At 40.3% G+C, this 52,953-nt stretch overlaps 1 protein-coding gene and 4 pseudogenes across 8 annotated transcripts; 1 reads left to right on the top strand and 4 right to left on the bottom strand.

Moving 5' to 3' along the window:
• Positions 1-10,988: 10,988 nt before the first annotated feature.
• On the bottom strand, positions 10,989-12,312 carry LOC101399141 (olfactory receptor 52B4-like; annotated as a pseudogene). The gene is made up of 2 exons (XR_015552818.1): positions 11,225-12,312; positions 10,989-11,147 (listed from the first exon to the last, which is right to left on the bottom strand). The product of XR_015552818.1 is annotated as an olfactory receptor 52B4-like (transcript).
• A 5,182-nt stretch (positions 12,313-17,494) lies between these two features.
• LOC101404907 (E3 ubiquitin-protein ligase TRIM21-like) lies at positions 17,495-43,287 on the bottom strand. 7 transcript variants are annotated; one of them, XM_087433351.1, is made up of 7 exons: positions 43,195-43,287; positions 41,965-42,305; positions 40,076-40,098; positions 39,287-39,387; positions 37,363-37,409; positions 31,094-31,202; positions 17,495-19,987 (listed from the first exon to the last, which is right to left on the bottom strand). In XM_087433351.1, the coding sequence occupies exons 2-6, from the start codon at positions 42,205-42,207 to the stop codon at positions 31,110-31,112; spliced, it is 507 nt and encodes a 168-aa protein (XP_087289477.1). In that variant the 5' UTR covers positions 42,208-42,305; positions 43,195-43,287; the 3' UTR covers positions 17,495-19,987; positions 31,094-31,109. The 7 variants fall into 7 exon arrangements, with proteins under 7 accessions (XP_087289477.1, XP_087289471.1, XP_087289474.1 ...); XM_087433345.1 differs by having other exon boundaries at positions 41,965-43,287; XM_087433348.1 differs by lacking the exon at positions 31,094-31,202 and having other exon boundaries at positions 41,965-43,287.
• LOC106802414 (RNA polymerase II subunit A C-terminal domain phosphatase SSU72 like protein 5 pseudogene) lies at positions 19,995-21,608 on the bottom strand (annotated as a pseudogene).
• On the top strand, positions 32,557-33,509 carry LOC101398878 (olfactory receptor 52B4-like; annotated as a pseudogene).
• Positions 37,416-39,196, bottom strand: LOC147916621 (E3 ubiquitin-protein ligase TRIM21 pseudogene; annotated as a pseudogene).
• Positions 43,288-52,953: the final 9,666 nt, after the last annotated feature.

Genomic DNA, 52,953 nt, shown 5'->3' with positions numbered 1-52,953 from the left:
GTCCCTGGGGAGGTCTCACCTCTCACCGAGACGCACCCAGACCCTATCAAGTGAGTGTCTTTTCCCCAAAGGACTGTGCACCTTTCTTTCTAGTGATTTTAGCTTACTTTCCAAAATGCATGAATTTGTGCATAGGCCCTTTAAGAGCAGGCTTTATTTTCCCCTTATGTGTGATAGCTTTTCTGGAGGTATTCCTTATTGTAGTTAATAGACAGTAAAGCCAGATATTATGACACTTGTCTCATTTGTGGTGAATCCAAAAGCTGCTTATTGTGGTAACGCTCCCCTGCTCAGATCCCCCACTTCTCCAGGGAAGGCTTTGTACCTTAATGTTGCTCCTGGCTGGCCTACAGTTCCATGGCTTAAAGGTCACTTTTTTCTCTCCAGAAACGAATTGCTATCTCTTCCACCTCAGTCTCAGCACTGTCACTTGTTGTGGGAGTTCTTTTTATCCAGTTTTCAGTTCCCTCTCAGATGTAATTTTTACAAGAACAGTTGTAAATTTGTTGTGTCCATGGGAGGAGGTGAGTTTAGAGTCTACCTACACAGCCATCTTAACAGTGCCCGAAAATTAGATATCTTAAAGGAAATATCTTCCATCCCTAACTTTGCATGCCTGAGATTTCCTAAAGTCTCTCTGCTACACTCTGCCTCATTACACCCTAGGTCTCAGAGCCGACAGAGGAAGGAATCCTTGCAAAACACAAACATGATCAGGAGTGGCCTTTGCTGAAAGACTGCAATGGCTTCCCTTGTTAAAAGAAAAATGAGAAAGGTCCTAATCTTGCATGTCAGAAAGATACTCTGTGGATCTTTTTGTCCTTTTAGTTGTTTTAAGTTACTATTCTTGATCTTGCCTCAATGTCTTTGCACAGGCTGTGTTCTCTCCCTTATAAGTTCTCTCCCTCAACTCCATCCACAAACCCATTGTAAATGGTCTATTCAGGTGTCAGATTGCAGCCTAAGCTTCTTCCCTCAAGGAAGCCTATGCTCACCCCTGAGCCTCAAACAACTTTCCCTTTGAAATATGAAAGCACTCACGAAAGCCCATTCATTTATGTGATAATTTAATTATTATCTTTCTTCACCTGACTGAAATATCCTGAGGTATTTTTGATTACAGTGTTACCTACTACCTAGCATCATGGCCAGAGTGTAGTAGTCATCCAATAAATATTTGTTGAATTAATTAATTAAAGGTTAGGACTTTAAGGATTAAAAAGAAATCCTAACTGGCATGTATGCTCTCTTTAAGAAATGTTTGTAATAAATTGTATAATACAACTCATATACTTGGGTATCTCTATTGTCAAAAAAAGAAAAGGAGAAAGAAAGAACAGGCTCAAAATGGCCTCTAGGACAGTAAGCCAAGACTCAATTAAAGTTCCAGAACCTCCCAGGAATATGACCTTTAAACAGTCAATCTGAAATTTTCGGAGTTGCACTAGTGAGGTAACCTGCATGATAAAACCCCTGCCATTGCTTACTCCCCAAAATAAGGTGACTTTCCTGAAATAATCCTTTCTTTTTTTTTGTTAATCCCTCCCTTGCCCCACTGTCCCACCTACAAAAACCTCTCATTTTGTGCAGCCACTCAGAGCACCTTTCTACTTGCTAGATGGGATGCTGCCCGATTCAAGAATCTTTAATAAAGCCAATTAGATCTCCAAATTTACTCAGCTGAATTTTGTTTTTTAACAGTATTTATAGTGGAAAATGTGGCAGCAGGAATTGATCAAATGACTTCCATTACTGTTTTGACACATTGATGACACTGCCAGTTTCCAAAATTTCAGTCTAATAAATTTGAGTCTGAGTTCACATACCAAAATTCTAATGGTCAAAATCAGCATAATTTACTTTCTAATTTTGCATCCCATCCAAAATGAGATCATGACTTTCTACTTAACACTTTCAAATGGCCACTTGCGAACTTCAGGTTAAAGTCCAAATTTTTAGTGCAGAATCTGTAGGGGAGGGAAAATTCTCCTCTAGCCTGTGAGGGTCTCTGGCTGGATCTAAGAATTAAACTGACATGAGACAGATTAAACAGACAGAAAAGCAAGATACATTAAATATTTACATGTCCAGGGAGAACTTAAGAAGGGAATGAACCTGAATAAGAAACCAGAGGAAAAAACTTTTATATCTTTTAGACAAAAAAATGATAGATTTTTGAGGAAATTACAAGACAAAGGGGTTTGGGCTACAGACAGTAAACAGTGGGCAAGTGACTAGGAGATGTATGGGGGAGAGTGGCGGGAACTAGTGAAAGATGAGGGTTATTTTAGTAAGTTTGTTTGTACAGATCCATTTCAGAGTTGATTCCCAGTTTCTGGGGATAAGGATGTTCTTCTCTTTCTGGTACAGGAAGGTTATCTTTCTCATAGGAAATTGTATGGCCTGTTTTTAGGTGGAAAAGCGTAGGTCAGAGATCCCTTCTTGCATCTGCTGTTTTTCAAGCACCTTCGGTACAACATAATCAATATTCCAAAGTGGCATATTTTGGGTTGGCATGTCCTGAACTCCTTGGTATCTATGACCTTTCCTGGTTCTCCCCCTGCCTATCTCATAAGGAGCATCCCTTGCCACTCCTCTTCCACACACTGCTCTCCTCACTTTGCCCTTCTCAGATTGACCACTTCCTCTTCCCAAGCCCTTGAATAGGCTCACTCTTGCTGCTTGTCAACCTCCAGCACAGGAATCAGCTCCTATAAGAAGAGTTCTCTCACTCCCAGCTGGGTGAAGTGACTGTCCTACTGTGCTCTACAATTCTTTCTACATAATTTATCAAATTGCATTTTAATTGTTTAATTTTTCTACTCTGGTTTATGGACTTTCTGAGAGAAGGGACTATGGTATTTATTTCTATATCCCTAGGCCTTAGCTTCATCCTGGTAATTTATCACAGGCATAAATTAACGTTTTTTGAGTCACTCTTTTTATTTACAAAGTTTTAGTTTTGTTTGTTTCAGATGTGTTTATTGAATAATTTATGCATAATATATTTTAATCATGAGAGTGTTCTTCTATAAATGACTTGACCCCATTTATACAAGTAACTCATTCAAAACCCTGTGGTGGTGGTGGTGGTAGGTAGTGTTGCTTCCAAGCAAATTGGGGAAGGACGGAGGTGGGATGACATTTGGGTTTTGTGAGCACCATTAAGGCTACAATATGGAGTCAAAGACCTAGAGTAGGTGAAGGGGGAATACACAAGAGGGACAACTTCTTGAAGGAAACATTTCCTTGCTGTTACTCAGGATGGCAACTTCACCATGAGCTCACATCCATTTCCATGCTTGTCCTGTATTTGTGTTTCATACAAAGAGGCTTTCAGGGAATTGTTTTGACTGTATCTCTATGAAATGTCTTTCCTGGGCACAATTATGTCAGTCATTTCAAAGATAATAGTCTTGCTTTGGGCTCATGTTGTAGTTCCTGTTCACTTTCCCAGTGTCTAGCGCAGGCCCTATTCTACCTTCTAGTATAGCATGCTGCTATAAAAGGAACTGGGGAAAATGCATGTTGTGGTTCCACCATTCAGGAATTGGCTACAGTAAGGTAGCTCCCTAGAGCATCATGAATTCCCCTTTTTTGCTTCCCAAGAGTCAATATCATACCAGAAGGATTATTCTCCGTCATGAATAGGAACCCCACCTCCACTCCCCCTGACCAGTGTTCTCCAAACTATCTCCTTTCCCTTTTCAAGGATTAAACCTGAGCTATATGGCCTCTCACAACTTACTGATGTAAGTCTTGAACAAGTTAGGTGACAACACATCACAAATTGCTACAATTAATATCATTCCACTTTTTCTAAATGCACAACTATGTATGTATCTGTCCATGTTTATGAATATTCACATATTCATATATTTATTTATTATTTTACACAGATACACAAAGATACATAGAGAGAAGTACGGAAGAATACATACCAAATTATTAACTAGTCTAATGGTGGTATTTTAGGTGAGTTCTTCTTTCCTCCTTTATTGAGGTATAATTGAAAAAATTGTATATATTTAAGGTGTACAATGTAATGTTTTGATATATGGCTACATCGCGTAATGATTTCCACAAGGGAGCTAATTAACATATTCATCACCTTTCACAATTGCAATCTGTGTATTTGTGTGGCGAGAGCACTTAAGATCAAATCTCTCAGCAGGTTGATGTCAAGATGGCAGCATAGGTGGACTCTGAACTCACCTCGTCCCATGGACAGAACAAATTTACAGCTACTTTAGGAATAGCTACCCCAGAGAAAGAACTGAAAACTGGACCAAAAGAAACCTTGCAACCAGAGACAATCCTGACTGAGTTGGAAGAGGCAGATATTTCTCTCCAGAGAGAAAAAATGCCACTGTTGCAAGCCACAGCAGTTCACGGCTCTCTGGGAGCAGTGCAAAGGTACACAGCCTTCCCTCAATGAGTGAGGGACCTGAGTGGTGGAGCGTTACTGCTATAGGCGTCTTTTGGTTCAAGCACAACTGAGATGAGTGTCGTAGTGTCTGGCTTTGCTAGATACTAACAGTGGCAGGGAATACCCCCAGAAATGCTATCAGATATAAGGAAAGAAAAGCCAGATGTTAAAGGGCCCAGCACAAATTAATCCATTTAGAAAAGTAACATAAAATCACCAGAAAGGTACACAGTCCTTTGGTGAAAAGAGACTCACTTGATAAGCTCTGAGTGCATCTCAGTGAGAGCTGAGACCTCTCTGGGGACTGAGACATTGGCAGCAGCCATTATTGTGACCTAGTACAGGCGTGCTGACACAGGCACTGACAGACGCCTTTGGAATTCTTCCGCTGGCCTGTTAGTGCAGGGATCTGCCCTACCCACTAGAGTGGGTACTAGAGTACTGATTTAATCCAGCTCTGCTATGGCAGGTATCCATCCCTAGGGACTGGTCTCACCCAATGGCAAGTCCATGGGCAACTGGTGGGCCTGTCTATGTTGGGTGCCTGGATCACCTGTAGCTGTGTGAGTTGGTCCACCTCTGTGTGGCAGGTCATGCACGAAGAGCAGGTGGAGTGTGTGGGGTCTCTGCAGTGGGGTGATTGTGTCCACTTCAAGGGGTCAGGGTGTGTGCATGGGAAGGACTGTGTTGATGGGGTGTGTGGCCCTGTGGGAGATGGGGGCTTGTCAACTGAAGAAGACTTATGCTTGTCAAACAGCCACATAGGGGATTGGTCCCATTGAAAGCCTGAAGCAATTGGGTGCTCCTATGCCTGGGGCCATCCCCGCTCAGCTGCAAACCTGAAAGAGCTGATAAGAGCCTTGTAGGCCAGAGGCCTACAGCAATCGTAAGCCCCTGAGCCTAACAACCAGCCACACTGGGGGCCTACTCACTTAACAGAAAAAAAGCAATAGGAATGTGCTATTAGACCTTGCATCCAACTGTGCTGGGGTCTTCCACACCTGATAAAGTGATCGAAGGGTCCATAGCAGCCACATGCAGGTGAGCAATACAACCAGCTGGTCAGGGGGACAGCCCAGCCTCCCTGGGCACCTGTAGCAAGAGGAACCCTGCCACAACAGAAGGACACACGTAGCCCACACAGGGGTCACTCCTATAACATTTGGAACTGGTGATGAGGGAAGCACACTGCTGGGCCTCATAAGGCATCTCTTACATAAGGCCACCTCTCTAAGATCAAGAGATGTAGCCTACCTACCTAATACATAGATATAAGCACAGAGAAAGAGGTGAAATGAGGAGGCAATGCAATAGGTTCTGAGTAAGGGAACAGGACAAAACCCCAGAAAAAGAACTGAATGAAACAGAAATGAGCAATCTACCTGACAAAGAATTCAAATATAAAGTGATAAGGATGCTCACTCATCTTGGGAGAATAATGGATGAATTCAGTGAGAACTTCAATAAAGAATTGGAAAATATATGAAAGAACCAATCAGAAATGAAGAATACAATACTGGAAATGAGAAATTCACTAGAGGGACTCAATAGCAGAGTAGATGTTACAGATGAAGGGATCAGTGAGCTGGACGAAAGACTTGTCACCCAAGCTGAACAGATAAAAGAATAAAGAATTAAAAAGAAGGAGGACAGTCTAAGGGACCTCTGGAACAACATCAAGCACACTAACATCTGTGTCATAGGTGTCCCAGAAGGAGAAGAGAGAGACAGAGGGGCACAGAATATATTTGAAGAAATCATAGCTGAAAACTTTCCTAACCTAAAGAAAGAAACAGACATCCAGGTACAGGACGCATAGAGAGCACCAAACAAGATAAACCCAAAGAGGTCCACACCGAGACATATTATAGTTAAAATGTCCAGAATTAATGATAAAGAGAGAATCCTAAAAGCCGCAAGAGAAAGGCAACAAGTTATATACAATGGAAACTCCATAAGGCTACCAGCTGACTTCTCAGCAGAAACCTTACAGGCCAGAAGGGACTGGCGCCATATAGTTAAAGGGCTAAAAGGAAAAAACCTACAGCCAAGAATACTGTGCCTGGCAAGGTTATCATTCAGAATGGAAGAAGAGAGAAAGATTTTCCCAAATAAGCAAAAATTAAAGGAGTTTTTCACTAAGGAATGAGTCCTACAAGAAATGCTAAAGGTACTTATTTAAGGGGGAAAGAGAAGACCACAAAGAGGAAAAAATTATCTATTTCCATGATAAGAGGGTAATGGATACATACATACAAGAAAGACGTTAGATATGATAACAATAATGTAAAATGTGGGATGAGGCAAGTAAAAGAGTAGAGCTTTTAGAAAGAGGTCAAACTAAAGAGACCATCAACTTGATTTAGATTGCTATATATGTAGGTTATTATCTATGAACCCAAGGTAATCACAAACTAGAAACATACAATAAATACAAAATAAAAAACTAAGAGAAAGGAACCCAAACATAATACTAAAGAAAGCCACCAAACCACAAGGGAAGAGAGTAAGAGAAGAAGAAAGGAACAGAGAAGGACTACTAAAACATCTAGAAAAAAGTAACAAAATGGCAATAAGTACTTACTTGTCAATAGCTACTTTAATGTCAATGGAGTAAATGCTCCAATCAAAAGGCATAGGGTGGCCAACTGGATAATAAAAGAAGACCCATATATGCTGCATACAAGAGACACACTTCAGACCTAAAGGCACTCATAAAGTGAAAGTGAAGGGATGGAAAAAGATACTCCATGCAAATAGCGATGACAAGAATGCTGTTATAGCAATACTCATCTTAGACAAAATAGACTTTAAAACAAAAACTGTAATAAGAGATAAAGAAGGACACTACGTAATGATAAAGGGAACAATTCAACAAGAGGGTATAACACTTGTAAATATCTATGCACCCAAAATAGGAACACCTAAATATAGAAAGAAATTATTAACAGACATAAAAGGAGAAATGGACAGGAACACAATAATACTAAGGGACTTTAACACTCCACTAACCAATGCATAGATGATACAAAGAGAAGAGGAATAAGGAAACATTGGCCTTAAGTGACACGTTAGACCAGTTGGACTTAGTAGATACATAGAGAGCACTCTGTCCAAAAACTACAAAATGCATATTGTTTTCAAATACACATAGAATGTTCTCAAAGATATGTCACATATTGGGCAACAAAACAAGTCTCCATAAATTTAAGAAGATTGAAATAATACCAAGCATCTTTACTGACCACAACAGTATGAAACTACAAATCAACTACAGGAAGAAAATCAGAAAAGTCACGAATATGTGGAGATTAAACCAAATGCTACTGAATAACGATTGGGACAATGAAGAAATCAAAGGAGAAATCAAAAAGTACCTGGAGACAAATGAAAATGAAAATACAACATGCCAGATTTATGGGATATAGCTAAAGAAATTCTAAGAGGAAAGTTTATAGCAATACAGGGCTACCTCAACAAGCAAGAAAAATCTCAAATAAACAATCTAACAATGCACCTAAAGAAACTGGAAAAAGAAGAACAAACAAAGCCGGAATCAGCAGAAAGCAGGAAATAATAAAAATCAGAGCAGAATTAAATGAAACAGAGACTAAAAAATCAATAGAAAAAAATCAATGAAATGAAGATCTGCTTCTTTGAAAAGATAAGTGAAATTGACAAACCTTCAGCAAGACTCACCAAAAAAAAAAAAAAAAAAAAGGAGATGAGGCTCAAATGAATAAAATCAAAATGAAAGAGGAGAAATTATAACAGACACCTCAGAAATACAAAAGATTATAAAGGAATACTATGAAAAGCTATATGCCAACAAACTGGATAATCTAGAAGAAATGGGTAAATTCTTAGAATCATACAACCTTCTAAAACTGAATTCAGAAGAAGTAGAGAATTTGAATAGGCCAATCACCAGTCAGGAGATCGAAACAATAATCAAAAACCTTCCGAAAAATGAAAGTCCAGGACCAGACAGCTTCCCTGGTGAAGCTGGGTATGGAAGGAAAGTACCTCAACATAATAAAGACCACATATGACAAACCCACTGCTAATATCATTCTCCATGGAGAAAAACTGAAAGCTATCTCTCTAAAAACAGGAACCAGGCAAGGATAACCACTTTCACTACTCTTATTTAACACAGTATTGGAAGTCCTAGCCAGATTAATCAGGCAAGAAAAAGAAATAAAAATGGTCCAAATTGGAAAGGAAGAAGTGAAACCGTAGCTATTTGAAGGTGACATGATTTTATATATAGAAAACCTTAAAGAATTAACTAGAAAAGTTTGACAAATAATAAACAAATACGGCAAATTTGCAGGATACAAACTCAACAAACACAAATCTGTTGTGTTTCTATACACTAACAATGAAGTATCAGAAAGATAAATTAAGAATACAATTGTGTGGTGATGGGTTGTAATTAGTATTTGGGTGATGAACATGATGTAATCTATGCAGAAATAGAAGTATAATGACGTACACCTGAAATTTATACAATGTTATAAACCAATGTTACTGCAATAAACAAAAAATTAAAAAAAATACAATCCCATTAAAAATTGCATCAAAAAGAACAAGATACCTCTGAGTAAGCAAAGAGGTGAAAGACCTGTACACTGAAAACTATAAAACTTTGTTGAAAGAAATTGAAGAAGACACAAAGAGACAGAAAGATATTCCATGCTCTTGGATTGGAAGAAGTAACATAGTTAAAATATCCATACTTCCTAAAGCAATCTACAGATTCAATGCAATCCCTATCAAAGTTCCAATGACATTTTGCACAGAAATAGAACAAAGAATCCTGAAATTTATATGGAACAACAAAAGACCCTGAATAGTCAAAAGGATCTTGAGAAAAAGAACAAGCTAGAGGTATCACACTCCCTAATTTCAAGATATACTACAAAGCTATAGTAACCAAAACAGCATGGTACTGGGACAAAAACAGACACACAGATCATTGGAACAGAATTGAGAGCCCAGAAATAAACCCAGACATCTATGGACAGCTGATTTCTGACAAGGAAGCCAAGAACATGCAATGGAGAAATGAAAGTCTCTTCAATATATGATATTGGGAAAACTGGACAGCCACATTCAGAGGAATGAACGTAGAGAAAGTAGAGAAAGAAAGTGTCATACACCATACATAAAAATTAACTCAAAATGGATTAAAGACTTGAATGTAGGACCTGGAACCATGAAACTTCCAGAAGAAAACATAGGCAGTACGCTCTTCGACATCGGTCTTAAGAGCATATTTTCAAGTACTATGTCTGACTGGGCAAGGGAAACAATAGAAAAAACTAAACAAATGAAACTACGTCAGACTAAAAAGCTTCTGCACAGCAAAGGAAACCATCAACAAAATGAAAAGAAAACCCAGCAATTGGGAGAAGATATTTGCAAACCATATATCTGATAAGGGGCTAATATCCAAAATATATAAAGAATTCATACATCTCAACAACAAAAAAAGTAACAACCAATTAAAAAATGAGCAAAAGATCTGAACAGACATTTCTCAAAAGAAGATATACAGATGGCCAACAGGCACATGAAAAGATGTTCATCACTAATTATCAGGGAAATGCAGATCAAAACTACAATGAGATATCACCTCATGCCCATCAGAATGGCTATAATTAAGAAGACAGGAAACAAGAAGTGTTGGAGAGGATGTGGAGAAAAGGGAACTCTCATATCCTGCTGGTGGGAGAGCAAACTGGTGCAGCCACTATGGAAAACAGTATGGAGATTCCTCAAAAAATTAAGGATAGAACTACCATATGATCCAGCTATTCCATTGCTGGGTATTTATCCAAAACCTGAAAACACGAGCGTGTAAAGATACATGCACCCCTATGTTCATTGCAACATTATTCACAATAGTCAAGACTTGGAAGCAATTGAGGTGCCCATCAAGGGATAAATGGATAAAGAAGTTGTGGTATTTATACACAATGGAATACTACTCAGCCATAAGAAAGGATGAAATCCAGCCATTTGTGACAAGATGGATGGACTTGAGGGTATATGCTAAGTGATATAAGTCAGAGGGAGAAAGTCAAATATCATAAGTAGAAGATAAAAACAACAATCACATAGAGACAGAGATTAGATTGGTGTTTACCAGAGGGGAAGGGGGCAGGGAGAGAGATGAAAGGGGTGATTAGGCACATGTGTATGGTGATGGATTGTAATTAGTCTTTGGGTGGTGAACATGATGTAATCTATGCAGAAATTGAAATATAATGATGTACACCTGAAATTTATATAATGTTATAAACCAATGTTCCTGCAATAAAAAATCTCTCAGCAAATTTCAAATGTAAAGTACAGTCTCATTAACTATGGTTACAGTACTGTCCTTAGATCTCCAGAAGTTATTCATCATGCATAACTGAAACATTGTGCCCTTTGTATGTGATTGTCCAGGGATGTCACAAGATGTCTCAGAGGATGAGAAACTCAGTGAGAAACAGTTGAACAAATTCCAAGACCAGAGCACTGTTCTCATTTCATCTATTACCAAAGATCAGGCCAGTGAGGGGAAGGATACATGACTCTTGAAATTCATATGTGCAGCCATAGGCTCTGTGAAGGAGGTAGCTTTCTCAGTCAAGCATGGCACTGTTCTCTCTGTTGCTTTGACAGTAGAAGATGTAAGTCCTGTAACGTCCCTGGTGAACTTGCTCTAGAAACAGAATTCACTGAGTTATTTCCTAGTGTTTCAGCTTATTCCTAGTGTTTCCCCTCACCCATCTCACATACCTCAGCATGCATAGCCAGTGATGCTGAAAACTCTGTTCCTCTTCCAAAGATATTTCTGCTTTGGAAAGAATACACCTGCTCTTGAATTTGCTTGGTCTTGATCCTGATAACGATGGGATTCAGCACAGGTGGAATCGGAATGCAGACATTAGCCAGCAAGATGTGGATATGAGGTAGAATGAGGTGTCCAAACTGCTGAGTAAGGGCTGTGAAGATCCCAGGCCCTAAAAGAAGATATGATGCAGACAAGGGAGCCACGTGTATTGAAAGGTTTTTGGCAAGCTTCTTGGGAAGGCACGTGGAAGACAGCATGGAGATCAAAATGTAGGAAATGAAAATTAACAGCACATCTAAGACCACTGTTGACACTATGACAAAAAGTCCATAGCAGATGTTCACTCGAATATCATTATAAGCATATTTGGCCAAGCAAATGTGTTCACAAAAGGTATGTGGCATAATATTATTTTGGCAGAAAGTCAATTTTGTCAAAAGAAATATTATGGGGAAAATTGTACAATAACTTCTCAGATAGATGGTAACACCAATTTTCCTGATCAGTGCACATGTAAGAATAGTGGTGTATGTCTAGGGTAGCATATGGTAATATAGCGGTGAAATGCCATCACCAGCAAGATCCCAGACTCAGACATGAAAGTGCAGTGGATGATGAAGAACTGAGTGATGCAGCGATCCAGGGGGATCTCCTCAGCATGGAACCAGAAGATGCCCAATGCTTGAGGCATTGTGAACGTAGAAAGGACAATGGCTGCTCTGGCCGGCGCGCAGAGGAAGAAGTACATGTGTTCACGGAGGTTGTACTTTGCAAGGATGATGAAGATAAGCAGGCTATTCCAAGTAGGACGATGACATAGGAAATGAAGAAGGGGATGGAAATCCACATGTGCTGGTTGTCAAGGCTGGGGGTGCTCAGCAAGCCAAAGACTGGGTGGCTAACACCAGTGTAGTTTATGGTAGTCATATGTGTGGAGACCACAGAGACATCACCTCCTATTCACAGACAGAAATGAAAATACAGATTTTCCTATAATATTCTTTGTGAAGGCACAAGGAGCTTTTGGTGTATCTCATACTCTCCATCTTCTTTGAACATGCAAATAATAAGAAACATAAAAGGTCACTGGGATATGTTCTCTACCTCAATGAGTGATAGTCTAATTAAAAGGTATACATATCTCCAGCTAATGAAATAAAACATATTGTTGTATGTATTTCTCCTACAAACAGAGGATTATGAATATAGAAAGGAAATCATTATGTGTATCTGGGAAGGTTGTAACAAGATGTTTCTTGAACTTGAACTTGACCTTGTGGTGGGTATTTTATCACAAGGAGAAGAATGAAAAGAGAGGGATCAACAGAAGAAAACACAGGTATTTAAATCAAAGTATAGCATGTTCATGAACCAGTGTTTGTTCAGCTCCAGGTGGCTGTGCATTAGGAATGCTGAAGAAAGCAGGGTAGGTGGTTGTACAGAGAAATCTTGCCTAATTGACGGAAATGAGATTTGAAATCTCTCTGATTTTACCACCTACAGTTTGCTCCCTTGTGAAGAGATTCAAGAGACCTTTAAGAGGTAACATTGACAGGGCTTGTGTGCCCGAGGTGAGGAACTGCTCATGTTCACTCCTTAGGGAACTAAGTTTAGAAATGACTGAAATTGGAAAATCAGGCATTATTGCTGGTGGAGGATGTGGATGTAGTTTGGAAGATTTTTCTTCAGGTTGAATTTTATCACTTAATTCTTAGCATACATTCATTCATTCATTAACTCAGATATTCAGAAAGGAGTAACCATTTTTTAAGTACCACATTTACAAACTGCGGATAGTGAAAAATGGGAATTTGTGTCAGTCCTACGGGCTTATGGTCTGAGAGAAAGCCAAATTTGTAAGCAAGTAGGTTGAAGAATTGGAGGCAAATGTTAATTCCCCCTAAGGAAGGGGTATTTAAAAATATCTAGCTCAGTAGCTAAGTTGTATCCTATGCTCATTAACATTATTTTTTCCACTCCAGTCACCATTTTGGTGGGCCTGATTTTCCTTTCTGGGGAGGAAAATCAGCTCCAATTACCATTCTCTAAGTGCTGGGAGAAAGTGTTCTGCCATCGGAGTCACCAGTCACAGGAGTTCAGTCAGCTGGTGAAAGTCAGGGCACTGTCTCCTGTAGAGCAACGGCTGTTCTGTGAGAAAGTTCTCCCCAGTGAGGGCAGCTGACGTCCTGCAGGAAAACCAGTGGGATGGCACTGGAGTGATGTGAGGGCTGGTGTGTGCCCCACAGACCTGGCTGGGAAAGGAAAGGAGAAAAAAGGCAAGAAAGAAGAGGCCATTGAACACACAATCAACAAAAGCAGGGCTGGAGAGGAGGGCTGATTATGGATGCTGATGATGGCAATGTGTTTGGGGAAACGAAGTAGCAGAGGAAATTTTATTAATTGGGGCCCAAGATAGAAGCCAGGGAGCTCAGAGGCTGAGGATTTGCCTGTTTGAATGGTCTCCTGATCAAGTTAGAGTTACTTTGGTCTGATACCACTTCATCCTAAATGCCCCACTCAATGTTCCTCCCCCATACTTCTCTTCTCACATCTGCTTCAGATGTCCTGGTCTGCTTCCCACCCCCTGCTTTGGGAAGCCCAGCACAGATGCTTGCCATTCTCAGGGCTCTTCTCATATTTGCCAAGAGTGGTCTTCAGACTAAGTCAATATCTTTTCTGTTTTCCCATCCAGTCTAATTATTAGGACGTTTATCATATATTGGATTACTTCTCTTTATTTACCAACCTTCTTTAACCTTTACTCTCAACCTCCCTTCCCAGACCTCACCCTCCACTTCTGCTGTAACCAAGCAGATTGGTGCCTCTGGTCTTTACCATTCATTGTCCACATATACCAATAGCTTCCAAGAGTCCTGTCCCTTCTGCCCTGTCTGGGACATAACACCAGCCCAGTCCTTACCTTGATCCTGCAACCCCTCCCTCCTTTGCAGATGTTCAATTCATCTTATCAGTCTTTCCTGAGTCCTCAGAGACAGACATGAGATTGGAGATGAGATTCAGCTTGTTGGGGGCCAGGCAGATTGGCTGTTCATTCTCTTTCATGAGAGCCCTTGAGAGAAGCACTTACATCAGGGCTCCATGGACACAGCTGTCTCCACCAGCCTCGCCTGCTTCCCAAATGATCTGGATCCCACACCCTCAGTCCATTTCCCCACCTCCCTAGCCTTCTCCTGACTATTTTCTCTCCTGCTTCTCCCCACATGCTCTGATCTCATCCCACACCGAGTGTTCACATTTATGATGTTTCACTACAAAAAACCTCTCCCAGCTAATCCAGCCTTGCTACAGGCCTGTTTTAATACCTACACTGGTGTTACATATTGAATTAAATTACTGATTATTAAGTTATTTTCAATCTGCAACACGAGTGCATGCAATTACTATGTAAAGATGATTTTCAAATTTTTGTTCTTCAAGTAAAGGATGATGTTGCAGTTATATTCTGCCCTGTAGTGGCCACAAGATTTATATTTTGGGGTCATAAATAATGAGTTTTAAGTCTTTCCTAAGGGCACATAAATGTCCATGCATAATCTGTAGAACTCATGTGATTCTTGACATTTGTAACACATTTTCATTTCGTTTGCCAGACTAATGAGTCATTCCTTTTAGTGCTTTGTCACAAAATTCCACATTTATGATTGCTGGAAAAACAATTCTCCTGCTTCTTTATATTCTTTTATAAGTAATTTTATCTAGGTTTTACTCATCCTGACTATGTATTGTGAACTTCTTTCAACTTGGAAATCACTCTATATTCTCTCTGATTATAAAAGTAGTCCTATACATTATTTAAAAAATCAGATAATAAAGACAGTTAAGAAGCAGAGAGTAACCTCACCTTCAGAAAAAAACTATTTGTTTTGATACAATACATACAGGTATATAATCCTAGCTGGTCCTCCCTATTTTATGCTCTTCTGAAATTCTTAATAGTTTTTCATAATTAATTAAATAATTATATGAAATTAATGCATTTTACTTATCCATTCATGTCTTTGGGGACATAATTAGCCCATTTGTCATTTCCGACTCAGGATCAGGGAGCCCGATGAGCAACTATCAGGACAGAAACAGGTGCAGATTCCAGAAGTGATCAGACGTGTGAGAAGCCTATTGTGGTAACAGTCTTGGATAGAATTCTCTTTTGTGCACTGCATTTCATTCACAATACGTGACATTTGTTGAATTTTATATTTCCTAAAAATTCTAAGATCCGTTTTTAATATTTTCAAAAAGACTCAGAAATTCATTGCACTCTCTTGCAAAGATAATCCCACCTCTCTCTTCTCAGTGTCAACAGGTATAAATTAACAGCCATAATTGTCATGTGGCCAGTGGACTCTTGACGACTTGTCGGCTGAAGCTAATATGTGAAAACCTTGTGCAGGTAAACCCTGGAGAAACCTTTTACATGACTACATGAATGAGGCTTCTTCAGACCCAGAGTGGCACCAACAATCATATAAGGAAAAGCTCATCAACTGGTGTAAAATTTCAGTGATAAGAGATGACTAAGTTGTAGACACCTGCTGTACACATTGTGCCCAGAAATAACAATCAACACTGTACTGTGCACTTAAAAATCTTTTAAGAGAGTAGATCTCATGGTAAGTGTCTTACCAGAATACAATATACTTTAAAAACAATTATATAAAAGTTTCCCAAGCCAATGACAGGGAGTTAGAAGGAGCTGAAATAGAGGGGGCTGGAGAAGGCTCATGGTCAGAACAAGGATGTTGCAGTGTCAGGTCAGAGACCAAGAATCTGAGAACTAGAATGAACAAGGTCTATTTCATGGATATCAGCAAGCATTGATGCTGATCTTCAGAAGCCACTCTGAACTCCACCACCCTGCAGGTGTCTGTGTCATGAATGACTTCCTCCACACTTGTGCCCTGGGGCCACACAGGCCCTGGAGCTAGAATCAGCCCTGGAGAGAAAGGAGAAGGGGATGCACCCTGAACTGACTGAGAAACTCTTGAATTGACAGGATTCCATTACTTAAAAATGACTAGTTTAAGATTTGACATTAGGTAGGAAAAAGCCTGAATATAAAAACCATTTATAACATGAACTATGTTTAGCCTAGCGTCTAAGCACGCAGGTTCTGAGGTCAACTTCCCAAGTCCACATCCAGCCTCCACATTACCAACTGTAGAGTTGCGTGACGTAATCTTTCTCTGCTTCAATTTCCCAATAAAGAAACTGGGATAATAGAACCTACACTAGTTCCCCCTTATCCACAGTTTCACTTTCTGCAGTTTCAGTTACCTGCAGTCAATTGATGTTTGAAGATATTAAATGGAAAATTCCAGAAAGAAAAAATTAATAAGTTTTAAATTCCATGCCATTCTGAGCAGTGTGATGAAATCTCACCCTGTCCCACTCCCTCCCGCCTAGGATGTGAATCATACCTTTGTCCAGCTATGCACACTGTACATACTACCTGCCTATTAGCCTGTTAGGAAAAACAATAGTACATATAGGATCAGTACTATTCAAAGTTTAAGGCATCCACTGGGGGCCTTGGAACATATCCCCTGTGGATAAGGGAGGATTATTGTACTCCAGAAGATTGTTGTTAGGATTAAAAGTTACTACATACAAAGTGATTAGCCCATAATAATCACTTAATAGATATTAGCTATATATATTGGTTTTAGAAAATAAAAATACTTTTTCTCAGCCCAGTATTTTGTTGTCTAAAAATATAATACCTGTTACAGATGAGAACCTAGTCCATAATTTTAAAAACCATCCTGCAGTGCATCCTGCACCATAAACATTTGTGGACCAGAATTTTATCATGTTTCTACAGTAAGTGTATGTGCAAAGATGAAGCAAACCCACCAGAAAGGCCTACCCCTTACCCTATCATCAATGCACTGATCAGGACACAGGTAGGAAGACTCTGGTTTGAAAGAGGATGCCAGGCTCCATAGAAGGGATAGACAGTGAGCTCTGCACAGCCCCCCAGGAGAGCTGCTTAGAAATTGAGGGATACAATCATCTTATTTTGGGCTTGCAAGTAAAGCCAACTATCCATGGTAGACCTTTATGTGGAAGCCACAGCAGACTTGGGAGTTATGGGGATACCTGTGGTTGACAACTGGTCCTTCAAAAACTTAGCTTCAGCCACACCCATATCCCTGAGACCAAAGAGCTGCAATGTCATTTCCATGTGAGAACGGGTTAGCCTACTCTATTCCCTGCTGAACCTCCAGTGCAGAGAACAGTGCCTACCACATGCTGGGAGCTCAATAAATGTTTGATGAATGAATGAATTTATCCAGGTTGTGGATTTGAGGATCAATACATTAGAGGGAGGTCACAGGTTGTGAAGGGTAACAACTATCTTTGAGAAAAGTTTTGGGAATTTAACTTAAAGGCAAAAAGCAGGAATTAAAGATTTGGAAGCAATACATAATATGATCACATCTTTATTTTAAAACGTTATTTTTGCCATGTGAAAAAAATATTGAAGGAAGGAGATGAGAAGTCGAGAGAAAAAAGGGGAAATATGGTATTGATCTACGATGTCAGTTCACAAATTGCATTTATCACTTCTTGCTTAAAAAAATGGTTCTCAGGTATGATTCCTCAGGTTCTCAGGCTTCCTTAAAGGTCGTTATGTGATAGAATCTATAAAGTTAAGTGTGGCTGTGAAGAAATATTATATTTACAGGCACAAGAGCCTAAACTTGGATTCAGAGTCTGAATACATCTGCTGGACTTAGGAGCCAGTAATCCCCCTATATCAAACAAAATTGGTATATATCTTTGAAGAGTTGATAAGCCCAAGGGAAGGGAGATGGTTAAAGTTGCAGTGTGAGCACCTGGAGCCTAAGATAGAGAAAGAGGAAGGAAAAGGACTAAGGGGCATATGATCCACAGCCCAATTCCAAGGAAACAAAGACAAGCGAAGGCAGAAGATGACTCTCATGGCAGACTTGGTAAGATTTTGGAGCATTACCTTAATTATGTGGGTCTAGAGACACAGCATTTGGAAGAGACTCCCCTCTCCTACAATGTGCTGAACACAGCCTGGCAGCAGAGTGAACATAGTGTCTTTTGGCACCTTGAAACCATGTCGGGGACACCTTGAGAAGGACATTGGGGTACTCATGGAAGTCCCTGTTTTTGCAATTACAATCCCAAGGATCAGGAGAGGGGTCAAGAGGAGTAAAGGAGCATGGTGGAGAGCCAATACAGTGATGTGTTATCCAGCTGACTAAGGTGGCTAGGGGAGTCTAGAAGTCCAATCTGCAAAACTAGCCCTTGATAAACCATACAAATTGTGTCTCAGTGCCATCCTTTAATTGAAAGAAAGGATGAAGAATTTATTCTCTGGCTGAGGTTCCCTGATGGGTGATTAACTCCTGTAATTCTCAGTTTCTGTGTGTGTGCATGGCCCCAGAAGGACATCTGTGGCAGTGTCAAAAGGAAAACACCAAAAGTAGGAGGTTTCATGCCTCTGGAAAAGATGGTAAAGAGAAAATTCATTTTGTGTCATATGGACACCCCTTGATTTATTTCCAAGTAATCCAATAAGTAAACCAATGAACATTTTAAATGGAAGAACTATTGTAGAAGGAATTATTTGCTTGGTTTAACTGATAAAGCATAAAAGAATGTGGCTTAAGAATTTGAAGATCGGCCCCCAAATAGGGAAAACATACTTATCATCAAAATTAAATTATTTCACGTATTTCTTTTCATTTGGGGATGTTTCTCCTTATTTACAATTCCAATTTCTTAGCAGTAACATACAATTCATTTTCTTACTCAGGTTTTGAAGTCAACAGTAGAAAAGTAGTTAAAATCAATAAGTAAAGGTATCTACCAGTAACACTGCAATATATTCTTTTTTGATTAGAAAAAACCCCTTACAATGTACCACTCAAAATGAACAAAAGGAAATTATTTAAAAAACTAATGGCCCATTATTCTAATATCAATACACTACTTTATTATGCGATTAATGAAATCCAAGGAGCTCCCCCAAATTTATGCCAATGAAGAGGCATGCATGCTTACCTTCGTAGTGACCTCCAATTGTTTTATTCTATTATATTTCCAGAGGCAATACCCTCAGATATTGCAAGCAGTATACTTTAAAAATTAAAGGGTACAGATGGAATTAAGTTTCATAATCCAGCAACCTTAAAATAGGGAGATCAACCTGAAGTATCTAGGTGGGCACAATGTAATTACAAAGGTCCTCAAATTTAAAAGAGGGAGGAAGAAGAGATCAGAGTGATGTATGAGAGAAAGACTTAACCTGCCATGGCTGACTTTGAACATGGAAGAAGGCAGCGATGAGCCAAGGAATGTGGGTGGTTTCTGGAAGCTAGAAAAAAACAAGGAAACTAATTCTCCCCTAGAGTCTTCAGAAAGAAGGCTCAAAAAAAAGGGACGGCCTATTCCTTTACTCACTAATCACTTGTCCAGTTCAACTAATCACTTGTCCAGCACTCCAATATAAGCTTTGGTTTGCTCATCCGCAAAATGCAGTCATGGGGTAACATCCTTACAGGATGACGTGAGCACTGAATTACTTCTTCCTCGTAAAGTACCTAGAACAATGTGCCCCACATTTAGAGTGTTTTCATGACTATCAGAAGTCCTTGTCCTCATTTAATATAAATGCTCTTCTTGTTCATAGCTCTTCCCTGGTGGCACACCTAAAAATCAAACAAACAGGATTTAGTGCAAAGGGCGTTAAAGACAATTTTCACAGAAAATATAGACTAGTCAAAAACGGCGTGCAAAAGTTCTTCCTGACCAAAGAGACAAAACCAGCCCAGCTCTTCAGGAGAAGCAGACCGTGTGAACAAAGCTCTTTCCTCTTTTCTCCTCCACTGCCAGCAGCAGCTTATGCAGACTGTCCTCCATGTTGTCCGCCTGCTGGAGGCACTGGCAGAGCTCACTGATGAGTAGAGATCCAAGGGTGGCATCCTCCAGGGTGTCTTGGATGTCCACGTTGACCACGTGCACAGGCTGGAAGGTCTCCTGCTCTCTGGCACACAGGTCTTCCACCACTCGGTCACAGACGCTCTCCCCACACGTAAAGATGACATCGAAGGCATCGCTGCACTCTTGAAAGCTCTCTGGCTGGGGCTTGATTCTCTCATTTCTTCCCAGGATGTGTAAGATTCCATTCCTGGTATAGAGTTGTCTGTATTTCTTGAGAAGGTCCTTGTACATCTGTTTATATGAGTGTTGAGAAATCCTAAGCCAGGGGAAGATTGGGTGATGGTCCTGGGAGCTTCACATAAGCTGCAGTTCTGAAAGACCGGACCCTGAAGCCTTTTTTCCTGAGGAAGCTGTGGGCTTCCATGCTCCTGTTCGTGTTACTTATACACACCACAGCCACCTTGAGCGAGGAGCAGGGCATGATGGTGGGCATTTGGGACTTCAGTGAGACATGTGAGGTTCAGTAGGTATGCGACTCTGAATCCAGGGGGATGACCACCTGGCTACAGCTCTTCCAACTGGCAGAGTGTTAAAGAACGGGAACCTAGTTTATATTGAGTCACTTTCTCAGAGTGGGAGGAGACTTCCAGGACTTCTTGATTGATTGTGTCACCAACTAATTGCCCAGAGGAACTCTAGGGTGGGTTTGGAAGCATTTAACTGGTTTTCCAAATTGTTTTTTTCCCTTCTGTTTTGTTAAGGAGATGCAATTACCAACTGCCCAGAACCAGACCAAACCTCACCACAAGAGCTACACCTGTGACCTTTGCCTCATTTTTAATGCTAAAATCTCTCCAGGAGGAGCTTAGGCCTTATAAGCATAACATGCAGTGTATGTGGAAGAATGTTTTCCAACTGAGCCTGTGCAAGTGAATACCCATCCTCCACCCCTTTTGAATATTCATTCCCCCTCTGAAATAAAAAAATCCCTGCTTCCCTTTGTTCGGGGAGCCGTGACTTTGGAAATGATTCCACATGGTCTCCTATTTGCTGCAAATACACTTTACTTTGTGTGACAACTACTTCTGGTGGAGAGGCTGATTTAACTCGCCTGGAGTTTGGCTTTGGTAACAATTGGACTATGACAAAAAACAACTGGAGAACCTAACTTATTCATGAGACCAGTCAGGTGATTAAATCACCTAAACTTCAAATTCTCAACAAGGGTGTTTCTACCCTGTGGGAGCATTTTGAAATCTGGAGTTCTGTTGGTTCAGTTTTGTATGGGGCTACTGTTTTTTATTAAAAATTATTTTATTGAGGTCATATTGGCTTATAACATTGTGTAAATTTCAGGTGTACATTATCATATATCAGTTTCTGTATAGACTACATTGTTTTCACCACCAATAGTCTAGATTTATTCCTCAGTATGCATATGCTCCCCTTTACCCCTTTCACCCTCTCCTCACCCCCTTCCCCTCTGGTTACCACCTATCTGTTCTCCCTATCTATGTATTTGTTTATTTTCCACATTTGAGTGAAAATATATGGTATTTGTCTTTCTCTGTGTGACTTATTTCACTTAGCAAAATACTCTCACAGTCCATCCATGTTGTTGCACGGCACCAATTTTTTTTATGGAAGTATATTAGTATATTAGTATACTAGTAGTATTCCTTTGTATATATATACCACATCTTCTTTATTCATTCATCTGTTGATGGGCACTTGGGTTGCTTCCATACCATGGCTAATGTAAATAATGCTGCCATGAACATAAGGATGCATATATCTTTTTGACTTATTGATTTCATGCTCTTTGGATAAATACCCAGTTGTGACATAGCTGGATCATATGGTGTTTCTATTTTTAGTTTTTTGAAAAATCTTCATACTGTTTTCCATAGTGACTGCACCAGTTTGCATTCCCAGCGGCAATGTATGAGGGTTCCGTTTTCTCCACATTCTCTCCAATACTTGTTATTTCTTGTCTTGTTAGTTATAGCCATTCATATGGGTGTGAGGTGATATCTCATGGTAGTTTTGATTTGCATTTCCCTAAGAATTAGTGATGTTGACCATCTTTTCACATGCCTGTTGGCCATCTGTATATCTTCTTTGGAAAGACATCTGTTCATATCCTCTTCCCTTTTTTGATTTGGATCATTTTTTTAATTGTTGAGTTGTATGATTTCTTTATATATTTTGGAAATTAACCCCTTGTCAGATATAGGATTTACAAGTATTTTCTTTCACTTGGTGGGTTGTCTTTTCTTTGGGTTGATGGTTTCCTTTGCCATGCAGAAGGTTTTTGGTATGATGTAGTCTCATTTCTTTATTTTTTCTTTTGTTTCTCTTGGGTGAGTAGAGATGGTATTCGAAAAGATACTGCAAAGACTGACATCAAAAGCGTACTGCCTATGTTTTCTTCTAGGTGTCATGGTTTCAGGTGTTATATTAAAATTTTCATCCCTTTTGAGTTAATTTTTGGGCATGGTGTAAGATAAGGGTCTACCTTCATTCTTTTGCATGTGGCTGTCCAGTTTTCCCAACACCATTTATTGAAGAGACTTTCCTTTCTCCATTGTATGTTTTTGGCTGCTTTGTTGAAGATAAGCTGTCCATAGAGGTGTTGTTTTATTTCTGGGTTCTCGGTTCTGTCCCATTGATCTGTGTGTCTGTTTTTGTGTCAGTACCACGCTGTTTTGATTACTATAGCTTTGTAGTTTATTTTGAATTCAAGGAATGTGATACCTCCAGCTTTCTTCTTTTTTCTTGGGATTTCTTTGGCTATGCTGGGTCTTCATTGTTACATGTAAGTTTTAGGATTCTTTGTTCTATTTCTGTGAAGAATGTCATTGGGGTTCTGATTGGGATTGGATAGAATCTATAGATTGCTTTAGGTAATATGGACATTTTAACTATGCTTATTCTTCCAATCCATGAGCATGGGATATCTTTCCGTTTCCTTATGTCTTCTTCGATTTCTTTCAATAATGTCTTATAGTTTTCAGTATATAGGTCTTTCACCTCCCTGGTTAAATTTATTCGTAGGTATTTTATTCTTTTTGTTGCAATTATAAATGGGATTATATTCTTGATTTCTCTTTTTGCTAGTTCACTATTAGTGTATAGAAATGCAACTGATTTTTGTATGTTGATATTTTACCCTGCAAAATTACTGTATTTGTGAATTGCTTCTAATAGTTTTTGGTGGATTCTTTTGGGTATTTTATATATAGAATCATGTCATCCACAATAGTGACATTTTTACTTCTTCCTTTCCAATTTGGATCCCATTTATTTCCTTTTCTTGCCTAATTCTCTGGCTAAAACCTCCAGTACTAGGTTGAATAAGAGTGGCAAGAGTGGGCATCCTTGTCTTGTTCCTGTTCTCTGAAGAATAGCTTTCAGTTTTTCACCATTGAGTATGATGTTGGCTATGGGTTTATCACAGATGGCCTTACTATGTTGCAGAGTTTTTATTATAAATGGATGTTGGATCTTGTCAGATGCTTTCTTTTTGTCTATTGAGAGGATCGTGTGATTTTTATTCTTCATTTTGTTAATGTGGTGTGTCACATTGATTGATTTGAGGATGTTGAACCATTCCTGCATCCCTGGAATAAATCTCACTTATCACGGTGTATGATTCTTTTAATGTATTATTGTATTTGTTTTGCTAATACTTTGTTGAGAATTTTTGCATCTATGTTCATCAGCGAAATTGGCCTTTTACCTTCCATTTTTGTGTTGTCCTTGTCTCGTTATGGGATCAGGGTAACGTTGGCATCACAAAATGAGTTATGAAGTGTCTTACCTTCTTCAATTTTCTGGAAGAGTCTGAGAAGGGCAGGTAACAAATTTTCTTTGAATGTTTGGTAGAATTCACTGGAGAAGCCATCTATCCCTGGCCTTTTGTTTTTTGTGAGATTTTTGATTACTGTTTCTATCGCTTTAGTTGTGATTTTGCTATTCAGATTCTCTATTTCTTCATTTTTTCTTTTTTTAAAGTCAGATTTTACTGTGATTTTGATGAAAATCTCCATTTGTTCTCGAGGAATATTGGCCCTGAGCTTACCTCTGTTGCCAATCTTCCTCCTTTTCCCCTTTTTTCTCCCCCAAACCCCTATGGATTGTTGTATGTCATAGTTCAACATCCTTCTAGTTGCTGTATGTGGGACACTGCCTCAGCATGGCTTGATAAGTGGTGTGTTGGTTTGCGCCCAGGCTCTGAACTGATGAACCCTGGGCTGCGAAAGTGGAGCTTGTGAACTTAACCACTATGCCACCGGGCAGGCCCCCAGATTCTCTATTTCTGCTTGATCCAGTTTTGGAAGGTTATATGACTCTAAGAATTCATCCATTTCTTCTAGGTTATCCAATTCGTTGGTGAATAGCTTTTCATAGTATCCTCTTATAATCCTCTGTATTTCTGCGGTGTCCAGTGTAATTTCTTCTCTTTAAGTTCTGATTTTATTTATTTGAGTCTTCCCTCTTTTTTCCTTAGTGAGTCTGGGTATTGGTTTGTCAGTTTGGTTTATCTTGTCAAAGAACCAGCTCTTATGTTCATTGATCCTTTCTATTGTCTTTTAGTCTCCGTTTCTTTTATTTCTGCTCTTATTTTTATTATTTCCTTCCTTCTACTGACTTTGGACTTTTTTTGTTCTCCTCTCTCTAGTTCTTTTAAGTATAGTGTAAGAGTGTTTAATTGAGATTTTTGTTTCTTGAGGTAGGCCTGTATTACTATAAACTTCCCTCTTAGTACTGCTTTTGCTGTATCCCATGAGTTCTGGTATGTTGTGTTTTCATTTTAAGTTGTCTCCAGGTATTTTTTGATTTCTCCTTTGATTTCTCCTTTGATCTGATTGTTGTTCAGTAACATGTTGTTTAGGCTTCACATATTTGTGATTTTTCTAGCTTTCTTTTTGGATTTGATTTCTAGTTTCATACCACTGTGGTCAGAAAAGATGCTTGATATTATTTCAATCTTCTTAAATTTATTAAGGCTTGCTTTGTTTCCAAACATATGATCTATCTGTGAGAATGTTCCATGTGCACTTGAGAAGAATGTGTATTCTGCTCTTGTGGGGTGGAATGTTTTACATATATCTATTAAGTCCATCTGCTCTAGTGTTTCATCTAAGGCCATTGTTTCCTTGTTGAATTTCTGCCTGGATGATCCTCCCATTGATATAATTGGGGTGTTAAAGTCCCCTACTGTTATTGTGTTGTTGTCAGATTCTCCCTTTAGGTCTGTTAATAGTTGCTTTAAATACTTTGGTGCTCCTGTGTTTGGTGCATACATATTAATATGTGCTATATCTTCTTGTTGGAATGTACCTTTTATCATTACAAAATGTCCATCTTTCTCTCTTGTTATCTTTTTTGTCTTGAAATCTGTTTTGTGTTATAGAAGTATAGCTACACCCACTTTCTTTTGGTTGCTATTTGCTTGCAGTATCATCTTCCATCCCTTCACTCTGAACCCATGTTTGTCTTTAGAGCTGAGATGTGTTTCCTGGAGGCAGCATATTGTTGGGTCTTGTTTCTTAATCCATTCAGCCATTCTGTGTCTTTTGATTGGTGAATTCAGTCCATTTCCATTTAGAGTGATTATTGATATATAGGGCTTAATACTGCCATTTTACCTTTTGTTTTTTGGTTATTCTAAATTTCCATAATTTCTTTTCCCTTGTGGTTCTGTCTGCCATTTCAGTTTGGTGGTTTTCTGTGGTGCTTTTCTGTTTTCTCATTATTTAGGGGTTGTGACTCTGCTCTGATTTTTTTGTTTTGTGGATCCCATGAAGTTTGTATAAAAGATCGTACATATAAGATAGTCCTTTTTCTGATAGCTTATTATCTCCTTTAGCCTATGCAGGTTCCATCCTTTTCCTCTTCCCCTTCTATATTTTTGTTGTCACAATTTATTCTTTGTGATCTGATTTTATCTGAAATTGAGGTGGTCATAGTTATTTTTGGTGCCTTCTTTCCCTTTATCCTTATGTTATTATTAAGTGTTTACTAACCTATTCTGATATAGAGATACAATTTTCTGAGTCTGTTTGTCCATTTATCTCCTTGGTCAAAGCATTGTAAACCCTTGTCATTTTGTTTCAGGTAGGAGGGCTCCATTTGACATTTCTTGTAAGGCAGTTCTAGTGGCAATGATCTCCCTCAGCTTTTGTTTGTCTGGGAAAGCTTTTATTTCTCTGTCATGTCCGAAAGATAATTTTGCTGGATAGAGAATTCAAAGTAAACTTGGCTCAAGGTTTTTGTTCTCAGTATTTTGAGTACACCATTTCACTTTGTCCTAGCCTGTAGGGTTTATGCTGAGAAATCTGCTGAAAGCCTGATTGGAGTTCTTTTGTAGGTTATTTTCTTCTGTCTTACTGCCCTTAATATTTTTTCTTTGTCATTGACTTTTGACAGTTTTACTATTATATGCCTTGGAGAAAGTCTTTTTGCATTGTGGTAATTAGGAGTTCAAATAGCTTCATGTACTTGTATGTCCCGTTCCTTCCTCAGGTTTGGGAAGTTCTCAGCTGTCATTTCTTTGAATAAGCTCTCTGCTCCTTTCTCCCTTTCTTCTCCTTCTGGTGTACCTATTATCCTTATGTTACTTTTCCTGATTGGTTTGGATATTTCTTGAAGACTTTCTCATTTTTAAAAAAATCATAGTTCTCTCCTCCTCCACCTGAATCATTTCTAGATTTCTATCTTTGAGCTCACTAATTATCCCCTCTATATGGTCTTCTCTTTTTTTTTTTGTGAGGAATATCAGCCCTGAGCTAACATCTGCCAATCCTCCTCTTTTTTGCTGAGGAAGACTGGTCCTGGGCTACCATCCATGCCCATCTTCCTCTACTTTATATGGGATGCCACCACAGCATGGCTTGACAAGCGGTGCGTCAGTGCGCACCAGGGATCCGAACCAGTGAACCCCGGCTGCCGCAGTGGAGTGCACACACTTAACTGCTCGTGCCACCAGGCTGGCCCCTGGTCTTCTCTTTTTTTAATGCTTTATATATTATTTTTCATCTCATTGTGTTCTTCATCTCCAGAATTTATTGGTTTCTTTTGTTTAGAGTTTCAAACTTTTTGGTGAAATACTGCTTCTGTTCATTAATTTTATCCCTGAGCTCATCGAACTGTGTTTCTGAGTTTTCTTGTCACTTGTTTAGTTTCTCTATGACAGCTATTTTGAATTCTTTGTCAGGTTGTAATCTTCTGTGACTTCTGTGACTTGGTTTCTGGAGAGTTGTCATTCTCTTTCTGTTCTGCTGTGTCATTATAGTTCTTCATGGTATTTGATGAATTGATCCTGTTCCCATGCATTTCTGGTAGCAACCACTTGTCTTATTTGGGTACAGCTTTGGCTACTTTGATTCTGAGCTGCTTCTTGTTATATTTGAGAGCCTCCTACCAATGGCTGCCAATGAGTCTTGCCTGTGTTGAAAACACATCTTTTCCCCGACTATGAGATACCATCTATTACCCATCCTCTTGAATCTTCGTTGATCTTATGACATTCTTTGCTAATAGAATTAGGTTAAAGTGATGTGTGAATTTCAGGTCATATGCTTTAAGAGGCTTTGCAGCTCCCATTTTTGCCCTTTTGGAGACCAGAAGCCATTTAAAGAAGCTTAAGCTAGACAAGTGAATGATAAGAGAGCATTTCAGGAGAGATCATTTTGAGGAAAACCAAGGCAAAACTCCTAGTCATACATTTTACGTCTATTTTGGATGATTTTTTCTGAATTGCCTATCTGTGACTTTTGCCCATTTTTCAATCAGATTTTTGGTCATTGTTTTATTTTTAAAAACAGCTTTATGGAGATATCATAACATAACAGACATCTATTTAAAATGTACAATAAATGGGTTTTATTATATTCACAGATATGTGGAGTCATCATCATAATCCACTTTGGAATATTTTTGTCCCCTTAAAAAGAAACCCCATACTTTCAGCTATATATAACCCTGTATCCACATATCAATCCCAGCCCTATGCCACTATGAATCTACTTTATATTTGTACAGAATTTGCCTGGTCTGGACCATTCATATAAATAGAATCCTATAATATAGAAAAATAAGTGAAACCAAAAGCTGGTTATTTGAGAAATCAATAAAATCAAAGTTTTAGGTCAGCATTTCTCAATCTTGGCCTATTGACTCCTGGGATGGGTACTTCATTGTTTGGGGGGCTTCCCTGTACATTGTATGATATTTAGTAGCATCTTTCACTTCTACTTACTAGATAACAGTAGTATTGCTTGCACCCTGCCCCGTTATGACAATCAAAAATGTTTTTAGGCATCATTGCCAAATATCCCCCAAGAGGCACAAAGTATCCCTATTGAGGTACAATTTGCCAGGCAGATTAGGAAAAGTAGAGAGAAGACACACATGACCACTATCTGGAAAGAGAGAGTTGACATTAGAACAGATTCTACAGATATTAAAAAAGGACCAAGGCTGGCCCCATGGCCTAGTGGTTAAGTACTCCACTTTGGTTGCCTGGATTCATTTCCTGGGCATGGACCTACACCATTTGTCAGTAGCCACGCTGTGGCAGTGACCCATATACAAAATAGAGGAAGATTGGTCACAGACATTAGGTAATAAGGATTTTTATGAACAATTTTATGACAATAAATTTGACAACTTAGAGGAAATGGACGTATTCCTTGAAAAACACAAATTACTGAAACTCAATCAAGAAGCAATAGATATTTTGAATAGCCCAAAATTTATTAAATAAATTGAACTTGTACTTAAAAAGTGATCTAGAAAGATAACTCCAGGCACAGATCTGTTAACTGCTGTATTCTACCAAATGTTTCAGGGATAAATAATCCCCATTTTACACAAACTCTTCCAGAAAATGGAAGAAGAGGGAGTAATTCCCCCTTCTGACTATGAAGCCAGTATTACTCTGATACCAAAATGAGACAGAGATAGTGCATGAAAAGAAAAACAGATCAGTAACTTTCATGAACATAGATGCAAAAATTCTAAACATAATATTATCAAATCAAATTTAACTGATATAAAAATGTTTTTGAGCAAGTGGACTTTAACCTAGGAATCCAAGGTTTAACACTTGATAATCAATCAATGTAACTCAACATTATGACAAAATAAAAATGAAAAATCATGTGATCGTCTCAGTTGACACAGAAAAAGCATTTGACAAAAATCTAGCATCGATTCATTTTAAAAACTCTCAGCAAATTAGAAATAGAGGTGACTTTTTCAACCTGACTATAGAAATTTAAAAAACTTATAGTTAACATCATAATTAATGGTGCAAGGTTGAATACTTTTTCCCCTGAGATCAGGAACAAGATAAGCACATATACTCTCACCACTTCTATTTATTTTTTACTGAAAGTTCTAGCTAGACAATAAGGCAACAGACAACTAAAAGGCCTCCATATTGGAAAAGAAGTATCTCTCTCACTATTTGTCAAAGATATGATAATCTATGTAGAAAATCTGATGGGATTTAGGAGAGAAACTACAAGAACTAAGAGATAAATTTAGTGAGGCTGCAGGATACAAGGTCAATACGTATACAAAACAAAATTGTACTTTTAGACATTAGAAAAAGATCAGAAATTGAAATTAAAGAAACAACATCTTTAGACAAAAATTTGCACAAAACTTTTAAACACTTAGAGATAAATCTGACAAAATTCGTCTGAAAAACAGAGAGAAAACACAAAATACCAATATCAAGAATGAGAGACCTATACAATGAAGACCGTAAAACCTTGCTGAGATCACTAAAGAAAACTGAAGTAAATGGAGAGACATGCTATGTTCATAAGTGGGAAGACTCAAAATTGTTCAGATCTCATTTCTTCCAAAAATGATCTACAGATTCAATGCAATCTCAATCAACTATATAAGACTTGCCTTAAAAATGAAAAGCTGATTCAAAAATTTGTATGGAAATCCCAAGCAACTATAACAGCCAAAACAACTTTGCAAAAGAGAATAAATTTAGAACACTAACATACCTGATTAAAGACTTATTATAATGCTACAATAATCAAGACAGTGTGTCATTGGTTTAAGAAATATAAATAAATCAATGGCATAAAATAGAGTTCATTCATAGACACACATATATATGGAAAAATGATTTTTTGTCAAAGGTTCAAAGGCAATGTAGTAGATAAAATTCAACACATTAAGTAGAGAAATATACTTAGGCAAAAAAAATGACTTCATCCAAATTAAAATGTTTGCTGTTTAAAATATACTGTTAAGAGAATAAAAAGATGAGCCACAGACTGGGAAAAATATTTGCAAAGCATATTATTGATAAAGGAGTTATATTCAAGATACATGAAGAGCTCTCAAAACTTATTAATAAAAAAACCCCCACCAAATTAAAAGAAAAATGGGACTTTCTGTTCCAGACAAGATGGAGTAGATTCATTTCTCCCTATTCCTCTCACTAAGTACAGCTGAAAAACCCTGGATATAATACATAAAACATAAAAAGAAGTCTGTGAAACTTGGAGAGAAGTTGGCTAGGGACCTTAGACTTGAGTGATGACATAATGATGTGTTCTCTGGGTTTTATTTTTGCCTCCTTTATTTCCCAGACTGGGCACTTTAGAATCCCATAGCTCAGAATCACCAATGAGTGTAAACAAAAAAACTCCAGGAAAACCATTATCTCTAAAATCAATGTCCTAGCAAGACAGAAATATTTTTGACAATACTACTGTATACCAGCCAAATGTCACAGAAAAAAGTCATGGCCTATGACTCCCTCACCCCATCAACAGAACCTAATCTGGGGGCTTGGATCTCTACCCCTGCTCAGCAGAAAGGAGATGACTTGCCTTCCCCACAGTGTCATCAGACGATGAGTGAAGAGCCTAGATTTCCACTCCCACCTGGTAATAACAAGGTGGCACCTCCTTCCTGTGCCAGTGAGGTGTCATCAGAATTCTGCTAAAATAAGAGATTAAAATTAGATCCAGAGTCTGATAACATAATACACAAAATGTCCAGGAAACAGTGAAAATCATGTATCTTACACAGAACTAGGAAAATTCCAACTTCAATGAGAAAAAACAACAGACGCCAACAATGAGATGACACAGATGATGGAATTATTTGACGAGAATTTTAAAGAGGCCTTCATAAAAATGCTTCAACAGCAATCATGAATATGCTTGAAACACATGAAGAAACAGTAATGCTCAGAAAGGATTTAGGAGGTAAAAAGAAGAGCCAAATAGAAATTTTAGAACTGAAAAATACAATAAAATAATTACTGAATAGGCTCAATAATAGAATGGAGATGACAGAGGAAAGAATAGTGAACTTGAAGACAGAGCAATAGAAATCCACCAACTAAAGAACAGAATAAGAGGGAGTAGACTGAAATAAAAAAATGAACTAAGCCTCAGAGACCTGTCAGATAATAATAAATAATTTAACAATCATATCATTGGAGTGCAGGAAGGAGAGGAGGGAGAGTGTAGGAATTGAAAATTATTCAAGGAAACAATGGCTGAAATCTTCTCAAATTTGGTAAAAGACAAATCTACAGATTCAAGAAGCTGAATCATTCAAAATAGTATAAACCAATGGAAATCCACACCAACACATATCATAATCTAACTTCTCAAAACTAAAGAAAAAAAATCCTGAAAGGAGCAAGAGAAACAGTGCATTATTTATAGGGAACAATGATTCAGATGGGTGGATTTCTTAACAGAAACCAGGGAGGCTAGAAGCAAGTAGCATCACATTTTTCCTGTGCTGAAGAACAAGAACTATTAACCCAGAATTCTATTTCCAGTGGAAATATCCTACAGGAATTAAGGTGAAATGAAGACATTACTAGGTGAAGGAAAACTGGGAGAATTTGCTGCCAGAAGGCCAACTCAAAAATGGCTAAAAATAGTTGTTCCAACAGAGAGAAAATGATAAAAGAAGGAAACTTGGGACAACAGGAATGAAGAAAGAACAATGGAAATGATAGTTGTGGATAAATATTATCTTTCTCACTTTGAGTTTTTAAAAGTGACAATTGAAGCAAGAATTATAACATTGCATGATGTGGTTTTTTATGTAGAGGAAAAATTTTACTGAGATCACATAGCAAGTGAATAGAATGGCAAGAAGTTCTAACCCATGTTTCCTGACTTCCTGACCAGGACTCTTTCCACTGCTCATCCAGTGAAAAATGATCTGTTTCCACTACCCCTACTCCAACCCTATTCGCCTTTTTGGGAAGAGAGAAGAGGTGATTGCCAAATCCTGTACACCAACACCCAGATGATGTGTCCTGGGCATGGCAACCCCCAACCACACTAGTACCAGGCACTTGCTCTTCATTCTTCTGGGCATCCCTGGCCTGGAAGACCAGCACACATGGATCTCTCTCCCCTTCTTTATTTCCTACCTTGTTGCTGTCCTTGGGAATAGCCTCCTTGTCTTCATCGTCATCACTGAGCACAGCCTCCATGAACCCATGTACCTCTTCCTCTGCATGCTGGCTGTGGCTGACCTCGTCTGTCCACTACCACCGTTTCCAAAGCCCTGGCCATATTCTGGTTCCATCCTGGGGAGATCTCCCTTGATGGCTGTGTCACCAAAATCTTCTTTATTTATCCATGCCACCTTCATTGCTGTATCAGGGATTCTGTGGGCCATGGCATTTGACTGCTATGTGGCCATCTGTGACCCACTGCGCTATACCACAGTGCTCTGTCATGCAGTAATCATGAGAGTTGGCCTGGCTGTGGTCCTGAGAAGCTTTTCTGTGATACTCCCAGAGGTGTTCCTGGTGAAGAGACTGCCTTTCTGCCATAGCAATGTGCTACCACATACCTACCATGAGCACATGGCTGTTGCCAAGTTTGCTTGTGCTGATATACGTGTCAATGTCTGGTATGGCTTGCTTGTCCTTCTCTCAGCTGTAGTGCTAGATGCCTTTCTCATCTTGGTTTCCTACACCCTTATCCTCAATGCTCTCTTCTGCCTTCCTTCCCGATGAGCTCGGCAAAAGGCCCTGCGCACACGGGGCTCCCACTTTGGGGTCATTTCCATATTCTACTTGCCTGGCATTTTTACGATAATTACCCAGCAGTTTGGGCATCATGTTCCTCTCCATACTCACATCTTTCTGGCCAGTGTCTGCATGAAGCCCCTCGCATGCTGAACCCCATAATTTATGGTGTCAAGACTAGGGAGATTCAAGAGCATGTGGTCAGTACTTTGTTTTCACAGTGGAAACACTGCTGAGTTTGTGTGACTGATCAAGTGATATGTTTACCAACGTAGGCTCTCACATTTTTTTTGCCTACTTTTAGAGACCTATGAACTAAAGGTTCTGCTGACTGTGAACAAAGTGATTTGTCATGACTTTGAAGGATGGATTGCCATGTTACCTTGAGAAGTGTGGTGTTTAGAAAAGAGTATGAGCTTTTGGATCAGAATTAGATCTCAATACTGGCTTCACCAAAAATGATGTGTTGGGGAAGTAACTTAATCTCTTAGAGACTCTTAGCACATGTGTACGGTCCCAGAAAAATAAGTATATCAAAACCAAATTAAATCATATTGAACAATGAGAATTATTTCCTACAATGAACTTATTTAGGACAGTGAAAACGTCTAGACAGAATATATATTAATTTAATCATGTATACACTTGATAGTAAAAAAACACTTATTTTGAAGTAGAGATGGGACCAATGTAACAGAATAGAGGACAAAAATAAACCCATGCATATAAGGTCCACTAATCTTTGACAAGGGTGTCAAAGAATACAAAAAGAGGAAAGGATAGTCTCTTAAATAAATGGTGTTAGATAAACTGGATGTCCACATGCAAAAGAATATAATTGGACCTTTAGCTTATACCATACACAAAAATTAAGCTGAAATGAATTAAAGACTCAAATGTAAGATCTGAAACCATAGAACTCCTAGAAGAAACCATATGGAGAAGCTCCATGGCATTGGTTTTGGCAATAATTTTTTGGGTATCACACGAAAAGCACAGGCAACAAAAGCAAAATAAACAAGTGGGACTACATCAAGCTAAAGAGCTTCTGCACAGCAAAGGATACCACAAACAAAATGAAAAGGCAACATATGGAATGGGAGAAAATATTTGCAAATCATATGTCCAGTAAGGGATTAATATCTAAAATATATAAGGAACCCATACAACTCAATAGGAAAAAAACAAATAACCTGATTAAAAAATGGTCCAAGGACCTGAAGAGACATTTATCAAAAAAGTCATACAAATGGCCAACAGGTACATGAAAAGGCTCTTAACATCACTAGGTATCAGAGAAATGCAAATCAAAACCACAATGAGATCTTGCCTCACATCTGTTAGAATGGCTATTATCAAAAAGAGAGAGATAACAAGTGCTGGCAAGGATGTGGCGAAAAGGGAACCCTTCTGCACTGTCAGTGGGAACGTAAATTGGTGAAGTGACTACGGAAAATAGTCTAGAGGTCTTCAAAAAGTTAAAAATAGAACTGCCATATGATCCAGCAATCTCATTTCTGGGTATATATCTGAAGGAAATGAAATCACTATCTTGAAGAGATTTCTGCACCTCCATGTTCATTGCAGCAATATTCACAAAAGCCAAGACATGGAAACAACTTATGTGTCCATTGACGGATGAATGGATAAAGAAAATGTGATCTATATAACGGAATACTATTAGCTACAAAAAAGAAGGAAATCCTGCCATTTGTGGCAACCTGGATTAAGCTTGAGGGCATTATGCTAAGTGAAATAAATCAGACAGATAAAGACACATACTGTATGATTTCACTTATATGTGGAATCTCAAAAAACTGAACTCACAGAAACAGAATAGATTGGTAGTTACCAGAGGTGAGGGGTGGGAGGTGGGGGAAATGGGTGAAGGTGGTCAAAGGGTACAAACTTCCGGTTATAAGATGAATAAGTTCTGGGCATGTAATGTACAGCATGATGACTATAGTTAATAATACCGTATTTTATATTTGAACGTTGCTAAGGGAGTAGATCTTAAAATTTCTCACCACACACACACACAAATATTACTATGTGAGGTGATGGATGCGTTAACTAACTTTATTGTGGTGATCGTCTTGCAATATATATGTATATAAAATCATTATGTTGTACATCTTAAACATAAAATGTTATATGTCAAATATATCTCAAGAAAGCTGTAGAAAAAAAGACAATGTGGTACCTATACACAATGAAATATTAGTCCACCATATAAAGAAGGAAATCTTGCCATTTGTGACAACATGGATTATCCTGGAGGATATTATACTAAGTTAAATAAGCCAGATACAGAAAGACAAATATTGTATGATCTCTCTTATATATGGAATCTAAAGAAGTTGAACTCATAGATGTAGAGAGTAGAACGGTGGTTGCCAGGGCCACAGGGGTGGGGGAAATAGGGAGATATTGGTCGAAGGGTACAAACTTTCAGTTACAAGATGAATAAGCCCTGAGAATCTAATGTACAGCACAGTTACTACAGTTAATATGGAATTATATACTTGAAATTTGGATAGAGAGTTGATCTTAAGTGTTCTCACTCTACACACACAAAAGGTAACTATGTGAGGTGATGGATGTGTTAATTAGCTTGATTGTGGTAATCATTTCACAAAGTATACATATATATTTAAGTGTACACCTTTAATCTAAACAACTTTTATTTGTCAATTATACCACAATAAAGCTCAAAAAAGGTAAAATATAAAAAGGGAGGGGCAGCATAATCTTTAAGTTTCTTGATTATACCTGTATCACACAGCTGTGATAGAAAAAATATAAAGTATAAGCAGGATCTTGAAAATGCATGACAGAGTAAGCAGTGAATCAATCTAACTTCTTTTTGCCTTAGCTTATCTTTAACATTTTGGTGTATTAATTTCTGCCTCTTCTAATTCAAAAGAAGTTGTAGAATCAAATATCACTAAAGTCGACAGAACTCATTTCCATTTTAAAGGATATATTAATCAAAATCGCAATTGGTGCTGGTAGACTCTTCTCTCATTTCTCAGAAGAATTTTTTTTTTTTTTTTCCCGAGGATGATTTGCCGAGCTAACATCTGTTGCCAACCTTTCTCTACTTTGTATGTGGGTCAACACCACGGCATGGCCTCTGACAAGTGGATTAGGTCTGTGCCAGGGAACCAAACCTGGGCTGCCAAAGCAGAGCATGCCGAATTCAACCACTAGGTCACTGGGCAGGCCCCATTCAGGAGAATCTTTGTGTGACATGCAGGGGTGTGTCTAAATCACTTGTTAGTAATTATTGGTGGGGATAAAAGTTGAGATACTATGAAATCTCTACTAAATTTCTTTTGGTGGAGTCCAAGGGGATAGTAGTATGTCATCTACACAATGTACATCTCCAAGTATCAGGGTAACCCCATATGCCAAAGTATTCACATTTTGAGAAGTAAGAGTATTTAAATTTATTATTATAGTAATCCCCTCTCAGCAGTATATCAATTAAAGGGAACAAACCATCATTTACATTGGTCAACCCCAAGGCAGAGACACAGAGAAGCAGAAAAATGAGTTTATTATTTACCCTTCTTTCTAAAAATATTTCTCCATGACCCTAACATGCAGAATCCAACCATTCCCCAGCACATCCCCATTCATATAGGACTGAGTTCTCGTCCATATTCTTCCTCCAGTTTATCACCAAGACACTGGTGGACTTTGCCAATTTCTATTGATTTAGCTCTGTAATGTTGTCAGTTTGCCTGAGGATTCTGTTCTTTTTATTCTTCCTTCAAAGTACCTTCTTTCTGTCCAGTGTTAAGATAGACCATTACTCACCCCTAGATGAACTAGAAACAACTTTTATCAATAAGCTCTTTTCAAGGTCACTGACATCTTTGTACAGTATCTAAATTTCTCATGAAATATTTAGCAGATACGCTAAGGGCTACCTGATATTCTATTTTAGATAAGGAATAAGGGTTCCTGGAAGGATATGGCTCTCTCACAGCCTCCTATTGGCTCAGGTGTAGAGCTTCATTGTTCCAACATTAAAAACTTAAACTCAAGAAGGTGTTTGCTGTCACTAGGTGATGCTGTTACCTTACTCCTGGCCTTCATACCAATCAGGTTCAACTGGAGAAGCAGAACTAGAAGGAGATAAATATTGAGAGATTTATTGCAAGGGATTTGATTACACAATTGTGGGGGCTGGCAAGGCAAATCCTAAATCTGAGGCAGGCCCTCAGGAAGGGCAAGCTGGAACTCTTGGGCAGGAGCTGAGGGTGCTATTCACAGGTGGAGACCTCAGTTCTGCTTTTATGGCCTTTCACTGGATTGTCCTAGATAAGCTGGGTGGGCCTAATTCAGTCTCACTTACTTAAAGAAATGATTATGGACTTTAAAAACATCTACAAAATACCTTCACGGTAACATCTAGATGAGTTTCTGATTGAAAAAATGGGGGCTTATAGCCTAGGCAGGGTGACAGATGAGAAAACCATCACACCATTTAGATTGATATGCTATTTAACCAACTCCATTATCAACAAGATGTGATTGGGAGATAATGGTGTGAATGGGGGAGGCATAGCAGGCTGGAAATTTAACATGGTGATCTAAGGCACGCATAATTCGCCTTTATTTTTAAAAGTATGGCTATTTTTCTACAGGCAGTGTGGGGCCACTTATGATCAGATGTGCGTATGCTGGAAAGATACTCTTAGATGTGCACAAGAACTATGAGAACAAGGATTGAATGGGATAGACAGAGGCCCAAATTCTTTAGGAAGCCCTTTTGCAAACCAAGCAAGATAGATAATAGAGATCTGACCACAGGCCTAGTGAAGGAGAGGAGAAAACAAAAGTTGAGTCACATAAAGAAGGCAGAAAGAAGTTTTGGTTGATACAGATGAATTTGGGCCAAATGTCAGTAGTTTGTTTCATGGAGGGAATCATAAAGCAATCTAGGGAAGGAATATTGACATTGAAGGTCATTTGACATAGACTTTCAGTGACCTCCTTGCCAACTGTGCTTGCTGGAACCTGACCCCTCTGGAGACACAAAGGTGGTTCAGAATTCATGGGAAAATGAGGCAGTGTCAGTGGCTGAGAAGGGGTACCAACAGAGGGGGTGTCAGTATCCAGAGAGAGCCATCTACAGTCAGTGGATCCCTACCATCCCATCCTCACTGGACAGAGAGTCAGAGGGGCCATGTTTTTTCCCCTGACATTGAAAGCAGGACCGAAGACAGGCCGCAGAGGTCCAGCAGAGGTCCACCAAAGGCACATTCATAGAAGGTATAGATGAGGGACCCACGATCAGTGATGTTATAGAAGGAGACAGTGCTGGTCTTATAGTCTAGAAAGATCCCAATTTGGCGTGGAGGCACCTGAAGGTGGAGGGGTGTCTGGGGGTTCGTGACAGCCTTATATTTTTGTTTCTTAAACAGCCTAATTGTCCAGAAGCCATTCTTGGGGCTGATCCTAAAATACCCCTTCCTCTTCACCGAGTCTCTACAAACCCCCAGATCCCAGGCCTCTGTTCCTGTCACATCTACCGCCCAATAATGTTTTCCAGAGTTGAAGTGCTGGGCACCCAGGACCATGCGGTAAGTATCAAATCTCTCCTTATTTTCAGGCACTTTCTGTCAGGTGGTTCCAAGCATCACTTGTCTCCAATCCTCTGAAAGGACGAGCCACGGATTGGCTGTGTGTGGATCCAGAGTGATGTGTATTGCAAAAAGGGAACCACAGTCAAGCCTGGAGAGTGTGAGGAGTCTGTAACCCTGTGCCTGTGGGGGGATGGGGATGAGGGGTGACCCTGAGCCTCACTGTCTGAGGAAATGACCCCCAGCCAGCTCTGGCTCTTGCCCTGCCATTTGAGGGAACCACTTTCCCTATCTCCATTCCTGCCCCACCTATTCCGACCTGCCATCTCTTCTGGACCCTGGGACATACTCTGCACCCTTGTTGTCCCTGTTTGCTCCCCAGCAGGCTAGTCCCACACTCCTGGCACTCGTCTTACCTCCATATTTCCTCAGAATCCTCGGCAGCCCGGGCACACGGCACACACTCCTCAGGTCCGGGGAGACAATGTTCAGCTTTTTCAGGTTCCAGGACTCACTCCTGGAGGGAAATAGAGTTAGAGACCCCGTCCCCAACTTCTACCCCATCCTCCCAGAACCCTAACACTATAGCCCTTGAGGATGACTGATAATTTAATTCAATGTAAATTTACAAACGTCTTCTATGTTAGGATCCCTGGTGGAGGGAGGCAAAAAGAGGTAGGATTTAGTTCCTATCCAGGCCTTCCTGGCTACATGGGCCTCTGTAGCATGTGGATAGTCTATATCTCCTCTTCAAGCCTCAGGTCACCACACAAGCACTTTCTGTTTCATTCACAGGCAAGGCATCTAAAGTAGGCTGAATCACTTCCCTGAGGTACCTCAAGGAGCCTCACCTATGCCATGGGTCTTACTCAGGACTCTTTCTGGGAGGTTTGTCACTGGCTAAATTCTTTTGAAAGAAGGAGTCCCAGCAGGCTGTAGACTCAGAACTTCCCAGAATTTGCCTATTTTTCAGAGCTTCACTTTGTGAAGATGTTCCAGTTCAATTACTTTGGGCAACTCACCAACAGAGGTGTTCATCAATTAGCCTTCTGAGACCAGAAAACATTTTATGGAGGATTGGGTCTTTGAGAATAAGGAGAAGTATGGGGAAAACATCAGTGCATGTTTCTCTAAATCAATAACCTTAATCACAGGTACACATGCTTCCTGTTGCACCTCCTCTACCAAAGAAAACCCCTCCTTACCTTTCCAGGACACTTTTCACCACCTGAGGATAAAAGAGACAGAGAGTAAGTTCTGGAATCACTGGTTTACCATTGAGACTTCAGTCCTGTGGGTGATGCGATACCCCCCTAAGGTCCATAGGACGCTGCTCTAACCCCTTCTTCTGGGCCAAGGCCCAAAAGACATCCTGACCAACTTGGAGCAGAAGGGATGTGTGGAGGCTTGCGGGGTAACCAGAAACCCAGCATGGGTGTGACCTAAAGCAGGGGAAGGATGATAAAGTTAAGAACTCTGACTCAGAAAACAAAGTAGGAAGACCAGATTCTTGGGGAGAGGTGGGGGAAGAGAAGGGAAAGGGGTAAATAGCCCAGCCTGGCTGAGGCCCAGAGAGAGTCACAGGGAAAGAATGGCCAAGCCAGGATGCACAGAAACTGCTCTCTCTCTTTTGTGGGCTTGAGTGGTCTGGGAAAGAAAGGCTGGTTAGTTAAAGCTCTGTCCTGTGCTGTAGTTGATGTTGCTCCCTCATGTATGTGAAATCAAATAATTTGAGGGTATTCTGCTGCAGGAGTTGGGAGCCCTCACCTGGGAACTGGCAGGCTCCTAGGCCCAGTCAAATGTGCCTTAGAAAGCTTGACTCCATGTTGGGCAGAAGTGAGATTTAGATAACGAGAAGGAGAGAGCCTGCCAAGTCAAGTCAATCTAGTCAGTTTTGCACAAACCAGAAAGAAATGGCTTCATGACCACATCTGACTGGGAGACAGTGAAAAGGTGTGGGAAATGGAGAACCATAGAACCTTACAGCAGAGGGGACTTGGAGGCCATCTTGTCCATAGTTTCCCCAAGTGAGGCAGACATATCATGGGCGTATGTGAGGTGACTTCAAGTAGAACATACACCAACGAAGTTTTAAAAAATAGTTATGTACTTATTTTAATCTTAGCTCTAACTTAGTAACTACTTAGCTTTAGTCTCTCATTAAGTCTCAACATCTCTGCGCCTTGGTTTTGTCACCTATGAAGTGGGGACAATAGTGGTACCCAACCACTGCATTGTCACGAGGGATTGAATGCCTGGCATGTAATGTGTGCTATTTAAGAATTTGCAGTTATTATTATTATTGTCATGAAATAAATTAGGAAAAATATCAGTAACATATCAAGACATGATTTTTTGGCTACTATTGCTTATGACAAATTTCCTTTTAATGTAAATTTATTCAAGTAATAGAGTGATAAAATTTAAAGAAAAAGAACATGCTTAAGTCATTTGGATAGTTCACAGAAGTAGCAGAAAATGTAAAGATGACACATTTATGATTAAAGTTTGGGGAACCCTTGTTGTTTATCCCATTGTCTCCCCCTTGTTTCAAAAACGGAGAAATTAGTTCTAGGAAAGGAAAATGACTTAACCTAGGGTTAAGAAGAGAATTGGTGGCAGGGCTGGGGTTGGATTACTCTCTCTTAATTTTTAGTTCAGTGTTTTTAGTTACATTACATTCATGAAAACCTTACGATGGCCCAACACTCACCTAAGAGCCTTCATGGATTCTCTCGTTTAATCCTCACAAAATCATTTGAGATATGTAATATTATAATATCCATTTAACATATGAGAAATCTGATACTCAGAAAGATTAAGGAACTTTCTCCAGGTCATGAACCGGGTAGGTCTTGGAGCAGGCACTACCAGGGAAGTCCATTTCTTTTAATTAGTGCATGGAATATTCCTTCCTAAATCTGTGCCTTTCCATGCCTTGAATGCAAACCACTCATGAATCCAAATTCCAGGTTGTTTTATTTAAGAAAATTCCAGACAGGGTTTCTGTTTGCTCTGATGGTAGCCCCAGAGAGATCTAGTTTTCTTCAGTTACTTCTTGAATCTCAGAGTGAGGTCTGTCCCCAGGTCTCACCTGCAGCAGCTCCAGCGCTGAGCCCAGATATGTCCTCTCCAGCTCTGAGATCAGCTCCCGCAGGGCCTGGCTCTGCTGGGTCAGCTCGGCCTCTGTCTCCCCCAGGGTTCTCAGCTGTTTCCTCTCTTCCTTCTCCAGCTCCTGCAGTTGTCTCTGTTCCTCTTCAGTCAGGAAGTTCTTCTGCCATATAAACTCTACATGAATCTGCAATTTGTGTGTCTCAACCTTCCTCTTTGGTGTCATTGAAAAGAGAGACACGGTTTTTATCAAAATCTGCCAAGCAAAGGAATGGAGGTGTCCATACCTATTTCTATTTCCTGTAGACTCACCACTTTGGCTCTCTGGAATAAACACACACAGAGACACACACATACACAATTTGCTGGGGAGGTAGGTGGGTGAGGCTTCTGGGACAAAGAGGGGAATGGGATTGGTGGGGGGCACACTGTAGCTGCCCTACAACCAGAGCTGCATCAGCCTATGGTATCAGAGACCTTCCTCAACCTCTTTCAAAAGCCAGTATCTAGCCAGATGTGCCCCACTGTCTTCATCTCAGTGAGTTACTGAGAGAGTAACACCTGTCCCCACCCCCAACCACCTCTCAAAACCGGGCTCACAAAACCATTCCTAATTCCTGGGGAAAGGGATTCTTGGGATATTCTTTCCCTGCCCTCTCCTGCTAGTGAGTGGACGGTTGCCCGATGACACAGGATGACCCCTTTTGCCACCACATCCAGAATCATCCTTCTCCATTCACAAACGTTCCCCTTATGAGATCAATGGGCCTTGAGCTCCTTCTACTCCTCTGCGATCCCTGACCTCCCCCACCTCCAAATCACCAGTGAGGAACAAGCGTTAGTTCTGCATTCTACTTTGGACCAGTGATCTGGACACAATCAAGCAACCACCTGGGCAGACTGGTTTTCCTACCTCAGGCCTTGGTGGTTCCCTTAAGTCTGTTCCTCATAGCCATTGTGTTTTCCCGTCAGGCCTAGCCATTGAGCATTTCTCTTGGGACACCTCTGTCCCAGACCACCCATGACTAGTACTGTCATCCCCTAAGAGTGGGCTCAAGGAACAGGAGCTTTAGTGTATGGCTTGTCCCTCAACACCTTCTCCTAAGACTCTCAATCTCTGAGTCTGAATGGGAGTTCTCTTTGAGCTACAACATTTTCATTCCCTCTATCAGAAGACAAGGAGGCTGGTTCTTGGAGAGTGAGATATAATGACTCTATCACTCCTCAGGCAGGCAGAACTACAGTTAGGGCTTTCTTGAGTCTAGGACCCTGGTCCCTCCCCAGGCTTCTGATCCAAGATTCCCTTCAGGATGTGATTCTTGTCTTCCAGTCTGCACTCTTTGTTGCAACATCCACTTCCAACTTCTCAGCCAACTTTGATCTTTTCTCAATTTCCCTAATGCCAGCTGGAGCTTCTTCTGCAGAGAAAGATAGCAGGTTAATGCCACCCAGACCAAGAAGTAGGGCAGGTAGGCATGAGGTGTGGTAAGATCATACTGGTTCTTAGAAAAGCCTGAGTGCAGAGAAGGAGGGAGGACTAGAGTCTGATTGGGGTAGGAATTCTGTGGATGGGAAGATTTTGGATAAAGCCTGATGTTTCTTACAAAATAGAGCCACACTGGTAGGGGGCAGGAGCGGGGGTAGTACCCATTCCTAATTAACCAGGAGGCCACAAGGAAACATGATCCTTGCAGCATTTTCCCAGAGCACGTCCCCTGTTCCTGGGGAATGAGAAGGTTGTGCTGAGCTTGCACTTCTCCTCTTAAATGAGATATGGAAGCGGGAGACACCCTTCCTTTCTCCAACCCCACAACTCCGCAGGTGACTCTCTCCCATCCCCAGCTCTGGGGAACAAAGCACTTATCAGGGCCCCATCTCCTTTCTACCTGTTCATGTCTCTGTATTAAGGCCTCACTTGGTACGCCTGAGCAGCCTCCTCAATAGGCACCATGTGGTGGTCATGGTGTTTAAGGGACTGGGAATACACCAAGCAAAGGATCTTCCCATCTTCCTTACAGTATGTGAGAAATTTCTTTCCATGCAACCCACACTGCTCCTCCTGTGTACCCTTCTTGTCACCCTGGCTGATTTGTCTAAGTTTGTCCACCAATTGGCTAGCTGCTGATTGGGCCGGAGATTGCTGAGCATGAAGTTGTGCTGGCACATGGGACAGATGTTGTCTCCATCTTTCCCAACCTCAGAGATGTATTTGTGGCAGAAGCTGTGGCCACATTCAATGCTCACAGGCTCCACTATGGGATCCAGGCAGATAGGGCACGTGACCTGCTCCAACATCATTGGCAAGGGTATGGCTGACTCCATTGCGGAAATGTTCCTATTAAAGCAGCACTGTGGAAATCTTACAGTGGCCTAGTGGGGAGAGGCGAAATGGAAAGAAGACGAGAAGGGTTGTGTGAGAAAAAAAAAACAATTCAAAGGAAAATATGAGGGAGAGTGAACTGGAGGGGGTGAAAACAAGAAAAGACAAGAACATTAACCTGAATAACAAGAGCTTCTGCTCCATGGATCCAGTCAGACAGAAGGGGAAACTGAGTCCCCAAAGAGACAGTGAAATTTGTTGAGAACCTCAGAGTTAAAGCTGTTTACAATTCTACTTTCATCATGTCTATCTCTGCTTAAACCCTCAGTGCCCAGGCTTTTCCTGTCCATCTTCTCCCTTCTCAGGCCACCAGTCGTCTACTGTGCTGAGAAGTTAATCACAATAAAAGCAACCATTTACCATGCACCTTTCATGTGCCAGAGAAGGTGCTACAGGCTTTGCATACATCTTCATTAATCTTTGTGATAATCACAGGAGTTATATACATATATATTATATGAATATATACATAAAAATATTTATATTCTTATATATTCTTGTAAGTATACAGTCACGCATCGCTTAATGACAGAGACACATTCTAAGAAATGCTTTCTCAGGCTATTTCTTCATTTTGCAATCAGAGTATACTTACACAAACCTAGATAGGATAGCCTACTACACACCTAGGCTATATGGTACTAATCTTATGGGACCACTGTCATATATGCAGTCCATCGTTGACTGAAACATTGTTATGGGGTACACGACTGTATATATGTATCTGCATATATATACACATATTTGTGTGTGTATATATACATGTATACACACATACGCATATACGTATGTGTGTATACACACGGGAACTACAGCTCTTTCCTCAGCTACTCCCTACCTGGTACCAGTCTCCACTTCCTCCAGGGCAGAAACCCACACATTTCCAACATCCTAAGTAACCCTGCCCCTGTCATCCCCAGAGGGGAACTTTTGGGGACGACAGTCTCAAGGACTGCAGAGCTTCTGCACCCTGTGCTCCCCTGACCCCACTCTGAGCTGTGTCGCCATCCTGGTTCTCCCAGCTTCACCGGGATCCTCGTCATAGCTCAGGTGCCAGCAGCAGGGAAGCCCTAGCTCCTCCCGGGTGGCTTATGAAGTCCCCTTCACAGCCCAGCCTCCTCCCAGGCAGACCCGCCAGGGCAGGAAGAACTCCTGGGCTTGGGGTGAGCAAGCGCTGCTGAGGAGAAGGGAAAACTGAAACTGAAGGCTCTAGGGGTGGGGACTGGTTAGAAGGGGCTCTTCAGATCTGGGGCAGGGGAGAAAGGTCCCCCAGGGAGGGCTGGGGGAGCTCGGTCTAGCCAGGTTCACTCACCTTTTCAGGGGACTCAGGGGGTGGCAGCTGGCTCCCTATTTTACTTTCGATTTCCCGTCAGAGGCACGTCTGAAAGGAAGGGGGCGGAGGAGGAGAGTGGGAGGAGCAATGGGAGGAAGGAAAACTGAAGGAGGCAGGGGAGGGAGGGGAGAAGTGGGAGGAGACAAGCAGCAGTTGAGGAACAATGGAAGGTGTCAGAAGCTTCTGATGCCCCAGGCTAGGGTTTCCTGGGGCTGGGACTGAGTGACAGCTCTGCAGCATTTCGTCCTTGCTTTGCACTCCCTCCCGTGTCCTCATTATCTAATACAGTGAAATATCATATCTACTAGATGGAGCAGTCATGCTCTTTGACGCTTGTCCTCACCCCACACCTACATGCTGTGCCCACCTGTGGGAGCTGCTCTTAAGGAGGTTTGGGTGGAGAGAATGGTGCCTGGAGCTCTCCCTCACATGCCACCATCTGCTTCCTACTTCCAGAAACAGCTCCTTTTCAGGAGACTTGATGTTCTTTTAACATGAGGGAGTGAAAGATTTATTCTGCATGACCCCAAGGCAGGTATCACACCAGTGAGCAGTAAGAAGGGAATTGACATTTACTGAGCACCAGCTGTGCGCTTGTCACTGAGCTAGGGATTTTCTCAGGTTACATTTTATTATTATTATTATTTTTATTTTTATTTTAAAGTGTTGGTAAAATACACATAACATAAAATTTACCATCTTAGCCATTTTGAAGTGTATAGTTCAGTGGCATTAAATACATTCACATTGTTGTGCAACCATCACCACCATCCATTCACAGAACTTTTTTCATCCTGCTAACTGAAACTCTGTTACCCATTAAACAATAACTCCCTATTCCTCCCACCTCTTTGCCCCTGGCACCACCACTCTATTTTCTGTCTCTGAATTTGACTACTCTAGGTGCCTCATATAAGGGGCGTCATACAGTATTTATCCTTTTGTGACTGGCTTATTTCTCTTAACATAACATCCTCAAGTTTCATCCATGTTGTAGCATGTGACAGGATTTCCTTCATTTTAAGGCTGAATAATATTCCATTGTATGTATATACATTTTATTTATCCATTCATCTGTTGATGGACCCTTGGGTGGCTTTCACCTTTTGGCTATTGTGAATAATGCTGCCATGTCAAGTTATATTATTTAAACCACAAAACAATTTAGCAATTTAGGGGTTATTAAGTTCATATTACAGGAGAGGACACTGAGGCTGAATGGAGTGAAGTGATGTTTGAAGTGACATAGTAAGCACAGCTGCATGAGAGTTAAAGGTCCAGGGAAGACACTCATTTTAGTGACAGCCCAGAGATAACAGGCTGCCCTGTCAGTTCAACAGAGGCTGTAGGGACAGCTGGTAGTGATGTGGTCACAAGCTGTAGAGGAGAAAAGAAAAAAGAGGGAGGCTGAGAAGCCTAGACGAATTCTCAATTCTTTCAAACTCACACATTGTCTTTTTATTTTTTTTGTCCCTGTATAGCTTAAAGTAAAAACATCTGTTGAACTTTGCTTGATATTTTCTACAGATTTAGGAAAGCTAAAAACACTTCATGTTTCTTTGAAATCTCCAGTTCTGTTTTTAAGAGAATTTGCTTAGTGAGAGGCTATCAGGTGGCATCTCACGTCCAAATGGTGTCACTGTACTCAGATTTGTTTCTGAGAACGTAGTCCCAGAAAGCAAACTCGAAACAGAAAAAGAAAAAAAGCAGAGGAAGAAGAGACTTGTATGTGAATCTGCAGACACTCAGAAAATGACTCTTCTTCACATCACTGTAGACCCTGTGTTGTTTCCTACTGGCATGGAGTAAGCCACTGTTGAGGGGGTAGAAAAGAGCATGGGTCTCATGTTAGAGCAGCCACGGTACCGATGTTAACATTGTTATTTACTAGCTACGTGCCATACTTCTGAGTTTAATTTACTCATCTATTAAATAGGGATATTATTATGTACACCACAGGATTGCTTTGGTACATGTTCAATCATATGCATACAGATCAATTAATATAAAATATGCATAGCTACGACAGTCCCCAACTTGGTAATTGGCTGTAAGATCAAAGTGGCCACTCATTCCAAATTCCCCTCACTCACTGCCAGTACTTTAGTACTTCAGTGTTCTTTTCCTGGTGAGGAGACACAAATCTTCATTCCTGAAGGATGAGTGTCCTTAATGTTCCTGTGTTTAATGCGCTGGCCATTATTACCAGACAATGATAACTAGGATCTCTCCAATGTATAATTTGGTTTTAGGCATAGTCCTCCCTGTGTCCATTGTGTGCCAGCAACCCAAGTTCTCCTTGGTATTGGGGTAAGTCATTCCACCCAGTACAGAAACCGCATCTTTTGCCTATTTCTTCAGTGGCTTAAGATGCCTGAAATGGCCAGGGGATAGTTGCACATTCCAATTTATTAGAACCAAGTTGGCTTACTCTGGTGGACGGGCTTCTCTCTTCTTTACTAGACCCTCCAAACAGAGCTAAGTCCTATGTTGGGTTGGAAAGAAAATGTTCTGTGAATTAGTGACTAGTTTGATGGTAACAGGGGCCACATTCACCTCCCCTCTTGATTCTCTGAAGAGTGTGTGTATACTAGATATGAAAAAAATGCCACCAATATTAGTGTTGCTGATTTTAAGTGTGTACCAGATTTATGGGACAACCTTCCTATCTCATAGGGTGGGGTTTCCAAACTGGTGCCGTATCTGAGTCTTCAGCAGGGCATCTCATAATTTTTTGGCCAACTTTTCCTGGCTGATGACACAGAATGTAAGACCAGTGCATTCCACAGGGAAATCCCATTATCAGAATTCTTGGATTGTAAAATCAGTTCCTTGGTTGCGAGTGAGGTTCTTGGGATCCCCTATGGTGCAATTTTAAAAATGGTGGCGGTGGCATTGTAAAAGCAATGTAGGAAGCAAAACATATCTGTGTCTGGAATAGTACCTATTTTGTGAGGACAAATTGCTGTTGGTTCAATGTAACTAATGTGCCATTAGAAGACTGTCTAGACCCTTGTAGAAATAGTGAAAATCAGGCTCGGAGTTGGCCTTTATGGACAAGTGTCCATAGCAGTAGGGATAGAGGCTCTTCCTGAGCACATATTTCCCCTCACTAAGGCTTATCTGTTTGCCACTACTGATATGGACACTTGTACATGATCTCATTGAACAAGGGGACTGGGGCAGGGGCTGATCACCATCCACAGGATGGGTCATCTTATCTACCTGAGTATTAAGTGCCTTCTCTGCATGTGTGTTCTCTGGTGGGTATTCACACAGGACAAAAACATTTTCACACTCTAGACCCTTTCCTAGAAGTTCAAGACATAGTTCTACCCATAACTCTTAGTTACTAATCTTTTAGTCTTGTTCATTTTCAGCCTCTGACCCACAGACTAACCTGTTAGACACAGTCAAGATGGTATATATGTAATCTACATCAATTCATCTTTCATCAAAGTGGACAACTGCTTGCTTCAAGTTCTGTCCATTGGGAAGATTTTCCCTCAGCCTCGCTTTCAGGATATATGTATTGGACAATAATCTTGTGCACACCTCAGATTCTCTTGAATCCCTCTGATTCTTTTAGTCATAACCCTACCAGTGTGGGTCACCACTCCATACACATACTTTCAGATTTGCAGGAAAAATCACACTGCAGGGTATAGGATCCAGATGTCTGAGCAGCAGTTATAGGCATGACATAAGGAAAAATTGCAAAGAGTTAGTTGCCCATGAGGGAAACATTGACCAATGGGAAAATGAGAGAGTGGGACAAATAAACTCCCCTCCTTTCTCTCTTGTAGACCACTTCAAGGGATATTAGTCCTTGCAGTTCTACTGATGAGCAAACCCACTGGCTGAGGGATCTGCTGTGTCTTTTTGAAACTCATTGTGAATCATTACCCAGTGTGAGAATGCATTGCATTGTGTTGCAGTTTTTCCTTGCCTCACTTCCCTTTCCTGTAACTCTCATTACCTCACTTCTCTTTTTTCTTATTCTCATTGCCAACTGAATAAAGATCACTAATTTAATCTTACCTCAGGCTCATCTAGGGGACCTGGTCAACCTTCCTCCAATATCTGCAATGCCTAAACCCAATTAGAAACCAGATCACAAGGGAGCCTGGGAAACCCAGCATTCAGGATTAACCTCTTACAATGAAGAGGGGCAAGGAATATATTTGAGAGCAAACATGCAAATGACTGGCTTGTTCTTTTATGTATGTCATCTCATTTACACCTCTCCAGATAGTCTTATCATCTCAATTTTATAGAGTGGATACTGAGGCAGTTAGAGTCTAGGTACTTGGCACAGGGTACCTAGTTTAATAATAAGGAGTTTAAGCTCTGATTCCATATACAAGGATGTTAACTGTAATCCTGGCAAGACTCTTATTTCTATATATTTAATATTAACCTATCCTCAAAGTCTCAATTCAAACATCAACTTCTTTCATACAATGCCTTCTCTATTTTTCTCTTGTCTGTTAGACAGTAATGTACCAGTTTAGTTTTACACCTGCTTTATTCTCTTTTAGAGGCATAAGCTACTAGAGGAGAGGCTGGTCCCTGATTAACCTCTAGGTGAGGCACAGTGAATAAAGGAACCCAAATGTTGTAAGCCAATTCGAAGGTGATAGGATAATGTAGATTTTAGAATGAGTAGAATGGGGGCAGAGTCTCATTAGTACATAAAATTGATTTTAGGTTTCACCCATCCACTTCCATTTATTATTTTCTTTCCCATCCCAGATTGGAGAGACAACTGGGCATTAGCAACATTTCTGAGTTTTAAAAGCATCCCAGAATGAGGTGCTAGAAAAGCTAAAGAAAGATTCAGAGATGACAGTATTTAACAAAACAGTTAAGAATCCATTAAAAATTCTCTCTTTCCTTTTAGACCCTGAAATATGATAAGAACTTGCAACATTTGTAAAATTTCAATGATTTAAAAAAGAATGTGTGATAGGTATGGGGAGGGTTATATTGGGGTGCAGCCCATGGAGGACAGAGATTGGTCTCCTGGCTGGAAGAACCACTTGGAAAACATCAGGAACTACTAATGGCCTCAAGCAGATGGAACCTTGAAATGTCCTGTTCTCTAATCTGCAGGACACACTGGGATCTGGAGTGGAATAAATAGGAGCCAGGACATCCCAGAGTATAGCCCATCACTTCTACATTGTCCTCCTCTCCATGTTAGGGAGAAGGTAAAAGGGGATGGCTGAAGTGAGCGTATTAAAAGCTTTGACCTTCTACAAAATTACTGACCAATTCTTCAAGACTCTCTAGGTCATGAAAACCAAGGAAAGACAGAAAAACTGTCACAGACCGGAAGAGATTAAGGAGACATGATGACTAATTGCAATGTAGCACCCTGCATTGGATCCTGGAACAGAAAACAGATACTAGTGGAAAAGCTGCTGAAATTCCATAAAACCTGGACTTTAGTTAATAGTAATGTACCAACATTAATTCCTTAGTTTTGACAAATGTACCATTTTTAAGTACAATGTTATCATTAAGAAAACTGGGTGAAGAATATACGGAAACTCCATACACTAACTCTATAAATTTCCTGTAAATTTAAATTTATCCACAAATAAAGTTGATTTAAAAAAATCCAAGACTCTGACTATGAGTGGTGGAGGAAGTGTGACATGTGGATGGGCAATGTAGAGGAGTCCAGACCAATTACTGAAGCCTGTTCTTAATTTCCTACTGGAAAGGAAAGGGAGTATGTATGGAGTATATATGATGTGCCAGGTTTTTTACTGAATGCCTTCATATTTTAATATAATTCTAACAATGATCCTGTGAAATAACCATTATTCCCAGTTTACAAGTAAAGCATAAAAGGCTCAAAGAGTTAAAGTAATTTGCTCATTATCAAATAGTTGATAAGTGAGAGATCCAGAAATAGATCACAGCTTTTCCACTACATCATACATGATGCGTGAGCTCCAAGAGTATTACCAGGAGAGAGATATTGCTTCATTATAGCTTCATTCTCAAATACCTTCATTCCCCAGGTACAGGCATAAAGTTAGAGAGAGAACTTCTTTTCTCCTCTCCAACATACTGATCTCTTTGGTTACACTGCCTGATTTCTCTTTAGCAGAATTTAGAAAGAGCTTATGCTCATTCTCTCTAGAAAGAAAAATTCCTCACTGCCTCTGTTCCCCAAAAGGACAGAGTATATCCCAGTCCCTAATCACCCTCTTGGTCCTCATCTGCCTCCATCTGTCAGCAGACAATTCATGGGGCTGGCTCTTTGGGAAGAGCAGGTGGTCAAGTACAGCACATGTTAGTATCCTTCTGGCGCCCCCTGTGAAAAGTCATCAGATGTGCTACCTGATGCTTCCTTCCCAGTCCCAGAGATGCCTGGCCCAGCACTCAGGGGGCTCAGGAACTCCAACTATGAAAGTCTCTTGGATTTGTACCCGGATCCCAGCAGACCTGTTATTTCCCTACACCTGCCAGGAAGATTATAAAGTACTGGTCTTTGTTGACACAGCAAAAAATGCTTTTCACAAGCAGAGGGACGGATGAGAAGAGACACAAGCTTTGGAGCCATGGTGAGTGCCAGGACTAGGGTGTCAAAGCTGAGGCCTGGGGTGAGGAGACTGAGCACCGAGGCTGGGCGCCACCAGCCCACATCAGTGTTTCTGCCTCTGGGCACTCTGAACGGTCTCTGGTTAGGACAGGCAGCTACCGTCCAGTCCAGGTCTTTCCATAACATGAGAGGTGAGAGTTACCTCAAGGGCTTTGCTGATCCTCCCTCTTATAACATAATGGGCTTGGGTGGGCATCTGTAATGAGTTCTTATCACACCAATGCCCTTTTTGAGTTTGTTCCTTGCTGAGAAACATGCTCACCTCATGAGAAAAGAAAACACTGCTCTTTCTTGGTCCTCAACCAACTAGATAAAAACTACAGATGATTCTCCAGGTTCACCTGCAGTGGCTGCTCTTAGCATAGGCTGAATTTGACAGGTTTCCTACATCCTATTGTGGGGCTTTTGATTACGGTGCAATGACAGGCATAGAGGATAGTCTCTGCCTCCGTTTGGAGTCCAGCTCCAGCTCTGTGATCAAACCTCCCCTGAGACAGCATATTCTGACTAGTTTGAGCAGGCATGGAGGGGTCACTTTCTATCTCATCCTAAGCAAACTCAAGTCCGGAAACCTGTCAGCGAAGAAACAGCTGACCATGTTGACACTTATTAAGGGATTATGATTTTTTGATGAACTCAT

This window comes from Ceratotherium simum, chromosome 7 (genome assembly GCF_057802395.1).
Source record: "Ceratotherium simum simum isolate JZ-2026a chromosome 7, ASM5780239v1, whole genome shotgun sequence".
Lineage (NCBI taxonomy): Eukaryota > Metazoa > Chordata > Mammalia > Perissodactyla > Rhinocerotidae > Ceratotherium > Ceratotherium simum.
This window is presented reverse-complemented; position numbering and strand designations above follow the sequence as displayed.

Coding starts and splice junctions, on each gene's coding strand:
- LOC101404907 (XM_087433345.1), bottom strand. CDS start 42,336: ATGTGTGTGTCTCTGTGTGTGTTTATTCCAGAGAGCCAAAGTGGTGAG. Junction 40,099..41,964: donor CAGCGCTGGAGCTGCTGCAG/GTGAGACCTGGG, acceptor TTTTATCCTCAG/GTGGTGAAAAGTGTCCTGGA. Junction 37,410..39,286: donor GATTCTGAGGAAATATGGAG/GTAAGACGAGTG, acceptor ATCTCCTTCTAG/TTCTGCTTCTCCAGTTGAAC.